Genomic DNA, 71,376 nt, shown 5'->3' with positions numbered 1-71,376 from the left:
GTGGCACAATTCACTAGCTGTGGGACTCCAAGCAGGTCTCTCTGTTCTCTGGATCTCAGACTCATGGAATGAATCTCAGACTTGAGAGTCACTCCAAAGGGTGTAGCCAGCTTAGCAGCTCCTCCTTAGAGCACCCAGCCTTGGCTGAAAAACTTCTTGACATTTTGAAGAAAAATTCATGTCCCATTGCTGGACAGCTCCAACCTGTAGGAAATTCTTCCTTAGGTTGAACTGAAACTTGCTTTGTCTATAGCTGTTATTGGAGTCCTCCCAACCATTACATTCTCTGTTCTAAGCTCCCTCCCAACCCTCTTCTAAGGTCCATCACAGCTCTGATATTTTACAATTACATAGAAAACTAATTAAGGCTCCAGGTCATGTGGGCTCAGTAGAGTGTGAAGAACACCAACAGTTAGGAATTGGGGGAGAGCAGGGAAGGTTAGAATAGATTCCCAGAGAAGGCAGGTGGTGAACATCACCTAAAGTATAGGGAATACCTCAGGGTGTCAGGGTGAGCTTCCTAGAGAGAGAGGAGCAGTTATCCTACATAGGACCCAAGGAACTTAAAGGCCTAGGGAAGGTTAGTAAGAGAAAAGCGGGGCGGGGGGGGCACCTAGGTGGCACAGTGAATAGAGCACCAGCCCTGGATTCAGGAGCACCTGAGTTCAAATCCTGCCTCAAGCACTTGACACTTACTAGCTGTGTGACCCTGGGCAAGTCACTTAACCCTCATTGCCGAGAGAGAGAGAGAGAGAGAGAGAGAGAGAGAGAGAGAGAGAGAGAGAGAGAGAGAGAGAGAGAGAGAAGGGCATTCCAGATGGGCAGGAACACCCAGGTAAAGGCTGTGAGGATTGAAATGAGCCCATGGAAAGTGGGATAAGAGCTGAAGGATCTGTAGGGGAGATGGAGACAGAGATTAGACCAAGATTCTTTCTTCTCTAAGAGCCCCAGTCTGAGGCCTCTCTTTTTGTCCCCAGGAACTGATTGTCACCAAAGTTGATGTCTATAACCAAATCATCCATCCAAGAAGCCAAGCAGAAAGGAAGATGTCCCAGAGATGATGCCCTCTGCCCAGCAAGGTACCATCTTCCTGGAGTAAGATCTATGGAGGCAAAACCCTTGGAGACAAGACAGACAGAATGGGAACCCTTGTCAAGGGCTCAGCCAGAAAACCAAGATCCCATCTTTCCACTGTCCCCAGTCCCCAGAACTAAGTACAATAAAAGTGCCTGACCCCCAAAATGGTTGTACTCCCCCCCCCAACCGTGGAAGCTCCCATAGCTTCTGGTTGTTAATCCCTTGCCCCTGTGAAAGGAGAATTCCCACCCACCCCTTCCCCCAGATGGAGTTTGTTCTCACAAAACTACCTTCTTCTGCTTGGTAGATTTCCTCCTCTTTGCGGGGATAGAACCCAGGGATTCTGGCAGAGAAGAAAGAGATGGGAGTAAGAGACATCAAGGGCTGTCAAGTGTCTGCTGGAATTCTTTAATGTGAAATGAGACAGTCTTGTTTCTAGAGTTTGAAGGTGTGGTGGTGGAAGCCATTTCATGGGTGAAGTGAAGGAATGAGAGAGGATGGGGGAGTTAGTGATGCATGAAGGAATTGGGAGGGGATCCTGAGTGAGGCAGCTAAGTAGTACAGTGCCTAGAGTGTTAGACCTGGAGCTGGGAAGACGTGAGTTCAAATCCAGCCTCAGACACTTAGCTGGCCAATTCACTCAGCCAGTCTCTGCCTGTGTTTTCTCATCTTTAAAAAGGGAGTAAAAATTTTTAATTAAAAAATAAAAGGGGAGTAATACTACCACCTATTTCCCTGAATTATTATGAGGACAAAATGAACTTATATTGGCTGAGTATTTTGGAAACACTATATAAATGCTAGCTATTCATATTATTACTAGGGTGTTACATGGGCTAAGTGATATCCAGGAAATCTGGAAGGAGAGATATAGGGCAAATCATTTAATCTCTCTGGGCCTCATTTTTCACTTCTGCAAAATGAGAGAGTTGCACGGGTTTCCTTCCTTCTCCCCATCTAGAATCTTACATTCTAAGAGATTGTGCAAGGATCTGGGTCCTGGTCCCCTCCCACACCACAAAGATGTTAATACAAATATGGAGAGGTAAAAGGGGGGTGGTCAGGAGGAGAAAGCCGGACCAGATTCCATATTACAACTCTCTGGGTTGCCTGGAGTCTCATCAAAGAGGTAAGGGAATAAGAGAAAGGGGAAAGGCCCTAGAACTGGAGTGATGAGCATCAGGCTGTGAAAGAGTATGTGACCCTGACCAAGAATTCAATAACAAAAGAAAACGGGGCACCAGAACTACACAACATGAACATTTATTGCTCATTCCAAGAACTCTGAACCAGAGAAGATCAGAGCTGGAAGGGACCTTCAACTAAAGGACCAAAAGTGTCAGAGCAAAAAGGGAGCTCAGAACATAGAACGTCATAATGGGGAGGGAAGATAGAACATCCAATCAGAGAGTTCCTATCAGAATTAGAAGGAATCTCAGAGGCCATCCAGTCTAATTTACATAGATAAAGAATCCCCTCTGTAACATTCGTGACAAATGGATATCTAGAACCTGCTGGAAGACCTCTCGTGGTGGAGAGCTCACTATCTTCTGAGACAATCCATTCCCCTTTGGGTCAACTCATCCTTAGGAACTTCTTCCTTAAATGGACCTGAAATCTGCCTCTCTTGAAATGTTTCCCTGCTGTTCATAGTTCTGCCTTCTGCAGAACTGCAACCAGTACAGGCCCAATACCTTTTTAAATAGGATAGCCCTTTGAACATTTGAAAATCATTAAGTTTTAACATCATCAACTAAACATCCCAAGTTCTTTGTAACAATTCCCCGGGGGGGGGGGGGCAGCTAGGTGGCGCAGTGGATAAAGCACCGGTCCTGGATTCAGGAGTACCTGAGTTCAAATCCAGCCACAGACACTTGACACTAGCTGTGTGACCCTGGGCAAGTCACTTATGACACACACACACACACAAAACCCCAATTCCCCTATCACATTTTAGCAAGGCATCTCATCATGCAGGCTGCCCTCCTAAAGATGGACTGCATTGTGTCAATGATCTTCCTAAAGTGTAGCCATTCAGAATTGACCCTAATACTTATGATGATGAAATATATAAGAGAGCGGCAGCTAGGTGGCACAGTGGACAAAGCACTGGCCCTGGATTCAGGAGGACCTGAATTCAATAAGTTACCAATAATCTCTAAATTGTCTCAGTCTTCATCCTTTGAAGGTTGTGATCACCTTCCCCAGACTAATTTCTCTTTCACAATGCTTCTCTCCCCTTGTCCTTCTCCTGCCTGTCTGACTGCTCCCCAGTTTGAGATTTTCATCTAGGTAATGCCCACTAAGAGTGTCCCCCAAGACTTGGAACTGGACCCTCTTTCACTTCTCTCTCCATACTATCTTGCTTGGTGTGCTAATCAGCTCTCCTGTGTGATGATTAAAAAGTTCAACACATCATTTCTGGGTAATTTAACTATTTTGTTAATAAGACCACTAGGTTATTAATAAAAGGATGATCATTCAGCCATCCCTCTCAGACCAAAGACCCCTGATTGTGGTGGGGGTCACAGTTTATATGCCCTTCAAAGAACAGATATTGCTGAGAGATACACAATCACCTGTGTTTGATTAATTAAATTGGAGGTGGGCTATCTTGGGGTACATAACTTAGCTCTCTCAAATCTTGGTCAAAGAGACATCAATTTCCATATCACCTGTCTTGATAATACAGAGAATCAACATTTTCCCAGGACCTGTCTGAGGAAACACAATGAGCAGGAATACATCCATTAACCCAAACACAGAATTTCTTTTACTGTCTAATTAGATCTTGGCCTTGGTAAATCTCTAAGAGAAATATCCCACACTGGTTGGTTTCTGGGTGAGGAAGTAGAAAAGGGGAAAAACCTTGGTCCTAATGCAATAATTAGTTATTAAATAGGAGAGAGAAATGTTAATTTCTCATGTCTAGACTCAATGACCTCTATACAGATGATTCCCAGGTTTATATATCCAGACCTAACCTGTCTCCTGAACTCTAGTCTTGAATTAACAACTGCTCTTATATATCTCACACTGGAGATAAAGCATCTTATGTCCAAAACAGAATTCACCATCTTTCCTTCAAAACTGTCTCATCTTTACAACTTCCCTATTAGTGGAAACAACCCTTCCCCTGTTAAGGAAACCACCATCCTCCCAGTCACCCAGGCTCAAACCCTCAGTGTCTTCCTTAACTTCTCACTCACAGTCACCCCCCACTCCCAAGTAAAATATATTAGTAAGTCTTCTTTCCTCTGAAACTATCACCAGCCTGGTGCAGCCCCTCATCTATTTCAATAGCTTTCTTCTTGGTCACCCTGGCTCAAATGTTTCCCCATTCCAATCTACCTTTCACTCAGCTGTTGTCATTCAGTTGTTTTAGTGGTGGCCAATGCTTTGTGACCCCATCTGGGGTTTTCTTAGCAAAAATGTTTTGCCATTTCCTTCTCCAGCTCATTTTACAGACATGGAAACTGAGGCAAACAGGATTAAGTAACTTGCCCAGGGTCACACAGCTAGGAAGTATCTGAGACCAGATTTGAACTCAGGAAGATGAGTCTATACACTATGGTGCCTCCTAGCTGCCCTTTCAACCAGCAACCAGTGATATTCCTAAAATGCTGGTCTGACCATGTCACCTCAACCCTTACTCAATAAACTCCAGTGGCTCCCTATTCCCTCCAGGATCACATAGAAAACACTGTTTGGCTTTGTAATGATTGGAATGATGCCACCTGCTGGAGACTTACTGTAGAAAAGCTGCGCCATGAGGCGAACATCTCTGAGGGCAAGACCATAGGTCTTTTCTTTGGCGTCAGGAAGTGACATTTGCTGGTGGGAGGAAGAAGGGGGAGCCTGGCGCTCTGACTCGGGCTCTCTCTTTTTCCTTTGGACTCTGGTGGAGAGCGGAGCTAGAAATGTGCTCTCCCTTTAATAGATAGGAATCTAGGCCTTTTCTTCTCTCTTTACCAAATTCTTATTCTCCTTAATAAATGCTTAAAAGCCTAACTCTTGCTAAAGCTTATAATTTATTGGTGACCACTCATTAGATATTTTAGACAGTTTAGCTAGAATTTTAGCCTTTAACAGGTGGCGACCACGAAGGGACAGGGTAGGGGAAATTTCTTACCCAACTGGAAGATCAGAAGAGTGAGGTTCAGCTTTCCTCTTCGTGGTCAGCCATCTGTTAAGAGCTAAAATTCTAGCTAGTCTGTCTAAAATATCTAATGAGTGGTCACCAATAAATTATAAGCTTTAGCAAGAGTTAGGCTTTTAAGCATTTATTAAGGAGAATAAGAATTTGGTAAAGAGAGAAGAAAAGGCCTAGATTCCTATCTATTAAAGGGAGAGCACATTTCTAGCTCCGCTCTCCACCAGAGTCCAAAGGAAAAAGAGAGAGCCCGAGTCAGAGCGCCAGGCTCCCCCTTCTTCCTCCCACCAGCAAACGTTACTTCCTGATGCCAAAGAAAGGACCCATGGTCTTGCCCTCAGAGATGTTCGCCTCATGGCGCAGCTTTTCTACAGTAAGTCTCAAGCAGGTGGCATCATTCCAATCATTACAGCTTCTAAAACCATTCACAGCCTGTGCCCTTCCTACCTTTCTAGTCTTCTTCCATTTCACTCTCCTCCATCTACTGTATAATCCAGGGACACAGGTTTCCTGGCTCTTCCTGTACTCCACCCCCAGCCTTTCCTTGGCTACCCCAACCCCATGCCTGGAATGCTCTCTCTCCTCATCTCAGCTTCCTGCATTCCTTGGAACTCTTCAAGATTCATCTCAAATCCCACCTCCTATAGGAAGCCTTTCTGGCCTTCCCAACTCTCTATGACTGCTAGTAATTTCCCTCTGAGATTACCAGCCACTTAGACTAGATAGATAGATAGATAGATAGATAGATAGATAGATAGATAGATAGATAGATAGATAGATAGGTAGGTAGATAGATAGATAGATAGATAGATAGATAGATAGATAGATAGATATGTGTGTCTGCATGTATGTATATACATATAAATAAATTATAGATCCCTGAGGGTAAGGAACCACATTTTTGTCTTTCTGTGTATCTTCCTACTTAACACAGTGCATGCCACATAATAAGTGCTTAGAAGTTGGTGGTGGTGGTGGTCCTTTGTTCTCAAAAAGGACCAATGACTTCATGAGGGCTTTGTCTTGATTTGTGAGTAAACTGGATTTAAGTGAGGCAGAGCTGTGCAGTCATCAGCCTCAGTCTCTCCTCTAGAGTCAGCAGAGTCCAGCAAGACAAGAGTCAAGATGCCTGGTGATGGACCATGATGCAATGGGTGACCCTGTACTTTTTAAATTAAGGTCTTTCCCAGAAAGTGATTGTAGACTGATTTGCCACATCACATTTTCATGTTAAACTTATATTGAATTGTAACTTTATCATAAAAAATTGCTGTCCCATCAACCTTCTCCTATCTTGTACTTGTGAGGTTGATTTTTGAACCCTAGTAAAATAGTTTGCATTTATCTCCATTTTATTAGGTTCAGTCCATCATTCTAGGTTGTTGGTGCACTTTGGGATTTTGACTCTGCCATCTAATACATTAGCTATGTCTCCCAGTTTTGTGTCATCTTCAAATTTCATGAGCCTTTTAGCCAAGTCATTATTTAAAATGACTTTTTAAATTATTATTGGGGGCATCTAGGTGGTGCAGTGGATAAAGCACTGGTCCTGAATTCAGGAGTACCTGAGTTCAAATCCGGCCTCAGACACTTGGCACTTACTAGCTGTGTGACCCTGGGCAAGTCACTTAACCCCCATTGCCCCACAAAAATAATTATTATTAAAAATATTGACTAGCACAGGATCAAGTTTCCATCCCTGAGACACTCCACTAAAGACATAACTCCACCTTGAAATCTATCCATTAATAATTACTCTTTGGGTCCAGTCATTTAACCAGTTTCCACTCTACCTAATGATACTGTTCTCCAAATCACTCTCTTCACTCTGAGCCCAAAGAGGGTAAGAAGGGTTTTGTCAGATGTTTTGACGTAATTCAAGCGTGCTGTGTCTCCCTGGCTTTCCCCTGACCTACCACTCTAGGAGCTCAGCCTGAAAGAGAAACCAAGTTAATTTACCATGACTTGTTCTTGATGGGGCCATGTTGGCTGTTTGTAATCACTGCTTCCTTTTCTACACATTCACTAACCACCCCTCTAATAGCACATTCTAGAACTGGCACCTAGTGACCAGGCAAGCTATTTAGCAACCCCTCCCAAAGCCTCAGTCCCTTTGCCACCTCTGGTCTGGAGCCAGGTCTAATCTACCATCAGCTCAGAAGGGGAGGAATGGGTGCTGGGGTCAGGCTTGGATGGGGCCAGAGAGGAGGCATAGTCAAGAAGAGCATCAGATTGTGTCCTCTCCCTACTTCCCTCCTGAAACATCTACCATGTAGAGGAGAGGCAACGTGATATAATGGAAAGGGCTCTGGATTTGGGGTCAGGAAATCTCACCTCAGACATTTACTAGCCCTGTGACCTGGGCAAGACCAAAAATAAAATCCCCTGGGCTTCAGCTTCCTTGCTTACAACATAAGGGGTTGAATTTTAATTTGGATTGCATTGGTTTAACCCCTATTTGAATTGGACTGGATTAGATTATATTGAATAGTATTGGGATTGGAGTGGAGTGGGATTGCACTGAGCCTGCTTTCTCGCCCTTAAACATCCCTCTGTCCCTGTGGCCCCCTTCTCTCATTGGTCAGTTCCTCCTGGGGCCTGCACTTTGGGGAGAGACCCAAGCTGGCCATCCTTCATCCTCCTTCCCAGCTCTGTTTCTAGCTCTCCAGACTTCACCAACACAACCTCCCATAATAGTAGGGTAGCTTCTCCACCTCCTATTACTCAGCTCCCATTTTATGTATTGCATTCTCCTGCTGGGAAGCTAGGTACACAGTGGCCTGGAATCGGGGAGATTCATCTTAATAAGTTCAAATCCTGCCTCAGACACTTATTAGCTGGGTGACCCTGGGCAAGTCATTTAACCCTGTTTGCCTCAGCTCCTCATCTGTAAAAATAAGCTAAAGAGGGGGCGGCTAGGTGGCACAGTGGATAAAGCACCAGCCCTGGATTCAGGAGTTCCTGAGTTCAAATCCAGCCTCAGACACTTGACACTTACTGGCTGTGTGACCCTGCGCAAGTCACTTAACCCCCGTTGCCCCGCAAAAAAAAAAAGAAAGAAAGAAAGAAAGAAAGAAAATTAGCTAAAGAAAGAAATGGCAAACCACTCCAGCATCTTTGCTAAGAAAACCCCAAGTGGGTCAAAAAGAGTTGGAAATGACTGTACAACAATAGATTGTACTCTTAGAATGTAAACTCCTTGAGGACAAGAACTGTCTTGCTTTTTGTTTTTCTTTGTAGCTCCAAAGTGTAAGAGGCTAAAATTCTAGCTAGTCTGTCTAAAATATCTAATGAGTGGTCGTCAATAAATTATAAGCTTTAGCAAGAGTTAGACTTTAAGCATTTATTAAGGAGAATAAGAATTTAGTGAAGAGAAAGGCCTAGATTCATCTATCTATTAAAGGGAGAGCACATTTCTAGCTCCCCTCTCCACCAGAGTCCTGACCAAAAAAAAAAAAGCAAGAGTACCAGCCTCACCCCTTCTTCCTCCCACCAGCAAACATCACTTCCTGTTGCCAAAGAAAAGTCACATGTCTTGCCCTCAGGCGCCTTCTCCTCATGGTGGAGCTTTTCTACAGTAAGTCTCCAGCAGGTGGCGTCATTCCATTTGTTACAAAAGTCTGTCAATGTCTGGACTGCAGTAAGCCTTAATAAATGTGTGTTGCCTGCATTTGGGTTTCAATTAGATTTGGTTTGAATTTGAATTGAATCCAACAGAATTAAATTGGAATAAACTGTATTAAATTTGGACTGGAAGCTTCCCCATGTTCCACAAGGGTGATCTTCACACCCTCCATCTGGTGTCCTGAGGCTCCTCTCTCATCCTGTCCCTTAAGTTCCCTGGGCCTTGGCTTCTTCACCTATAGAAAATGAGGTTAGGGCAGCTAGGTGGTGCTGCAGTGGATAAAGCACCGGCCCTGGAGTCAGGAGGACCTGAGTTCAAATCCAGCCTCAGACACTTGACACTTGCTAGCTGTGTGACCCTGGGCAAGTCACTTAATCCTCATTGCCCTGCTGGGGGAAAAAAAAATGAGGTTAACCTGGAATCCATCCCAGCTCCCCACCTGTGCCCCTCCTCTGAGGCACCAGGTACAAAAATGCCTCCTCCTGGTCCTTCTGCTCCTTGCAGAGCTCTATCTGCCCCTGAGGGATGGAGAATGAAAGAGGAAAATGTGTCCCCCCAGAATAGCACAGTCGGTCAGTGTAAGAGGCAGCTCTGAGTCTCTCCCAAGGCTTAGCATGAAAACCCCTTCCCCTCCCTACTCAATTGCTCTGTAATTGTTCCAGAAAATTTTGCTCCAAAGCACTTCATGTGGGTGTTTATTTGGTCCTTAGGGAAGATGCTGAGGGGACCACACGGCCAGAGGGGAGGGGCCAGAGAGGATGGACACAGGAAACCTCAGCTGGCCCATGTGATCAGGTGGGGAAACAAGTGTCCCTGGGAAGAAGGAGCCAAGAGGAAGCTCAGGGCTTATCAGAGTAGGTCTTGGTCAGGACTTGTGGATGAAGCACAAGTTGGGGAAATCACCCTGACTCTGGACAAGATGGACCCTTCCCCCTGCCCTCCTGGCCCCTGGAAGGCGCTGCTGCTCACAGGTGAGATAGGAGCTCCACACACCCACATGTCCATCAGGGAGCATCATTCAGGTAGATGCTCCAAATCCCAGACAAGGCAGAGGAAGAGAAAAGGTGACCAGGCAAGAAAGATGGGAGGGGCTGCTTGCTGGGGCTGAGCTCCTTAAAGGACCAGCCACTGGGGAAGAAAGAGGTTCGAAAAGGCTCATAGGGTGGAGGGGTGATAGGGATTCACTCCTCATCCAGAGGAGCCAGGCATGTCTCTGTGCCTAGGGATGCACTAGGGCAAAGTGGAGAGAGCCCTGGATTGGTAACAAGGAAAACCTGGGTTCAAATCCCACCTCAGACACTCACTAGCTGGATGACCATGGGCAAGTAACTTGGCCTCTCTTTACCTCAGTTTCTTCAAATGTAAAAGTAGGAATAAAGATACCCCTACTGCACTGTTGTGAGGTGCAAATGAAATAATATCTTAAAACTTTTTGGAACCTTTAAAGCACAATCAAAATGTTGGTTATTAATTACTATGAGGGATTGCTCAGACATTCCATTCCATCTTGTCTAGCAAGTAGGAAAAGCCTCAGAAAATGAAAAGGACATGAGAAGCCTCCATTTCAAAGATGGAGAAACTGAAACCAGGAAAGAGAATAAATAGCCCAAAATCATATAGTGAGCCACAGAAACATAGAATGTCAGCAATGGAAGAAAATGGGGGGGGGGAACAATCCAATCTCTTCTACTCCTTTCACAAATGAAGAAACTGAGGCTAATAAGGGTCTAGTCCCACAGGAAGCCAAGGGCTATGGTTCTTGAGTGACTTCTGGCTGTCTAGCCTGGACGCAGGTTCCTGGGTCACTTGCACTCCCCCTTCACCTCGTTTTTAGTTCAATTTCATTTTCTTTTCAGTTCCAAATTCTCTCTTTCCTCTCTCCCTTCCCTTTGAGAAGGCAAGGGGGAGAAATTACAAATATTTCTAGTCATAGAAAACAAATTACTGCAATAGCCATGTCCAAAAAGAAAAGAAAGAGAAAAAAATAAGCCACAATCTGCTTTCAGAGTTCTTCGGTTCTACCTGGAGGCAGATAGCATTTTTCATATCTGTCCTTTGCAATTGTCTTGGATCATTGTCTTGAGCAGAGTATCCAAGTCTTCCCTAGCTGATCATCTTTACAATGTTGCTGTTCCTGTGTACAATGTTCTCCTGGTTCTGCTCACTTCACTTTGCATCAGTATATATGTCATCTCAGTGTTTTCTGAAAGCATCCTGCTCTTCATTTCTTATAGCCCAATAGTATTCCATTACAATCATATATGTAAGAAAATAATTATTGATAATGAGTTTTGGAGGTACCCAGAGACCCACACAGAGAGAAAACTCTGGTTAGTTTCCCAGAACCAGTCCAGAGTTAGTAGAAATTCAAAAGAAATGTAGATTGACTTTCGTGACTACCTAAAGGAAGTTAACTTACCTTGGCACCCCCTAAGTCATGTCAATCAATGGACTTGAATGTTACTGGCCAATTAACAAGGATCAATGTGCAGTGACCCACCTCTACCTGAGAGAGGATGAAAATCCTTGGGGACAGGTGGTTGCTCTTTTCTCTCCTTGCTGTGCCTCTTCCTGATACTGATTTACCTTGTCCCAGGGCTCTCTGCCCAGCCCTCCTTCCTGGGATTGTATACTGGTGTTATATGTGGCCAAATTTATAATAAATGCTTAATGCCAAAGACTGGTGCAATAGCCTCTAATTTTAAAGTAGCCATAGGGGGCAGCTAGGTGGTACAGTGCATAAAGCACCAGCCTTGGATTCAGGAGGACCTGAGTTCAAATCCAGCTTCAGACACTTGACACTTACTAGCTCTGTGGCCCTGGGCAAGTCACTTAACCCTCATTGCCCTGCAAAAAGAAAAAAGAAAAAAAGAAAGAAAAAGTAGCCATATATTAGAAACCCCAGCTAGGTTCCCCAATAACTTAGAACAGAGACAGGCTTCCCCCCAATATTTCAAATGACATATACAACAACTCTTCAGCCTGCTGATGGGAATGCCCTCAGTTACCTATTCTTTGCCAGCACAAAAAGAGCTCCTCTAAATATTTTTGCATAGATAAATCTTTTTCCCTTTTCTTTGATCTGTTTGGGATACAGACCTAGTCGTGGTATTGCTGGGTCAAAAGTTATGCAACACAATGATCCAAGACAATTCCAAAGAACTCATGATGGAAAACATTCTCCACATTCAGAAAAAAGAACTATGGATTCCGAACCATACTGTTTCTACTTTTATTTTTGTTTTTTTTTTCCTTTTTTGAGGTTTTTCCCTTTTGTTCTGATTCTTCTTTCACAACATGACTAATGCAGAAATACATTTAATGTGATGGTACATATATAACCTATATCAGATTGCTTTCTGTCTTGGAGAGGGGGGAAGGAAGGGAAGGAGGGAGAAAAATTTGGAACTAAAAATCTTATGAAAACAACAAAAAAAAAGTTATGCACAGTTTTATAGCTTGGACCAGTTCACAACTGTACCAACAATGCATTAGTGTCCCAATTTTTCCACATCCTCTTCAACATTTTCTATCATATTAGCCAATATGATAGGTATAGAGTGAGACATCAAAATTGTTTGCATTTCTCTAATCAATGATTTAGAGCATTTTTTCATATGACTATGGATAACTTCTTCTGAAAACTACCCATTCATATCCTTCCACCATATCTCATTTTCCAAGCATGGCCTCCTCCCCAAAACAAACCATAGAAGGAAAAAACACCTGTTGGGCACCAGAAAAACAAAAATCAAGATCTGACTCTGCCACAGAGTCCTGGGGAAAAAAAAAATAAAAATTATTTCCCCGTATCTGGGCTTCAGGCAGAAAAGGAAGCTCTCCAGCTTTGACATTCTATATCGAATCTAAGGCCCCTTCTAGTCCTGACATTTCTTATTCTGAGTGAATTGCCTATTTCCATCTTCGATATTCAGTCTTTCCCAACTCTGACCTTCTCTTGTGTAAGGTCCTTTTCAGTTCTGAAACTCTACATTCGAAAGCCCATCCCAGTCCTGACATTATCTGTTCTTAGGTTTTTCCTAGTTGCGATATCTCAGGTTTTAACTCTCTCTCAGCTGCCATTCCCTGTTCCAAGGGCCCTCCCAGCTCTGAAATTCCATATTCTAAAGTCCCTCCCATCCCTGACATCTCCTGTTCTAAGGGTCCTCCCAGCACTGACCTTCCATCTTCTAAGGCCCCTCCTAGATCTGACATTCCCTGTTCTAAACCACCACCACCCCCTTCCTACATTCTCTGCTCTGTAGTAAAGACTAAAACAGCCTAAGCTGTTTCATCCCTTAAGAATATTCTCATGGGGGCAGCTAGCTGGCGCAGTGGATAGAGCACCAGCCCTGGAGTCCCGAGGACCTGAGTTCAAATCTGGCCTCAGACACTTAACACTTACTAGCTGTGTGACCCTCGGCAAGTCACTTAACCCCAATTGCCTCACAAAAAAAAAAAAAAAAAAGAATATTCTCATGAACCTATATAGTTATGTGCAAATACACAGTCACACGTATGCACAGATTTGTGCACACAGACCCACACATGCAGGCCTCTGCACACACTCGTGGACATGGTATATGTAGGACACCAAAACAGCCCCAAGTCATAATGAAAAAGCACTCTGAGAACAAAGTCCATGGACATTTAGTTGATGTAAGACCTTGGATGAGTCAGTTCCTCTCTCTGGGTCTCAGTTTCCTCTTCTGTAAAGTGGAGAAGTCATCCTTACCCTCCCTACTTTTAAGTGCCATCTCAGGAACATTCTTTATAAACATCAAAGCACAAAAATGAGCTATTTCCAGACCCCAGACCCAGGTTTTTAATCCTTAGCTAGCTCACTGAGGTACCATTTTACACATCAAAAAACCAAGGCCAGGAGTTCCTAAGTGCCTTGCCCTGGACCACACACCAAGAAAGTGACTGAAACCAGATCTAAACCCAAGCACTCTCTACAATAACTTAAGCTCTCTCCACTAGGCTGAACTGCCTCCTTAGGGGCAGACACTGGGTTTAGATTCCTAGGAATAAAGATTGAGGACTTTTTCTCCCCCCTTCTCTTGGAGGAATGGAATTGGAGTCAGAGGACCTAGGTTTGAATCCCAGTTCTGACACATTGCCCCGAGCAAGTCTCTTCCCCTCACTGTGCCTTAGTTTCCTTATTTGTATTTTAGGGTTTTGTTTTGTTTTTTAGTGAAGCAATTGGGGTTAAGTGACTTGCCCAGGATCACACAGCTAGTAAGTGTTAAGTGTCTGAGGCTGGATTTGAATTCAGGTCCTCCTGACTCCAGGGCTGGTGCTCTATCCACTACACCATCTAGCTGTCCCTAGTTTCCTTATTTGTAAAATGAATAGGGAATGCACTGGATGACCCCAAAGACCCTTGTGATCCTATGATCTCAGAGGCATCTCTGTGCTTGCTGAGCCTTCCCTTCCCCTTTCCTTTCTCTCCTCTCCTCCCTGCTCTGTCCTCTCCTTTCCTTTGCCCTTCTCTTCCCTTCCCTTTCCTCCTCTTCTCTTTCCTTCCTTTCCCTTTTTCATTTTCTCTCATTCTCTCTCCTTCCCAGCCTTACTTCTCACCTCTTGGAGCCTGCCAGGTGCTGCCCAGCTTGCCATCTACCCCAGCACACCCACTGCCATTGTGAAACAGGATGTCCTCCTCTCTGTCCATGGAATTCAGAGGGAAAGTTGGGTCTTCTCCTGGTTCCGAGGCCTTGAGCATCAAAATCTCATTCTGTCCTACAACATTTCCTCTAAAGACCTCAAAAAAGGCCCCAGCTACACTGGCCGGGAAGAACTTTATGCAAATGCTTCTTTGCTGATCAAAGATGTCAAGGTGACAGATGCAGGGAGCTACACTTTCCAAGAGGTTGGGCCAAATCTCTCCAAGGCAACCACGTCTAAGCAGCTCCATGTCTACCGTGAGTATGGGACTTTCCTTAACCCCAGGGAGGAAAACTTAAGGTCAATTGGTCAGTCAATTAGCATTGATTAAACGCTTGCTATATATGTCAGGCACTGTATTAAGAGCTAAGGATACAAAGAAGCTTTGAGTCTAATGGGTTTTGTTTCCAAGACCTGTGGGCCCTGTCTCTGTCAGGGAGGTTACTCATCCTGCTCCTGCCCCTAGAATGCTGCTGGGGGCCATATTCAGAGAAGGCTGATATAAAGACAAATGTCTTTATATCAAAAGTTGATTTTGGAACTGGGGTCCTGAGTTGGAATCCTGCCTCTACCACTCACTGACCTTAATGACCCTGGACAAGTCCCTGGACCTCTCTCTTGGCCATGATTTTTTCACCTGTAAAATTAAGGAGTTGGAGTCAATCCTAAAAATGGCTGGCATATCTAGTGGGTTAAGGTTTGCAAAGGCATTTACAGACACCATTTCATTTGCTCTGCACAACAACCCTATAAGGTAAGGGCTACAGATATCATTATCTCCTTTTTACAGATAAGGAAACTGAGTTTGAGAGACATTAAGTTACATGCTCAGGATCACAAAGATAGTAAGTGTCCAAGACAGGATTTGAATCCACATATTCCTCAATCAACCAAACAATGAGCATTTATTAAGCACCTACTATGTGCCAGGCACCATGCTAGGCACAGAGGAGGAACAAAGAAAAAAATGAAACAGCCCCTGGCCTTGTGCAGCTAATCTTCCCTTGGGGGGATGCACCACGTACCCAGATAAATAAGTATGAGGGCAAGGATAGGGAAACTGCTGGGCATGGAAACTCCCTTTGCCAGTGTATGAGACATACAAAATAAATACAGATTTGTACGGAGTGGGGAGGGAAACACTAATAACTGGGTAATTCAGAAGGGATCTTGAGTAGGAGAGAGCACTGGAGATGAGCCTTGAAAAGGGGAATTGAGGGGAGGAGGCAGATTGTTCAAATGAATGGAGGTGGAAAACAAAATGTCATGTCCAGGAAATGACAATCAGGCCAGTCTGGCAAGAACATAAACTACACAAGGGGGAAATCCTGTGAAATCAGTCTGGAAGGATAGGTTAGAACCCAGTCATCGGAACTTTAGATTTTATCCTGGAAGCATAGGGAGCCATTGAAGATTATTGAGCAGAATAGTGACTCCAAGACTACATTCTATCCACTACACCATGTTTCTCTGCTCCTAGGCAGCAAAAGAAAAAAATATGCTTATCTAATTGACTAGCTCATATGAATAGTAAGACCTGACCCATCTATTCACCAGTGTATACCAGGAACCGTATAAGAGCCTGAAGATAAAAGGAAAAAAACACAATCACCCTTACCTTCTTGAAGCTAATATTCTCAGGTGAGACAATGTGTGTATGTATATGTACACATATACATACATACATACATACATATATATATATATATATACACACGTATACACTATCTCCTCTGATAGAATGTAGCTTCCTTGTAGATAGAGGGGGTTTCATTTTTGTGCGTTTATGTATATACACATAATATATGTTCTGTGCATATCTGCAGATACATACATATATACATATGTATATAGAGAACATGTACACAGTAAGTATCAGGTACTTCAGAGGGAGAGGCACCAGTAACTGAAATCAGGGAGGGCTGCATGTAAGATGTGGTTCGAGAGGTGAGTCTTCAAGGAAACCAGGGATTCTAAGGAGTGAATTGAGGAGACAATGTACTCCAAGTCATGGAAGATAGTGCAAAGGCAGAGATAAGGAACTACTAATAATTAGCATTTGTATAGTGTTTTAAGGTTTGCAAAGCACTTTACAAATATCATCTCATTTGGTTCTCACAGCAATCCTGTGAGGTTATTGTTGTCAAGTTGTTTTTTGGTCATGCCCAACTATTCATGACCCCATTTGGAGTTTGCTGAGCAAAGACACTGGATGGGATTTGCCATTTCTTTCCCCGGTTCTTTTAACAAATAAGGTAACTGGGGCGGCTAGGTGGCGCAGTAGATAAAGCACTGGCCCTGGATTCAGGAGTACCTGAGTTCAAATATGGCCTCAGACACTTGACACTTACTAGCTGTGTGACCCTGGGCAAGTCACTTAACCCCCATTGCCCCGCAAAACAAACAAACAAAAAAAAAAATAAGGTAACTGAGGCAAACAGGGTTAATTGACTTGTCGAGGGTCATAGAGCTAGTAAGTGTCTAAGGCTGGATTTGAACTCTGGAAGATGAGTCTTCCTCACTCCAGATCCAGCACTCCATCCATTGCCCCCACTTGACTGCCCTTAATTCTGGAAAGTGAGCACTGTTGTTAGCCCCATTATGCAGATGAGCAAACTGAGGCCGACAGAGCCTAAGTGACTTTCCCACAGTCACACAATTAGTGAGTATCTGAGGCTGGATTTGAACTCAGATCTTTCTTTCTCCAGGTCCAACATTCTATGTACCTAGTTGGGTTGTGTTTGGAGAATAGCAAGAAGACAGTTTAGTTGAACCACAGAGTACAGAAAAAAGACTAATAATGACATTTTCTCTTTCTGTCTAGGGCACCATTCTCCCAGCCACCAAGGTATATCACTGTCCTATCATCCCTGATTCCTCATCCTCCTTCACCCAACCTATCCTACTTCTTAACTATATTGGGCTTCCTTTGACATATAGGTTGGACCAACTGGCTGCTGAGCTCCCTCCAGCTCTCAGATTCTATAACATCCATTGAGTATGATGACATTTTAAAGGTAGGTTGGTAGCAGGTTATGAAAGGCTTGAAAAGCCAAGGAGGTAATAGGGAGCCACTAGAGGTATTACAGCAAGAGATTGACACAGTCAGATCTATAATTAGGAAAATCATTTTGATGGCTGTGTGATGACTTGGAAAGGGAAGAGACCAATGAGAAGGCTACTACCATACTACAGGTGAGAGCTGATAAACTTCTGAACTAAAGTAGTGGCCCTTTAAGCAGAAAGAATGGATCTGATTCTCAATTTGTTGTGAAGATAGAACTGCAGGACTTGGCAGCTCAGTGGATGCCAGAGGACCTGAGAGCTGGAGGGAGCTCAGCAGCCAGCTGGTCCAACCCATACACGAAAGGAAGGCTTGCCCCAATGTAGCCAAGAAGTAGGATATGTGTGGTGAGGGAGAATGAGGACTCGAGGATGACGGGAAGGTGATACCTGGGGGACTAGGAAGATGGTGGTGCCCTGGACAGAAAGAAGATTCAGGAGAGAAGGTATGGGGTGGGGAAAGGGGAACAATGAGTTCTTTCTTGGACATGATGAGTTTGAGACCCCTCCAGACTATCTAGTTAGAAATAGATCCTCACGGGGGCCACTAGGTAGCACAGTGAATAAAGCACCAGCCCTGGATTCAGGAGGACCTGAGTTCAAATCCGACCTCAAACATCTGATACTTACTAGCTGTGTGATTCTGAGCAAGTCACTTAACCCTCATTGCCCCCCCCCCAAAAAAAAAAGAAAAGAAAAGAAACAGATAATCAGTGATTTGGGATTGGAGGTCAGATCACAGTAATTATAATGCAATTCAATTTTCCAAGTGCCTACAAAGTACAAAAAATGCTCCATTAGGTACTGGCACTTCAAAGATTTTTAATATTATTTTATTTTTCCCAGTTACTTATAAAGACCATTTTTTAAATTTGGGGGTTTTTTTTATTTTTGAATTCCAAATTTTCTCTTTCCCTCTCTCAACTATCCTCTCCCTGAGAAAGTAAGCAAGTTGATATGGGTTATGCTCATCCAGTCATGCTGAACATATTGCCATATTAATTATGTTGATAGAAAGATTTGTTTAAAAAAAACAGGAATAATCCTGGACCCCAAGGAACTTACATTGTACTCAGGACTTACAGAGATTCATTTGTCCAAAAGATTAACCAATCACCTGCTATGTGACATGCACTGGGCAAGAATCTAGGGATATAAACACAAAAGTGGGAGCCCCTGCCTTCATGGTACTTACAATCTAGCCAATATGTGCACAAATAAGCCAGAATATCCAAGACAATTCCAAAGAACTCATGATGGAAAATGTTCTCCACATCCAGAAAAAAGAGCTGTGGATTCTGAATGCAGATTGAACCATACTGTTTTTATTTTCTGGTTGTTTTTTTTTTCTTTTTTGAGGTTTTCCCCTTGTGTTCTGATTCTTCTTTCACAACATGACTAATGTAGAAAGATGTTTAATGTGATGGTACATATATAACCTATATCAGATTGCTTTCTGTCTTGGGGAGGGGGGAGGGAAGGGAGGGAGGAAGAAAAATTTGGAACTCAAAAATCTTATAAAAACAAATGTTGAAAATTGTCTTTACATGTAATTGGAAAATAATAAAATACTTTTATGATTTAAAAAAACACATAAATAAACCGGAATAAGATCATGTCAGGAAGGAGGGAGAGAGAGAGAGAGAGAGAGAGAGAGAGAGAGAGAGAGAGAGAGAGAGAGAGAGAGAGAGAGAGAGAGACTGAGAACTGGGAATTATTGGGAAAGGCTTCCCATGGAGGGAGTGGCTGAGCTGAGTCTGGAAAAAAGCTAAGTTAAGAAGTGGAGGTGAGGAGGGAAGGCATTCTAGGCATGGGACACAGCCCAGGGAAATGCACAGGGGCCTTCTTTGAAAGTGAATATAAAGCATTATGTAATAACCATTGAAAATAATAACAGCAGGCATTAATATAGTGCTTTAATTACATGTGTATAGGTGTCATGCATGGGTATTTCAGGTCATGTTGCCCACTATTATAAAAATATCAATGCCCCTAAATGAGATGCCCTTCGAAGAGACTAGATAGTCTTCTCAAACACTGGCATTCTAAGTTCTAATGGCCCTTCCAACTCTGACCTTCCAGGCTCTAGGTTTAAGGATTCCACAGTTGGACTTGCATTCGATAGATCTGAATTCAAATCCTCCTGATGCTTACTCACTATGTGATCCTGGACAAATAACCAATCTCAGCCTCAGTTTACCAATCTGTAACGTATAGAGAACAGAAGCCCTTTCCTCACAGGGGTGTTGTAAAGATAAAATGAGATCATACTCATGAAATGTTTTATAAACTTTACAACCATTTACAAGCCAGGAGCAGGGGAATGAGGACATACCAGCCTGCCTGGCTGGTGAGAAAGCCCTCAGCCCTCTTCCTCCTTTCACCCACTTCCTCCAAGGGACATGAAGAGCTCTTGGGACATCTCCCCGGGTGATCTTTCCTGTGCCCTCTTGCAACTGACCACCTGACAACCCACTGGTGGCTGTGGTTTGTATCCTCAGGTCATGGAAACCTAGAATGTCAGAGCTAGATTGGACTTTAGAGCAGAGGATGTTAGAGCTGGGAATGACCTTAGAACATACAATGTCAGAAATAAAAGGGATTATAAGAAAGGGAATGTCAGGTCTAGGAAGGGCCTTAGGACAAAGAATGTCAGGGCTGGGAAGGCCCTTAGAACAGGGAATGTCAGGGCTGAGAGGGGCATTAGAACAAAGAATGTCTGGGCTGGGAGGGACCTTAGAACAGGGTGTGTTAAAGGTAGAGGAAATTTTGGATATAAAGCATGTTTTGTCAGAGCTGAAAGGGAGTTTCAAGAACATTTCATCCCACCCATCCCATTATACAGATGAGAAAACTGATTGGGAGAGAGAGCTTAGCCAAAACCCGGGCAGAAGCAGGACTAGTTCCGTCTCCCCAACCCCATCCTGACTTGCAGACAAGCCAGGTTTCTTGTCTTCTCTCTGCTGTGGTCTTGGGGGGGCGGCGGCACCTTGCTCCAGAGTAAGATGCCTCAGTCATCTCCCTACTCCCTGAGGATTATCCCTTGTCGGCTTCTCTGAAGCAGACCCCCCACCCCACCCCCCTGACTCCCTGCATGGGGGAGGCCACTCTGGCCCAGCCTGGGTCAGGATTCTGGACTTCTGTATGTATTTCCTAGCAGGGGGCAGGAGGACACTCCCTCCCTGACCCTTCAGAGAAAAGAGGAACCGGCCACCCCAGGGATGCAGAGTGTCGTAAGCCTGGCTTCCTCCGCGAGGCCTCTGCTGCCGTGGCTCTTCTCTGATGTTCCGTATCCCTCAGCCCCGCAGAGCAGAGCGCGGCTCTGTCCTCACACCCAGCCCTTTGCGCCTGACACCCACGGGTGCCGCTGGGCTTTTCAGATTACATGAGAGGGAGCTTGCATTGTCGAGAAGGAAGAAACCCCCACTGGGTTTGAAGAAGTCAGGGGACGTGGCTTTGGATCCCAGCTCTACCCCGCTTACTTCCCGTGTGACCCTCAACAATGCACTTACTTCCTGCAACCTCCGTGGCCTCCTCAGGAAAATATAGGGGTTGGACCCCGGAGGCCGCCCCAGCTCGAAATCCATGACTTTACGTCCCAATGCAGATTAAGAGCTCGCTGTGGGAGGCAGCTAGGTGACGCAGTGGATAAAGCACAGGCCCTGGATTCAGGAGGACCTGAGTTCAAATCTGACCTCAGACATTGACACTTACTAGCTGTGTGACCCTGGGCAAGTCACTTTTTTTTGCCAAAAAAAAAAAAGGCCCACTGTGTCGGGAGAGCTTGGCCCTACGAGGGACAAGATGAGAAAAACAAGTTCCTCATCCCTGTAGGGAGCTGACCGTGGTGGGATCAGGCAAGGCCACAAAGACACGAGCCAGGTACTGGGCAGGGAGAAGAAATCTGGGCTGAATTAGGACCCGAAGCACCCCTGAGACCTGGCTTCAGACCCTGGCCTCCATTCTCTGAGTCCAAGCCTCCTTCCACTCAAGGTGGAGGTGGGGTGTAAAAAAACTGACCCCCAAACTTGGAGTCAGGAAAACCTGGGTCTGTAACCTACCTCGAGCTCCTATTAGCTGTGTGACCCTGAGTAAGTGGTTTTCCCCTCTCTGGGCATCGGTTTATTCATCTGTAAAATTTGGGATTGAAGGGAAGGGAGAGGAGAGGTAGACTCAATGAAAGTTCCTTTCCAGCTATAAGTCTACATCCCATGAAACTCAATTAAATTTAAATAACATACATGTGCAGGTGTGCAAGTATGGGTTCAACGCTGAAGATACGGGGTTTAAAAGTGGCCCGGTGCCTGCCTTCAAAGATCTCGCAATGTATTGGAGGGAATATGCCATATTTACAGCTAAGGCTAATGGTGGATGGATACAAATAGTCAGCATTTCCATAGGTCGTCAATGCACTTCATATACATGGTCTTATTTGATCCTCAAGTTGAAAGATCCTTCCTCAACAACCCCAGGAGGTAGATGCTGTTACTATCCCCACTTTACAGATGAAAAAACTGAGGCAAACAAAGGTTAAAGGACTTTCCCAGGGTCATGCAGACAGCAAGTGGCTGAGGCAAGTTTTGAACTCAGGACTTCCTGACTCCAGACCCCAGAGCTCTATGCAATCCATGACCTAGCATTTTATTACGTGCCAGGCACCGTGCTGGACACTAAAGAAACCAAATTGGCATGGATGACAACCTGGGTGGAGATCTCCAGTGGAGGGTCCCCAACAGCTCAGATAAAGACACGGGGGCGCTCATCAGATTTGCAGGAAGATAGCAGCTAACATAAAAGGACCCCATTGGTCTGGACCTAAAAAGATAAAATTCAAAAGGGATAAATGTAAAGTCTCATAATCAGGCACAAAAACCAGCTTCACAAGGATAAGATGGGAGAGACCTGTTTGGACAACAATCATTCTAGAAAAGATCTGGGGGTCTTAGTGGACCACAAGTTGAGGCATCAGTGGCTCCCAGAGTGGTTAGATGCCACACCGCACTCCTTCTCCTCCCCAGATCTGCTCTCAGCCCTGCCACCTTCTAGTCTGTGCTGGCCCCCTCAATGCTTCTCTCCCCACCTTAACAGGCTCAGTACCCAGTGGTGGCCCCAGCCCACCAATCCATGCTCCATGCCAGCATTCAGTAGAGTATGACTCCATGTTCCCAGGCCCAGAGGGTACCCTGGTCCTCTCCATGGGCTGAGCCACACCCTTCACAATAAAATGCAATTCAGGTCCGGAACCCAGGTCACCTGTGTGGAACAGTTAACCCTACAATGTCAAGTGAAATATTAGGACTCCATGAGCCTAAAGTCCCTGTAAGCTCTGGGAATGGTGCTTACTGAGAGGCAGCCTTCACTGAGAAGGGGGTGGGACCAGGTGATGTCTAAAGACCCCCTGGGATTCTCTCACCTCTGACTCTAACTCGCTGGATGAGCAGCATTCTCCTCATCCACTCCCCACCTTCATTTTCTGTCCTTGTAGAATGAAAAGGGTGGGTTACATGGCCCAAAGGTCCCTGGATGCTGACTGAGGAATCAGGAGGTGCTGGGTTCAAATCTTGCCTGAGATTCTTAGGATAAAAGGATCTTAGACTGGAACTGGGAAGAACCTGGTCTGTCTGTGACTCCTTCCAGGTTGCCCAGGTAACAAACAGAAGCAGAGATGGGATTGGAAGTTGAGGTCTGTGTTTCCCATATTAGAGTGTCAGATCCTAGAGAGCAGGAACTGTCTCTGCCTGCTCATTAGCATCCTCCAGAACCTAACCCTGAACCTGGCACATAGTAGGTACTTAGCAAATCCTTCTTGTTCATTCATTCCCTTATTGGCTATATGACCTGCAAGGGCATATCACAACCTCCCTGAGCCCTAGTTTCTCCATCTGCAAAATGGGCATCATATAACAGCTGAAATCAGCATAGGGCCATGAGGATCACGGATTTCCTTTTTCCCATTAGTCCTCACTGTGTCCCAGGGTAGGGCTGGGGGAGCATGGAGGTGCTGTTAGGACCCCCGGTAGCAGATGAGGGAACTTAGGCTCCCAGAGAAGTGAGTGACTTACCTAGAGTCTAACACTTAGCAAGCCTCAGAGGCAGGATTCAAACACACCTTCCTGACTGCAAATCCTGGAACCTTTCCACCGTATCCCTTTCCCAATCCCCCCCCCCTTCCTTCTGCTATTCCCTTCCCTCCGTTTATTTAACAGCCTTGTGTTTATTTTGTATTTATTCAGTAAGTATATGCTCACGTGTAAATATATATGCTATGTATGATTATCTATGCGTGGGTCATCTAGATAGATAGAGATGAATGAATGGATGCATGGATGGATGTGAAGAAAGAAAGAAAAGAAAGAGGAGGAGGGAGGAAGGAAGGAAGGAAGGAAGGAAGGAAGGAAGGAAGGAAGGAAGGAAGGAAGGAAGGAAGGAAGGAAGGAAGGAAGGAAGGAAGGAAGGAAGGAAGGAAGGAAGGAAGGAAGGGATAAATAGAATAGATAGACAGGAGAGATAGGAGAGAGAGCATTAATAGCACCTTGAAAGTAGGGACTGTTTCTTTTCTTTTTTTCTCTTTGGTCTTTGTATTCCCAGTGCCTAGCATATAGTAGGTGCTTAATAAATGCTTGTTGATAAATGGGCTGGTGCTCCACAATGACAAGAATCTCTGAGTTGGCCAACTCCACGGGAGGCTCTTCTTGTTCATAAGAGTAAATCAGAAGCTCAAGGAGGGATCAACACACACACCCAATTGGGTGGAGTAATCTATCTAATCCTTCAGGAAAATAGGAGGGGAAGGGGATAAAGAGAGAGGGGCAAAAGAAGGAAGGGCAGAGTGGGGGAGGGGACAGTCAGAAGCAAATCCCTTTTGAAGAGGGATAGAGTGAAAGAAAATAAATAATAGAATAAATATCATGGGGAAGGGAATAGGATGGAAGGAAAAAGTTAACAATAGTAATCATGAAAAAGAGAAAAGGGGGGAAATTGTACAAAAAATATTTATAGCAACTCATTGTGGTGGCTAAGAATTGCAAATCAAGGGAATGTCCATCAACTGAGGAATGACTGAAGAAGCTGTGTTATATGATTGTAGTGGAATGGTACTGTGCTATAGGAAATGACAAACAGGATGATCCCAGAAAAACCTGGAAAGACTCATATGAAGTGACATATAGTGCAGTGAGCAGAACTGGGAGGACATTGTGCATAGTGACAGCAGTATTGTTCGATGATCAATTGTGAAGGACTTAACTACTCTCAGCAATACAATGATCCAAGACAATCCCAAGGGACTAATGATGAAGCATACTATACACTCCCATAGAAAGAACTGATAAAAAGAGCACTTGTGGATTGTACATATATAACCTATATCAGATTAGTTGCTGTCTTGTGGAGGGAGGGAGAAAAATTTGGAACTCTAAATCTTATGAAAATGAATGTTGAAAACTACCTTTACATGTAACTAGAAAAAATAAAATAAATGTTTGTTGCAAAAAAAAAGAGTAAATCAGAGACTTTCCCACTGGAAGGGACCTTAGAGGTCATCTCCTTCAAACCTTCCATTTTTCAGATGGAGAAATTTAGGACCAGAGGTGAGGAAATGACTTGCCTGAAGTCCCAAGGCATCAGAGCCAGAGCCCATGATTTCAGATCCATTATAGCAGAGGTCCCCCCAATAATCAATAGATGGTGGCCTTGACTGTCTTTCTCTCTCTGCATCTGTCCAGAGATGGTATCCAAACCCCGAATCACGGCCAACACCACCAGTGTCACAGAGGCCAAGGACTCGGTGGCCTTTGAGTGCCTCACCAAGGATGACAACATCACTATCCTGTGGATCTTGAACAACAAGGCAATTCTACTGAGCAGGATGTTATCTCTGTCCAAGGATAACAGGACACTCACTCTACTGCAGACCAAGAGAGAAGATGCTGGACTGTACCAGTGTGAAGTCTGGAACAAGGTCAGCATCAAGAGCAGTGACCACATTACCCTGACTGTCAATTGTAAGTAGCCCCACTGACTGCCTCTCTCTTATGGAGCCTCCTGGGCTGATGTCATCATCAGTTCTCACCTGGACTATTGCAATAGCTTCCTAATTAGTGCCCATCCCCACCCCACCCCCGCCTTGCCCCTTCTAGGTCATGGAGTGCCTGAAGTTAAGAAGACCTTAGTTCAAATCTGGCATCAGATACTTACTCCCTGTATGACCCTGGGCAAGTCACTTAAACTCTGCCTGCCTCAGTTTCCTCATCTGTAAAATGGGAATCATCATTCCACCTACTGTGCATGGTTGTTGTGAGGATCGAATGAGATAATCATTGTGAAGCACTTAGCATGATGCTTGGGACCTTGTAAACAAATATTAGCTATTGTTATCTCTAACCCATACTCCAGTCAGCTGCCAAATCCAAATTCCTAAAGTGTAGGTCTGACCATGTCACTTCCCTACTCAAGAAGCTTCACTGGATTCCTGTCCCCTAGAAGGTAACATAAAAATCCCTTAGCCTTTCACCATCAGCCTTCACATTATTCCTCTTCACTCAGTCCTTCAGCCAAACTGGCCTAATAGCTGTTCCCTAAACTCAGACTTCCATCTCTCAAATCTATTCCATTTCACAGACTGTCTACGAGGCTGGGAACACCCTCCCATCTTCTCTTCCCTTCCCACAACCTCTCACTCCCTTCAAGGTTCACTCCAGTGCATGAGCTCCTTCCTCAGCTCCCCATTTATTAATGTTGCCACCCCAGCCAAATGTCACTTTGTCTTGACTTCTTTATGAGCACATCCCATTGGCCCCACTCCAGACTGGAGAATGGTTTGCTTTCTGGACACCTATCCCCAGCCCTCACCCAGTGCCTCCCACACGGTGGGCCCTCACTTGATGCTCATTGAACAAAATCGGGTCCTTCTTTCCTGTCTTCACAGATGGGCCAGATCAGATGAAGATTACCCAGGAGCCTGGATCTCACTTGGTCCACACCATCAAGTTCAATGCCAACTACACACTGACCTTAAGATGTCAGGCTGAGTCTTACCCATCTGCCCAGTACAACTGGCTTTTCAATGACTCTGTGCCGGTGGGGAACACGGATAAGCTCGTGCTTCAGACGGGGTCCCTGCTACCAGGGCGCTACACCTGCACAGCGTGGAACAGCCTGACAAGGCATTTTGCAAATACCTCTGTCTACATCGAGCCCCTTATAGAGTCATCTGGTGAGTTCTGGGGTGGGGGGAGGCACTGAGAGTCCCCTCCCCCACCCACTTCAACTGGGTTCCCACACAGGCAGCATTCCAGAAAGATGAGTTTGGGGAGCATTCTTAGGTTAGAAATTGTTTCACAAGCTCTCTTTCTGGAGATGATCATAGAGCAGAGTTCCAGAGCTAAAAGAAGCCTTTGGGGTCATCTAGTCCAAACCCTTTATTTTACAGATAAGAAATCTAAAGTACAGAAAGAGAAGTGACTTGGCTAAGGTCATACAGGTAGCAAGTAGCAGAGCCAGGATTTGAACACAGGGCCTTCCCAACTATACTATGCTGCCTCTCTAGATAAAAATACTGGGTGGATCTATTTCCTTCCTCCACTCCCATCCCCAACCCCTCCACCAAAGAGCCAACAAAAAGTCCTCAATTCAGAGGCTACAGAGGTGATCAGTTTCTCCTACTCATTTCCCATCATTTGGTTCACCAAATGGGTGGTTCTCTGGCAAGTATTTCCACCATATCACCAAAAGTAAAAGCAGAGCCCAGCACATAGCTTATTCATCCAAGTGAGGTTTATAGAACAATGAGGTACATCTGGCTGGGTCCCAGGATGGTGGAGAAGGCTGAGGTAAGGTCATTTCAGAAGGGAGAGAGTGGTAAGAACTAGGGACATGGCAAGGGGCTGGATCAGGAGAAGCCTCCCAAAAGAGACCATGTCTGACCTGAACCTTGAAGGATGCTGGAGATTCTAAGAGGCAGAGATGAGGAGGGAGGGAATTTGAAGTCTGGGCCTGAGTAAAATCAGAGACAGAAGATGATGTGTTGAGTTTGGTGAAGAGGTAGCAGACAAGCTTGCTTGGAATATAAAGTCACCTATGTAATAACAATCATCTTTAAAATAAGATCTGAGGGGCAGCTAGGTGGCACAGTGGATAGAGCACCAGTCCTGGATTCAGGAGGACCTGAGTTCAAATCTGGTCTCAGACACTTGACACTTACTAGCTGTGTGACCCTGCGTGAGTCACTTAACCCTCATTACCCCGCAAAAAAAGAGAGAGATCATTGCTCAGCCAAATATATATATATATATAGCCAGCTATTAGGTATCTATCCCCATGGATTTGCCTTTTCAGGTAAAGAGACTGCTTGGAAAGGAAGAGCCAACAGATTTGCATTTATTATAATACCAATAACAAAGATAACAACAATAGTAGTTATTTATATAGCACTTCAAGGTCTGCAAAGTAATATTAATTCATGCTCATGCCAACCCTGTGATGTAGGTGCTGGTATGATCCCCATTTGACAGATGAGGAAACTGAGGCTGAAAGAGGCTAAGTAACTTGTTGAAGGTCACAAAGCTTATGTGTCTGAAGTAGGATTTGAACTCAGCTCCTCCAGCCACCAGACTTACTCCCATTGTGCTCTCTCCCTCCAGGCAGCTCTCCCTCTGGCTTACTCACTTTTGTGAGCATCTCTGTGGGGATCCTGGTTCTGATGGTTCTGCTCTGTGTCCTGTCCTATCTCCTACTCAGAAAGGCTCGAGGGTAATGTCATCCCAGCAAGCTCCTTCCATCCCCCACCCCCACCCCAGCTAAAATCCCAGGCTTCTCATTGGGAGGGGTTGTTATTTCTCCCTGGATGGGCACAATCAGAAAATGAGCACACAGTACAAAGCCGGGAGGGTTAGACAATATGTTGGATGAGCGGCTCTGGGTCCCAAAAACAGCATAAGAGAAGGATTTCACATCCCAACCAATACTTACACTGGGGCAATGGACAGGCACCCCTGGGGCAGCCCCGTTAAAGAAACAACTGCTACATCCCCGTCTGGGGATGAGGAGGCAGAATCTCAGCGACAGTAAGTGGTTTTCCCACAGTCACACAACTCATAAGCATCAGAAAGGTTTTGAACCCAAACCCTTCCTACCAAGCTACATCTTGCTTAATAGCCTTGTGAGCTCAGGTCGTACCTGAACTCTCTCAGGCTCAGTTTCCTCATCTGTAAAATGGGAGTAATTATGTTGACACCAGCTAACTCCCTGGTTGAATGGGAGGAAAGATCTTGGTGATCCTCAAAAGAGGCACTGAGGGAATGGGAGGGGTGATTATGAAAACACTGAGCTGGATCTAACAAGATGAAACTTAATAGGGAAAAATGCTAATCGCTAATATTTACAGGAAGACTTTCAATTTTGCAAAGTATGTTACATACATGATCTCAATAGATCCTCATAACAACTATTCGTATCCTCATTTTATAGACAAGGAAACTGAGGCATAAGAGAGGTTAAGGGGGGCGGCTAGGTGGCGCAGTGGATAAAGCACTGGCCCTGGATTCAGGAGGGTCTGAGTTCAAATCCGGCCTCAGACATTTGACACTTACTAGCTGTGTGACCCTGGGTGAGTCACTTAACCCTCATTGCCCCGCAAAAAAAGAGAGAGGTTAAGCAACTCCTAAAACAAGAGGTAAGCCCACTGAGGACCTCAGAGGTCATCTAGCCCAACCCCCTCATTTTATAGAGGAAGAAACTGAAGCTGAGAGTGATTAGGTGACTTGTCCAAGGTCACACATTAGTGGCAGTTGTGAGGATCCCAGTTCCATCTGCCCCATTTTGGAGAGGATATTGACAAATGTGTGAGAGAGAGGACAAGAGATCAAGTCAATACAAAGATTCTTTGGCAGACCTGAGGGTGGTTTAGCCTGAAGGGAAGGAGACTTAGGGGGACACAATAATTGTTTTGAGCATCTAAAGACCTTTCCCTGCAGAAGAGGGAGTCAAGGTATTCTGACTGGCCCTAGAGGTGAGGACTGGGACCAATGGGGGCAAATTTCTGAAGGTAGATCCCAACCAAAGATAGGAAACTCTAACAATAGGCACTGCCCAGCAATGGGATGGACTTCCTGCAGAGGTGGTGAGCTGCCCAGTCAGGTGGTAGGACGAGGCAGGTGGTGACCTTAAAGCAGGAACAGGATGCCCCTGTCCACTTGTTCAAGATATAAAGAGAATTCCTGATTGGTTACACCAAATGCCTGCCTAGCTCTGAGATTCTATGATCCCCCAATTCAAGGAACTGAGAAGAAGAGGTATGGGGTACAGGCAGCTTCAAGGGGCTGGGACTAGACATCTGAACCCCAGTGACCTTCCAGCCCTAAGAATCCATGATTCTAATTGGGCTAGATTGAAATCTCCATAGCCCTGGATTGGCAGGGCCATGGCTAGACAGGAGAAGTTTATTCCCATGACTAAAGCCAGAGTATATCAGAGCAGGAATTCCCTCTACTTCTCTGCATGCTGGACAAAAGCCATTGGGGGCAAATTCATTGTCTCTGCTGACAACTGACTGGCTTTCCTGGCCTTTTCCTATGCAAATGAGCTACTCACATTATTAACTGGGTGGGAAAGATCCTTGAAATATATTGGGGTTAAGGGGGAGAGAGAGGAAAGAGAGTAGAGTGCAGGAAGACCTGGGTTCAAGTCATGTTTCCCACACTTGCTGGCTGTGTGACTCTGGACAAGTCCTTTCACCTATCTCTGCTCTGAATGCCTTCTAAGCTACAGAGAGGGTGTCAGCTTTCACTGGCAGAGTGTCCTTTGTCCCTCGTAAACTGAAGGATTGAGTCTATTCCCTATCCCTACAAGAGCCTACCGCTTGACATCCTTAAGATGGGAAGCAATGCACTCTCATGTACACTCAGGTATAGACCTCCCAGCCTTGTTGAGCGATAGAATGAGATGACATTTGGGAGGTACTTTGCAAAACTTGGAATGTTTTCTAAATCTCAGTTATTCTTATAATGATTCCCAGCAAGACTGAATTCTCAGGCCCTCCTGGCAGAGAAGAGAAGAATCTACCATCAGTGAAATACAGTGAGTATAAGGGGGTCACACACGCCCTGCCCTGCCCTGCCCCTCCCACTGATTTTTGTCCTGGGTGCAGCCTTCTGAGATCTCTCCTTCCTGTGGATACAACTGTCCCCACTCTAGGGCCCCAAGCACTCATCCGTGTTTCCTTTTCTAGGACAATGTATCTACCCTCTCCTAAGTCTGGGGTGGGGTGTAGAGAGGGGACCCCTCACTTCCTCTCACAATGTACATCTCTGCAATGTATGGTTTTAGAGAGATGTCTAGAACATCTCAGATGACTCGTCTCCCACCCCCTCCTTTCCCCACTTTGGGTAGTACACTTCCTGTCTCCAGCCAGGAGACTGAGGCTCTGAGCCCCCATCAGTATTTCTCACTTCTTCAGGTGACTTGACCAAGTATGAAAGTATTATGCAACTTAAACACCAGGCTTCAAATGAACAGGTAAGACCTCCCCTGTGCACCCCCTGAGAGGATATTTCTAGTCTTCCCCTCTATTGTTTCCTCCTACCTAAGGGACACTCTGGCCTCCTCCAAGGACGCATAGTGGAAGGAGAAAGAGATTATCTTCCCCCCAAAGACCAAAGAACCTGGAAACCATTGCTGGTGGGGGAGGGAGGAATAGAATGACTGAAGCTTATACCAATGAGCCGCCTGAGCCAAGGCTTGAACACTTGCTGCTTATGGCCCTCTGGACAGGTCATTTCATAAGGTCACAGATTTGGAACAGGAAAGCCCCTTGGGGGTCATCCAGTCATAGGGTCATAGACCCAGACGGGGAAGGGGCTTTGGGTGGGAAAGGAACCTTGGAGGTCATCTAGTCTAACCCCTTTACTTTACAAAACAGGCCTGCAAGGTAAGGGGGAGGGGTATTTTAAAGATGGGGAGACAGCCCCAAAGTGAGTAAGTGACTTTGCCCAGGGTCCCACAGGGTTTGGGCTTCAAGCTCATGCCTGGTGAGTCCATACTGTCAAAAATTAAGGGGCAGCTAGGAGGCACAGTGGATAGAGCACTGGCCCTGGAGTCAGGAGTACCTGAGTTCAAATCGGCCTCAGACATTTGACCCTGGGCAAGTCACTTAACCCCAATTGCCTCACCAAAAAAACAAACAAACAAACAAAAATTGAATACAGTTTTCATACCTATCCTCCTACAAAATAAACAAAACCAGAAACTCACATAGACAGCTCAGAGAAATCCATCCCCTCCTCTCCTACAGGAAGTAAGCATGTCATGGAAAACCAGATCAGAGAATTGGTAGGAAAACTAAGCACAGATTTATTTCATCCCAATAACAAGCAAGCATGACATGCGGATAACCTTTCAAAGGAAAAGTTCTCAAAGATTCCCTTTTTTCTGAGGGCATATAAGGTGGGTTATGTTTTAGTTTTTTGGTCTACTGGTTACAGTGTTATCAGTTTCAAAAGTATGATACAAAGCAACCCAGAAACAAATACCGTAACAAGAATGGGTGTGAGGCAAAGCAGTTTAACAATTTCAGTCATAACAAGTATAGAGGAAATACAGAAGCATCGTGATAAGATTACAGGATTCCAAAAAAAAGGGTTTGCCAAGGATGAGGATGCCCAGATGTCCCCGTAAGACAGGGAATCGCTATCCTGGGGAAAGAAGTCACCAGGTAGGGACTCGTCTGCCAGCTATCTGGGTCCAGTTTGGAGTTCAGTTGAAGGTCACTTTGCTCCTATTAATCTAGGGTCCCATGAAACTCCCTTGGATAATAAGGCAGCTCCATCAAACCCAGGTGATTTAAATTCTCATTAACCATCTCACTTGAATCTAGATGATTAAATTTGGCATAACAATACCAAGTGTGAATCCCACTACCCTGCTGCCAAGGGGCATTAAAAGGGAACAACCATCCAGAGTCTGGGAGGCTTCAGCCGGGCAGACTTGCAGATATGTGGGTTCATCCTGTGAGAAACGTTTGGATTGAGGAACTTGGGAAGAATTGTCCCAACCCTGACCATGAGAACTTCTATTAAGCAGGATGCAGACCACATCAGAGAGGAAAAAGAGGCACGTCCCACGTCACCAACACTACTCCTGTGCCTCCCTCCCTCTCTCCCTCCAAGCTGGGACAAAGATTCCTCTGATAGCTACAGTCAGGCTGGAGAGAGGGGACACCTGAAAACTTTCCTGGTCTGGCATGCAGGAACAGCCGCTGACCATTCTCTCTTGTGAGGTGGGAGGGACAGGGACAGGTCACCCAGGCCAAAGTAACCACTAAGCTCTCTATGAAACTTCCATTAACAGATGATGACCCCTACACAGGCTATGGACCCCTACTCTATCCTCTCTCCAGACTCTTTGGAAAACCCCTACCAGGTACTCACCATCACTCTCTAACTCTCAGGATCATGTCAGAGCTGGGAGGGGCCTTAAAACAGGAAGGTCAGAAATGGGAAGGGCCTAGAACAGGAAGGTCAGGGCTGGAAGGGGCCTTAGAAAAGGGAATGTCAGAGATGAGAAGGGCTTAGAACAGGAAGGTCAGGGCTGGGAGGGCCCTTAGAGAACATTTAGTAAAATTCCTCATTCTACAGATGAAGAAATGATGCCCAGAAATGAAGAGAGACTTGTCCAAGGTCTTATAGGGAGTCAGGGCCTGAGCCAGGACTGGAGTCCAGGCTTCCTGTCCTCATCCAAGGTTCTTGCAGCTTGAACTTAGCTGACCTCAGACCCCTTTGCCCTCCTACCAGCCTGACCTCTGACTTCCAGAGACCAACTATGGCTATGAGACCGCCCTGATCACCAGCTCTTTCTCCTGCCAAAGGCCAGCCCAGGCAGGTGGCTGAGCTCAGGTGAGCCTCTGCTCCCAGCTCTCTGCTGCCATCTGTTGGGCCAGGCCGTGATGGCCTTCCCCCGACTGGTGCCCAGGAAGCACTGGCTCCTTCCAGTCTAGGACAGTGATAGTCATTTCTTCTTCTTGGTTATTGTTAATATTTTTGTTATTCTAATTCCTAACCCTTCAATTATGGGATGTGGTAGAGTGGGGATTCCTTGGGCATATGGACTGGATGAAAGACACTCCAATCTCTTCCAATTATGATTCTGAGAAGCAGAAAAATACCCTCCCAGGACCCCCTCAAGCCAACCCACCTGGCAAGGTTCATCGGGCTTGAGGAAATCATAGAGTATTATCCCAAATGTAGCCCTCAGAGTGCCACGAGCCAGGATCTAGAGCAATGGTATCAGAGTCAAATGGAAACAAGGACATTGATTCTAACACAAGGATCCCTTTGGACCACAGATTGACTTCACTTTGAAATGTGATGTTATCTATGTTTTATTCTATTGCTCTTATTTTGTTCACTATTTCCCAAATACATTTAAATCTGGTTCTGATCACATTCAGAAATGCAGTTGATGCATGTATACCTCTGGTGTAGACCACCCTGTGGATGAGGAGAGAAGAAGGTGGGAGTAAAGACAAGACAAAGTCTATACAGACTTCTTTGACAGCTAGGGTGGGGTCACAGAGAAGGACAACCTCAAAGCTTTCCTGGTCTGGCATGTTGGACTACTGGTTGGCCATTCCCTCTCATGAAGGGGGAGGGACAGGGATAGGTCACCCAGGTCAAAGCAACCACTAACCTCTCTATGAAACTTCCATTAACAGATGATAACTCCTTCAAAGGATGTGGACCCCTATACCATCCTCTCTCCAGACTCACTGGAGAACCCCTACCAGGTACTCACCATCACTCACTAACCCTCAGGATCATGTCAGAGCTGGAGGGGCCTTAAAACAGGAAGGTCAGAGCTGGGAGGGGTCTTAAAACATAGAATGTCAGAGGTAAGAGGAGCCTTAGAACAGGGGATGTCAGAGTTGGGAGGGACCTTAGAAAAGGGAATGTCAGAGATGGGAAGGGCCTAGAATAGGAAGGTCAGGGCTGGGAGGGCCCTTAGAGAACATTTAGTAAAATTCCTCATTCTACAGATGAAGAAATGATGCCCAGAAATGAAGAGAGACTTGTCCAAGGTCTTATAGGGAGTCAGGGCCTGAGCCAGGACTGGAGTCCAGGCTTCCTGTCCTCATCCAAGGTTCTTGCAGCTTGAACTTAGCTGACCTCAGACCCCTTTGCCCTCCTACCAGCCTGACCTCTGACTTCCAGAGACCAGCTCTGACTATAAGACCGCCCTGATCACCAGCTCTTTCTCCTGCCAAAGGCCAGCCCAGGCAGGTGGCTGAGCTCAGGTGAGCCTCTGCTCCCAGCTCTCTGCTGCCATCTGTTGGGCCAGGCCGTGATGGCCTTCCCCCGACTGGTGCCCAGGAAGCACTGGCTCCTTCCAGTCTAGGACAGTGATAGTCATTTCTTCTTCTTGGTTATTGTTAATATTTTTGTTATTCTAATTCCTAACCCTTCAATTATGGGATGTGGTAGAGTGGGGATTCCTTGGGCATATGGACTGGATGAAAGACACTCCGATCTCTTCCAATTATGATTCTGAGAAGCAGAAAAATACCCTCCCAGGACCCCCTCAAGCCAACCCACCTGGCAAGGTTCATCGGGCTTGAGGAAATCATAGAGTATTATCCCAAATGTAGCCCTCAGAGTGCCACGAGCCAGGATCTAGAGCAATGGTATCAGAGTCAAATGGAAACAAGGACATTGATTCTAACACAAGGATCCCTTTGGACCACAGATTGACTTCACTTTGAAATGTGATGTTATCTATGTTTTATTCTATTGCTCTTATTTTGTTCACTATTTCCCAAATACATTTAAATCTGGTTCTGATCACATTCAGAAATGCAGTTGATGCATGTATACCTCTGGTGTAGACCACCCTGTGGATGAGGAGAGAAGAAGGTGGGAGTAAAGACAAGACAAAGTCTATACAGACTTCTTTGACAGCTAGGGTGGGGTCACAGAGAAGGACAACCTCAAAGCTTTCCTGGTCTGGCATGTTGGACTACTGGTTGGCCATTCCCTCTCATGAAGGGGGAGGGACAGGGATAGGTCACCCAGGTCAAAGCAACCACTAACCTCTCTATGAAACTTCCATTAACAGATGATAACTCCTTCAAAGGATGTGGACCCCTATACCATCCTCTCTCCAGACTCACTGGAGAACCCCTACCAGGTACTCACCATCACTCACTAACCCTCAGGATCATGTCAGAGCTGGAGGGGCCTTAAAACAGGAAGGTCAGAGCTTGGAGGAGTCTTAAAAAATAGAATGTCAGAGGTAAGAGGAGCCTCACAACAGGGGATGTCAGAGTTGGGAGGAGCCTTAGAACAGGGGATGTCAGAGCTGGGAGGGGCCTTAGAAAAGGGAATGTCAGAGATGAGAAGGGCCTAGAACAGGAAGGTCAGGGCTGGGAGGGCCCTTAGAGAACATTTAGTAAAATTCCTCATTCTGCAGATGAAGAAATTAAGCCCAGAAATGGACAGAGACTTGTCCAAGGCCTCACAGGGAGTCAGGGCCTGAGCCAGGACTAGAGTCCAGGCTTCCTTTCCTTATCCAGGGTTCTTGCACCTTGAACTTAGCTGACCTCAGACACTTTTGCCTTCCTTTGAGCTTTGACCTCTGACTTCCAGAGACCAGCTCTGGCTATAAAACCGCCCTGATCACCAGCTCTCCCTCCTGCCAAAGGCCAGCCCAGGCAGGTGGCTGAGCTCAGGTGACCCTCTGCTCCCAGCTCTCTGCTGCCATCTGCTGGGCCAGGCCGTGATGGCCTTCCCCCAGTGGCACCCAGGAAGCACTGGGCTCCCTCCAGTCTAGGACAGTGATAGTCGTTTCTTCTTCTTGGTTATTGTTAATATTTGTACTGATCATCATTCTAAGTCCTTTGCTTATGGGATGTGGTAGAGTAGGGATTCCTTGGGCATATGGATTGAACTAAAGACACTGAGACCCCTCCCAATTATTATTAAGAACGAGGAAAACATTCCCAAAATCCCTTCAAACCATCTCACTGATATTTTCTCCTGGAACTATGCAAATAGGACAATTTCCTTCTCAGGCTCAGAAAGAGGGATGTCACACCTGGAGTACTGTGTGCATAATGGAACACCAAAGTCTCTAGTCTTTTAGCACTTAGGATAGTGTCTGACACATAGCAGGTGCTTAGTGTTTGTTGACTTCCATTCAAATCAATTAACCACCAATTTTTGGCTCCCCCTATGAGCCAAGACACAAGAACTATACATACTGGTATATACAAGACAGCCAAAAGAGACTGAGGAGGTAGGAGGCACAAACGGCTGGGAGGATCAGGAAGGCTTTATGGAGGAGGGGATGTTTGTGCTGAGCTTTGAATTCACAGGTAGTGCATAGTAGGCATTTAGTAGATGCTCATCAATTTGTCTTGAGCCCATGTGTGTTGATCTCAGGGCTAGGGCAGATGCAGAGTTTAAATAAAACAAAGTCTCTTCCTTCAGGGATCTTACCCTCTAGCTGGAGAATAAATTCACCAGGGAAAATTGCAATGTACAATATTCTATGATTTCCTTGGAGAAACACAGACAAGGTAATACATGAGACCTGAGGGGTAGATCATTGCCAATGGGAGAATCAGGGAAGGCTCCCTGGAAGGGATGCCATTTGAATGAGTCCTTAAAGGATGCTCAGGAATTCAAAGGCAAAGAGGAGAAATTCCAGACATGAGGATGCACATTCTCTGAGCAAAGGCATAGGAGGGAGAAGAGCACAGAGCATGCTCAGAAGGTGGTCTAACATTTGGGCTGGAGTGTCATCTGTAGGCTCCTTTGTTTGCCTTTTTTGTATCCCCAAAGCTTAGCAGAGTGCCTGGTACACAGGAGGTATTTTATAAGTACCTACTAAAAAAACAGTCACGAGAGACAAATCTGGGAAGATCAGTGGGAGTCAGATTGTAGAGAGCCTTGAATGCCACTAAAGAATTCTCACTCAGGAAACCTGGAGCTATTGAAAATATTGGAGCAGAGGGGGGCCAGGATCTGATGCACAAGGCATGGTAGGGATCGGAGGGGGTGGAAAACCTGAAAGGAAATACTCACAAGAACCCAGACAGGTGCTAATGAGAGTCAGGTGAGGAGCCAGATGTCAAATGGGACCTGGTAGCTGTTCACTGATAAGGAAGAAGAGGAGGGGAGGAAAAGAGAGAAGGATCAGAATTGAGGCTTGTCAGGTTAATTACTGGATTAAATTGGAAATGAATGCTTCCATCTTAAGGTGCACACTCTTAGCAAATTCTGAATTGAATTGAATGGAAAATTCTGGAAGTGTGGAATGGGGGATGACCAAGGGCTGGAGAAGCCTGTGGACCCCTTCTCCCAGTTGTGTTTTTAAATGACTGAAGAAAAGGCTGAATTTCAATTAGAGGTTGTCATGTTTTCCCCATGCAAGTTCAGGGACTCCCTGAAATCTATCTCTGGAGGATCATGGGCCCCAAGTTAAGAATCCTTGGGTTAGATGGTAGATAAGGTACCTTCCACCTACCCTCTCAGAGCTTCAACATAGTCTTAATTCCATCCCTTCCATTCCCCAGAAATTGACCTTAACTTCAGTGGACATTTATGAAGAGACTGGCCCTAAGAAAGCCCCCTAGAAGAAGGACAAAGACCTCAGAGACTGAGACACACACCACCTTTCCTCCCCTCCTTTTCATTACCCCATTTCCACAGATCCCACAACCTTCCCTGGAGACAGAGTTATGGGCAAACTGCAATGGAGATCTGGTCCTTGGAGCTCAGCCATGAAGATGGCCAGTCCAACTTGGACCTCTTTAGCTTTGCTGACTCAAGAGGAGAACTCACCCACCCACCCACCTAGCCAAACCTCTTTTCCAAATTTCTGTGTATATTAGAGCCACCAGGGCAAGAGGAAGATATTCATTCACTCAGTCAGACATCAGTGAACTAGACACAAAGGTTTTTCTTCCTGATTACTTGTTCCCTTTTAATTTTAGCTGCATTGGTTTTGTTTGTGCAAAAACCCTATTTAATTTTATGTAATCAACGTTGTCCATTTTGTCTTCTGTGGATGGCCTCTATCCCTTGTTTGGTCATAAATTCTTCCCTCTGCATAGATCACACAGGTAATCAGAAATCAAAGGAATGCCCATTAATTGAGGAAAGGCTAAACAAGCTATGGTATATGATGGTGATGGAATATTATTGATCTATAAGAAATGACAAGCTGCCTCTGTGGGTCTGAGCATGTTACTTCTCTGCTCAAAAAGCTTCAGTAGCTCCATATTCTAAAGTAAACAACAGTTTCTTCTATTGGTCATTCAAAATCCATTATTCTGGCTCCCGACTACCTTTCCCCATCTCCATTTCCTACCTCCATGATTTTGCTCAGGCAATTTAGCCACACTATCCCTTTTTATCTCTGCCTCTTGGAATCCCCTGGCTTCTCTCAAGACTCAAAAATCATCTCCTATGAAAGCCCTCCCTGATTGCCCCCAATTATTAGCATCCTCCCAAATAATTTTGTATATAGTTTGCATTTACTCATCTGTGTATATGTTGTTTTTCTCCAATAAAATTAAAACTCATTAAGGACCATGACTTGTTTTGATTTTGTCTCTGTGGCCCAAGCATCTACCTGACTTTTTTTTCAGGGTATTGAGGGTTAAGTGATTTGCCCAGGGTCACACAGCTAGTGAGTGTTAAGTGTCAGAGGTCGTATTTGAACTCCCTTGAGATTATTGACCTTTTGTTCCTCCAAATGAATGTTATTTTTTTAGACCTGTAAAAGAATCCAATAGATGCTTGTTTGGTGTAGCATTGAATAAGTAAATTAATTTAGATGGTGTGAGGAAAATGACTCCTGCTCAATAATTCTCTGGAACTCAGCGGCAGTGATGTGTCAAAGGCTCATTTATTGTCATTCTCACAAGAATGGGCAACCCAATGTGCAGCTGGTGGGTACAAAGAATGGGGGCTCGCAGGCCCCATTTTAAACCCTAGTCCCTAATGTGAATGAACCCTCCCCTTTTTCATCATTGTTCTGATTACTCAAGGGTTCCAATCTACATGCAAAAACTAGCTCACCAGAATGCAGTATTCCTAACCCTAATTTCCATAATTATTCTTTGGGTTCTTAGCCAATGGGGGAGGTGACACAGGGGTATTTCTTCAATCTTCCCTTATATGGACACAGCCCATGAGCGGACTTAATTGAGACCAGCTCAGGACTCCTTGAACCATATGATCTTGTTTGCTGGGGGGAAAGGAGACCTTTTTCTTCAAACAGGTCCAGAGGAGTGTCATTTGAGTGGTGACTATTATAATCTTATTGAGAGGAGACCATTCCCCATTTCCTCACAGATGGTATTGTCATTTTTATTACAGGGATTTAACCTACTCCAGTGGTCAACTCTTCTCAATTTCTCTTCCCCAACTTCTGTTCCCTTCGCTATACTCACACCATAGTCTTCCTGGGTTGGGCCCTCATCACATCTCACTTGGACTATTGCAATAACCTCCTAATTAGTCTTCCTGCATCCAAGCTTTCCATTCTCTGACCCACCCTCCAGAAAGATCTAAATTGAGGAGATGCACATCAATTGGGAAATGGCTGAACAAATTGTGAAATGAGATTATGATGGAACACTATTATGCTATTTAAAATGACAAGCAGGATGCTATCAGAAAAACCTGGAAAGACTTACATGAGCTGATGCAAAGTGAAATATACTGTATACAAAATAACAGCAATATTGTAAGATGATCTCCTGTGAATGACTTAGTTATTTTCAGCAATACAGTGATCCAAGACAACTCTGAAGGACTTATGAAAAATGCAATCCATCTCCAGTGAAAGAACTGGTGGTGTCTGAATACAGATTGAAGCATGAGTTTTTTAGTTCCCTTTTCTAAAGCTTTTTTGTCTGGATATTTTGTCTGTTTCACAACCCGACTCATGTACACATACACACACACACACACATACACACACATATAAACACACACTTATAACTTATATTGAATTGGTAGAGTTCTTAAGGGGAGGGGGAGGAAGAGAATTTGGAACACAAAGTTTTAAATTTGATGTTAAAGTTTGTTTTACATGTAATTTGGGAAAAAATTAAATTCTAAATAAATGGTGGGGGGAAATAAATGCTTGTGGAAGGAAAGGAGGGAGGGAGGGAGGGAAGGAGGGAGAAAGATAGTGATAGAAAAGAGAAAGAAAGAGACAGAGACAGAGACAGACAGACAGAGAGACAGAGAGACAGACAGAGACAGAGAGAGAAACAACATAATGCCTGACACATAGAAGGTACTTCAATGTTAGCTGACTTACTGAAGGAAATGTTTTCTATATCTAGCAGATGATCAGATGCAATGTAGTCCACATTTCCCCATGCTTTCAGTGAGAAAAGGACAAGTGGTTTTTTCAAATTCTTTGCTAAAATTTAAATGAATTCTATCTGCAACATACCCCAAATACAAAATTTAAGTTGTTTTGCTGTTTGTCCTTCTTTCTTGAAGAGGACCAAGACATCTGGGTCATGTATGTCATGACTTGCACTGAATTGGATTTAAGTGAGGGAAAGCTGTGCAAGCTCACCAGCCTCACTCTCTCCTCCAGAGGCATCTGGGTCCAGATATACATCAAGGCAAGATATACATCAGGGCAACTGGAGATGGCTCTGGATGTTTAAGGCAATTGTGGTTAAGTGACTTGCCTAGGATCACACAGCTTGTAAGTGTCTGAGGTGATATTTGAACTCATCCTCCTGACTCCAGGGCCAGTGCTCTATCCACTGTGCCACCTAGCTACCCCTACCATTTAAGTATGAATATGAGAAAACAAAATAAAGTCAATGTGCCATGACCTGTTTGTGATAAGGCCACACTGGCTCTTGCTACTTGCTGCTTCCCTTTCTAAAAGTTCACATACTATCCCTTTAGTAAGATGGTCTAGAAATAGTTAACAATAGTAACTGTGAAAAATTTTTTTGAAACAGAGGTAAGAGTAATGTAAGATGATAATGATGATTGATTGATTGATGATTGGATGAAGATGAGAATTGACTGATAAAGATTAATGATGAGGATTGATTGATGATGATGAGATGAATTGATGATGATAAAACCTATGGTACTTACTTTGCTAGGCTATTGTGAAGAAAATTCTTTGTCAGGTATATAAATGTTATCTATTACTGTTGTTGCAAGAATAAACCTCATGGATTTATTGTAAAGAAATCTCTCTTTAAAGTACTATATAAATGTAGTTTACTATTTTTAAAAAATGATGATCAGGATGCTATCAGAAAAACCCAGAAAGACCTACATGAGCTGATGCAACATGAAATGTACTGTATACAAAATAACAGCAATACTGTAAGATGATCTGCTGTGAATGACTTGGTTATTTTCAGCAATGCAATGGTCCAAGACAACTCTGAAGGTCTTATGAAAAATGCAGCCCATCTACAGAAAGAATACAGATTGAAGCATAATTTGTTTGTTAGTTCCTTTATCTGAAGTTTTGTTTTCATCTGTTTTCCTTCACAACCTGGCTAATGTGGAAATGTTTTGCATGACTGCTTATGTGTAACTTATATTGAATTGCTTGAGTTCTTGGGGTTGGGGGAGGAAGAGAGGAAGTATGAGAATTTGGAACACAAAGTTTTGTTAAAAAATTGATGTCAAAGTAAGATGGTCTAGAGTTTTGCAAGGAGCTGCAGTCAAGCTCTCTGACCTGTTGCTTATGGGCTGTTTTCTCACTTCTTTGAAAATGTGGACAATATTTGCCCTTCTCCAATTCCGAAGGCGTTCTCCCTTCCTCCATAAAAACAGAATCATAGAATTTGACAGTTGAAAATCACTTCAGGAGCCCTCTAGAGTGAGCCTTTCTTTGTTTCCTTGGCTTAGTGCAGGACCTAGCAACATGGTAAATGTTGATTGACTGAGTCATACATGAGAGAATTCCCACTCTTCCATGCCTGACCAGTGGTCCAGCCTCAGCAATCAGAGCCTCAGGGAGGAAGACCCCACCATGTGCAGGGGCAGCCTGTGCCACTTTAGGACAGCTCAAACCCTTAGGAAGCTCTTCCAGACTTCAAGCCTACATCAGCCCATTTTTTACTTCTATCCCCTGCTCCTGTTCAGCCCCCAGGGTCAAATATAACAAATAAATTTTTAAGTAGCCAACATTTACATAGCACTTATTGTGTTCTGGGAACTGTAGTAAGAATGATCATCTCGGGGCAGCTAGGTGGCGCAATGGATAGAGCACCGGCCCTGGAGTCAGGAGTACCTGGGTTCAAATCCGGCCTCAGACACTTAACACTTACTAGCTGTGTGACCCTGGGCAAGTCACTTAACCCCAATTGCCTCACTAAAAAAAAAAAAAAGGAAAAAAAAAAAGAATGATCATCTCATTTGATCCTCACAACAACCCTGGGAGGTCAATGTTATTATTATCCCCACTTTAGGAGGGATGAAGAAATTGAGGCAGACAGAGGTTACATGACTTGCCCAGGGTCACACAGATGTCTGAGGCAGCTGTTCCTCACTCCAAGTCCACTATTCTACCCACTGAGCCACCCAGCTATAAGAACAAATCCAATCCCTTCCATATAAACTTTCAAATACTTCAAGGCAGGGATCACACCTTCCCATCCAGAGTCTTTTCCTTTCCAGGCTAAACATGCCCGATTCATTCACCGACCCTTGTACAACAAGAACTAATGACCCTCGTCCTCTTCTCCCTTCTCTGGGTTCTTTCCAGCTCATCTGTGTCCTTCTTAAACTGTGGTGTCCAGAACTGAACACAGTACTCCAGATGAGGTCTGATGCGGGAGGACTATATCTTCCTATTTCTGGAAGCTAGGGCCATCCTGATACAGCCCATTAGCTGTTCTAGCAGCCCACATCACCAGGCCGTCTCATAGTGAGTTTGCAGCCCACTAAAAACAACCACCACCAGATCTCTCTTAGACAAACTGCTCGTCCTTGTGAAGTTCATTTCTAAAACACAAGATCAAGTGAGCCTCAGTTTCCTCATCTATGAAATGGGGATGATATTTCCACCATTTCTGAGGGTGTTCTGGGGAAAGTGATTTGGAAATGTTAGTGCACTAGAGAGATGAGTGTTCTTGCTATCAGTAGAAGGCTCCTGCCTCTCCCTGCCTGGGTCAAAGTCCTTGTCTGCTCACATGATACAAAAGACCAAATAGCATTTAGGGTGGGGAGGGGGGGGCAGGACAGAGAGAGAGGAAAAAGAGAGAGAGAAACAAGTTGACAGAGACAGAGAGAAAGAGAGAGAGAGAGAGAGAAAAGAGAAGAAAGATAAAGAGAGACACAGAGAAAGCCAGAGCCAGGAGGGAGATGAGGTTGGGTGAGGACAGGGCAGGGTAAAACTTGGGACCAGGGACAGTCAGGCTGCATCTTCTCAGGAGAGGGAGGACTGCCTTCATCCGGGAGCACTCACACATGAAGCCTCCCTCCGAACCTCTCCTCAGGGCAGGCAGCTACTGCAAGAGATTCCTGCTCACAGGTGAGAGGATCAGATGGAGTTGGGGAATGTGGGAGGAACAGGGGAAAGTATTCGTGTTAGTGCCCGGCCTTGGGCAAGAGGAACCCATAACTTGGAGATCTTCCAAAGCTGACCACATCTAGCCTGGGGATGAAAACACAGGGACATTCATTTCCTTGGCCTCACACCTGTGATTTCTTGAGGTTGGCTACACCCAGTGAGGAAACTGTCCCTGCCGGTATAGACTAACAACTCTTCCTCTGTCTGAGATCTCACAAAGTTTCCCAGGACACTAAAATGCTGAAGTGACCTTTCCCAGGTCTCATAGCCAGGATGTGTGTCACAGGAGACACCTGAACCCTTGCTTCCTCCTTCTGAACTGGCTCTTCACCTGCTTCCCCACACTGTGGCTCAGACCCCCTTGTAAATAGAAAAATAATTTTTAAGCATTCATAAAGAGAATTGCAGAGCTTGAATTAATCCTAGAACACAGAAATAGAACTGGAAGGAACCTTAGAACATAGGATATATAACATAAGCCGTGTCAGAAATGGAAAGGAACGTAGCTGACATCTGTCCAGTCCAACTTCTTGGTTTGTCAGATGAGGTCAGAAGAAGGATGGGAGCCCAAGGACACACAACAAGGTCACCCCAGGCTCAGGGTCTTTCCACTGACTACACCAGGGCAACATACAAACACATCCCAACACACATTTACAAACACAGAAAAATAGCTGCAGGGGCAGCTAGATGGTGCAATGGTAAAGCACCAGCCCTGGATTCAAGAGGACCTGAGTTCAAATCCGGTCTCAGACACTTGACACTTACTAGCTGTGTGACCCTGGGCAAGTCACTTTACCCTCATTGCCCTGCAAAAAAAAAGAAAAGAAAAGAAAATTTTTTTAAAAAAGAAAAGAAAAGAAAAATAGCTGCTCCACAGAGTCTCTTGGCCAGTCCATCTGGGCCAGAGGGCTGAAAGCTACTGACCAGTATCTCCCATCCCTTCTCTCCTAGCCTACCTGCTTGCCTCTATGACAACTTCTGAACTGATTCTGGTCCCTGAGTACCTGAACAAGGTGCAGGGTGATACACTCAGTTGGCGGATCCATGGAGCCCCCACCGGTGATGTCAACTATACATGGTACCGGGGAAATGAATCCATCGAAGGAAAAATGCTTGTTTCATACATCTCCTCCCTCCTAAGCTGGATTCCTGGCCCTGAAAACACCGGCCGGGAGAATGTGACTGACAGAGGCTTCCTGAGGATCACAGAAGTAGAGTTCAGTGACACTGGGAACTACACGGTAGTGGTAGCCAGCCCTGAGGGATCCCAGGAGGCCACTGGATGGATCCAAGTCTGGGGTAAGTTGGGTTCCTCCTCTGTCTCCCTAGCAAGGGACAATCACAACATCCAAGAGTTAGAGCCTATCTCATGCTTCTGATATCCCATGCCTGAAAAGGGTTGTGCAGCCTCTGGATACCTCCAGGAATGGAGAGCTCACTACCTCTCTAAGAAGTTTATATCATAATTAAATGGCTAGGAAGTTGTTTGAAGACTCTAGCCCTGGACCTTTTGTGGGCTTCACTCCAGGATTATGGTTGAGGAGGAGAAGTCAGAAGCTTCCTGGGAACAAATGATCTCTGGTGTCAGTGGGGGCCAAATAGGAAGGGTCACTTCCCTTTCCCACCTCCAGGTCCCACCCCAAAGATCTCTATAAGAGAGGAAGTTATGAGGCGAAGTGGAACGCCCTGGAGTTGTTTATGGTGGAAGCAGCTGAAGAGCTGCCACATGGGACAGGGAGAAGCCCCCTCTGTGCTTAGGCAGAGAGGCTTGGACTAGAAGGGGAGTGGGGGGGGGGCTTCCCTTCTGAAATTATCTTCCGTTTCCTCAGCAGTTTGAGTGTTAGATTCCCTAGGAGAGCGTAAAGCACGGGAGGGCAGGGACCCTGGTGTTTTTGTCTTTTGTTTAGTTTCCTCATGAATGAATGGTCATGTGGTCTGGCTTTGAGTCCCCTCCCCTTGCCTTCCTGAGATCTGGGGGGAGGGAGGATCCCAGCATTGGGCCTGGCCCCCATCTCTTCATCTCCCTCTGCCCTGTTCCCCCAGAGAAGCTGTTCCAGCCCGACATCACGGTAAGCCAGGCTGCCGTAGTAGAGTACGTGGACATTGTGAACTTCACATGTCATCCCAACAACACTGGCGACTTCCAGATCCAGTGGTACTACAGCTATGTCCCTGTGTCTGAAGACTATCAGTGGTCTCTGTCCTCAGACAACAGGACCCTCAGCGGCTGGGTCAGCCGCTTCCACCACGGGCCCTACTACTGCCAAGTGTCGAACCCGGCCAACTCACAAAGGAGCGCCCTTCAGAATCTGCAAATATACTGTGAGTAATTCCGGTGCCTGTCCTCTCCCAGACACCCAACTCCTCAGCAATGGGGGAGATGTGATGCACAGGTTGAGTCACTGAGAGAGTTACAGGATGGATCACATACTCAGACTGTCAGAGCTGGGAGAGCCCTTAGAACAGGGAATGTCAGGGCTGGGAGGGCCCTTAGAACAGGGAATGTCAGGGCTGGGAGGGCCCTTAGAACAGGGAATGTCAGGGCTGGGAGGGCCCTTAGAACAGGGAATGTCAGGGCTGGGAGAGCCCTTAGAACAGGGAATGTCAGGGCTGGGAGGGCCCTTAGAACAGGGAATGTCAGGGCTGGGAGGGCCCTTAGAATAGGGAATGTCAGAACTGGGAGGGGCCTTAGAACAAGGAATGTCAGAACTGGGAAGGGCCTTAGAACAGGAAAAGTCAGAGGTGGGAGGGGCCTTAGAACAAGGAATGTCAGAAGTGGGAGGGGGGCAGCTAGATGGCGAAGTGGATAGAGCATGGGCCCTGGAATCAGGAGTACCTGAGTTCAAATCAGGCAAATCACTTAACCCCAATTGCCTCACTAAAAAAAAAGAAGAAGTGGGAGGGACCTTAGAACAGGGAATGTCAGAGGAGGGAGAGGCCTTATAGAGCAGGGAATGTCAGAGCAGGGAGGGGCCTTAGAACAGGGAAGGTCAGAGGTGAGATAGAGACTTTAGCAGAGGGAATGTGAGGCCAGGGAGAAGCCTTAGAATAGCAATCAATAGGGACAGCTAGGTGGCACAGTAGATAAAGCACCAGCCATGGATTTAGGAGGACCTGAGCTCAAATCCGGCCTCAGACACTTTGGCAAGTGATTCTGGCCAAAAAAATCCAAAGTAACCCTGGGAGGTAGGCACTATTATTATTCCCATTTTACAGTTGAGGAAACTGAGGCAGACAGAGGTTAAGTGACTTGCCCAGGGTCACTCTGCAAGAAAGTATCTGAGGTAGGATTTGGACTGGTATCTTCCTGACACCCAAGCCAGAGCTCTATTGACTGCACCGTATCCATAGATTTAACAAAAGGATTTTAAAGGAAAAATCCTAAAACCAAAACCTTTGAGAATCAGTACCTAGGGGCAACTAGGTGGTGCAGTGGATAGAGCACTGGCCCTGGATTCAGGAGGACCTGAATTCAAATCCAGCCTCAGACACTTAACATGTATTAGCTGTGTGACCCTGGGCAAGTCACTTAACCCCAATTACCTCACCAAAAAAAAAAGAAAAAAAAGAGAATCAGTACCTAGAGAGTTGCCTGGAACCCTGAGAGGCCCAGGGTTCCAGGACCCCCCGGCCAGGACATGAAGGTGTTCTTGACCCCCGGGGCCAGCAGAGACTATACGCTGCCAAGTTTTGTCCACTCTCCCTTCTCTCCCTGTGCCTGACTACTACCCCAGCTCCCCCCCTCATAAATTCTCACAGTGGACCACTTTCAAGGATCTCCTATTATATGGCTATCAAATTGAGGTTTCATTCATTAACCACCTACTGTATGCTGGCTCTGGGCTAAGTGCCAAGTGTCAAGCACAGATCTACCCATATCACTCCCATGCTCAAGAAGGTTCAATGGCTCCCTCTTTCAAACCCTTCATATTCTAGCTCCAGTTCTCTTTTCCAGACTGACCTCATCCCAACTGCATGTCCTACTTCCCTGAAAAATTTGCATAATTTTCTCCGAGCCACCTCCATGCTCTACACAATCTATCTCTACCCCATGCCCCAGTGCACTCCCTCCACATCTCAGAGACCTCTGGGAGTCCCAAGCCTCGGTTCAGGGTCCACTTCCTGCAAAAGTCCTTCACTGGGCCCTCACACACCCTCCCCAAGAAACTACTTTGTATCTGCCTTAATATTCCATATGTTTTGCATATTTTGCCTTTGCTCCGTATCATGGTCCAAGAAAAAGAGGATCAGCCTTGGAATCGAGGAGAATTGGGTACAAGGCCTGCCCCCAACCCCTAAGTGTGACCCTGGACATGTCCTTACCCTCCCGGTGTCTTAGGGCAGTGCTGTAAAATTCTGAAGATGCAGAGCAGGGGCCAGGAGTTTCCTCACTAGAAGCTGCCTGTGCCAAGGAAATGGCAGATCCAAGCCAAAGCCATATTCCTGTCATTTGTTGATCTGTGCACATACTGGATGCACCCACATGAGTGGCTGGAGGACAGGGATGGCTGCATTCTTCCCTTTGTAGACTTGGTGCCAGCAGGGTGTTCATAGAGGAGGTATTTGATAAAGTTTAGGGGTTAGAAGGGCATTTAAGTGGAGCAAGGATAAAGCACCGGCCCTGGATTCAGGAGGACCTGAGTTCAAATCTGGCCTCACACACTTGACACTTACTAGCTGTGTGACCCTGAGCAAGTCACTTAACCCTCATTGCCCCACCAAAAAAAAAAAACAAAAACAAACAAACAAACAAAAAAGTTTAGGGGTTAGAGAAGCTGCAGCAGAATGAAGAATAGTCTGTAAAATGAATGAATGCTTGAGTGAATGAATGAATGAATGAGTGCATGGATGAATATTTGAAAGAATGAATGAATGAAAGTCCATGAATGCATTTGAATGCATGAGTGCATAAATGAATTCATGAATGCATGAGTGAATGAATGAATGAGTATATGAATGAATTAGTGAATGAATGAATGAACGAACACAGGAGGAACAAGTTGGTCTGGACCTTAAAGGATAGGGGTGGGGGTAGGGGTCAGTGACCTGCAACCTTCCTTTCCATCATCACAGACGGGCCAGATTCCATAGACATGAGTTCCATCCCTTTTTTCTACCTGGGCACCATCAATGCCAAGCTGGGCTCCGATGTAACTGTGTACTGCCAGACAACAGCACAGCCCCCATGCCTGTATCGATGGCTTCTCAATGACACTGCCCTGGATGTCACCAACAGCACCTTCAGCATCAGGACCATGTCCTGGGGAGATGTAGGCACCTACAGGTGCATTGCCGAGAATCCCACAACCCAAGTGGTTCTCTATTCAACGGTCACCCTTCAAGTTCATGGTAGGTTTTCCTGGAAAGTGTCATCCTTCTGTTGCCATGGGGATGGAAGAGGTATGAGGGGAAAGATCCCAGCAACTGGACCTTGTAATGAATTCACTGAAAAGACAGACAGCATTTCCCTCAGTCAGCTGGAGAAGAAGGGTCCTGCCCCTTCATCCGCTGAATGCAAATGAGCTAGAGAGAGGAAAAAAAAAAGTGAGAAAGGACACAAGAATCCCACAGAATAAAAAAGGGGGGTGGGGGGCAGCTAGGTGGTGCAGTGGATAAAGCACCAGCCCTGGATTCAAGAGGACCTGAGTTCAAATCCAGTCTCAGACACTTGACACTTGCTAGCTGTGTGACCCTGGCCAAGTCACTTAACCCTCATTGCCTTGCAAAAATAATAATAATAATAATAATCCCACAGAATAGAAGAGGAAATCTGAGGGGGGGAGAACAAAATGAAAGATCATAAATTAGATAGTCCCAGTGGAACCCAAGAGAGGGGGACTCACCTGATGTGAAGACATTCCTGTCATCCCTGGGGTATGACATTCCCTGTTCTAAGGTGCCTCGCAGCTGTCATATCCCCTGTTCTAAGACTCCTCCAGCTCTGACATTCCCTGTTATGAGTCTCTCCTCCTCTCAGCTCTGAAGTTCCATGATGTTTATTCCTCGGCCCCTCCTCCATGGCCAACTCCACAAGCATTTATTAAACATCTCTTTGCATTCCACGTCAATGGAGATGCACAGCCAAAAGCCCAGTCAGCCCTTCCCCCACTGCCCCTGGCTCCCATCCTCAGGAGGGACACAGCAGGCACACAGAGAAATTATGAGTAGAGCAGGAGATCCCCCTCCCACTCTAGACAGAGCCTCAGCTGGCTAGAGCAGGCTCTCTGGAAGTGGGGGGGGGGGCCGCAGCAGTTCAGATGGGGTCCCAGGGCCCTCCCACACAGAAAACCGCCTCCCACTCCAAGGACATGATTATGTAGCATCCACACTGAAAGAGTCTCAAGTCCATCCTGGTCTGCCCTAGGATGGAGTGGCAGGAAAGGCTTCCCAGAAGACTGCACCTGACTCCCCCCTTCCCCTCTTGGTGTATAGAGCCCCCCTCTCTCAGCAAAAGGCCTTTCTACACCATCTACAAAGGAACTGTCATCTTCCTCAGTATTGGCATCGGTCTGGGCCTGTTAAACCTCATTGGGGGCTTCATCTTCTACCTGGTGTCCAGACGGTACCGTATCATGCTGGGCTGGTGAAAGACAGCAGCATAAGAAGGGAGGGATGGGGGAAGGCAATCATGGGGGAAGGTGATCCTCAAGGGGGAAACGGATGGGGGAAGGCAATCATGAAGGGGGGAATGGATGGGGGAAGGTGATCCTGAAGGGGGGAATGGATGGGGGAAGGTGATCCTGAAGGGGGGAATGGATGGGGGAAGGTGATCCTGAAGGGGGGAATGGATGGGGGAAGGTGATCCTGAAGGGGGGAACGGATGGGGGAAGGCAATGGAACTGAAGGTGCATTCTCCTGGAAATCCACTGCCCAACACCAGGCTTTTCTCCCAAGTGCACGGGCCACAGTCGTCTCATGCCATCCCCTGCCACCCTACAAAGGTCACTCCTCACTGCCAACACTCATTTACCACAGCCCAGCCTTCCCAGCTGGGTGTCACACTTTGCCTGCCTTGTACCCTATGCTCCAGTCTAGTTATATGTTGGCCTGCCCACCCCTTCTTATCTGTCCTGCCCTCCTCATTTCTCATCATTCCCTGGGCCTGAAATTTAATTCAATTCAATCAATTCCTATCACAAGTCAATCAACCTGGGGGCAGCTAGGTGGCAAAGTGGATAAAGCACCGGCCCTGGATTCAGGAGGACCTGAGTTCAAATCCGACCTCAGACACTTAACACAATACCTGTGTGACCCTGGGCAAGTCACTTAACCCCAATTGCCCTGCAAAAACGAAAACAAAAACAAAAGTCAATCAACCTACAACAGCAGACACTAGGCCCATGCTGGGCACCAAGGATCCAGATTAAAACCAGACAGTCTGACCCCAGGGAGCTTCTGTCCCATCAGGAGAAACAACACAAACTCATTTATTAGATTGTAAAATGTTTGCAAGGTCAATACAAGGTAATGGGGGTGGGAGGAGACACTAGTGGGTGAGGGCTGGGGCTGACCAAGAAAGGCCCCCTGTGGAAGCCAAATCCTGAAGCAAGCTAGGGATTCCAAGTGGCAAAGTAGAGGAAGGTGGGCATCAAGGCCTCAGGGCAGCCTATGCCCAGGGCATGAGAGGAACACAGACTGCACAGTGGAGCCCTTGACAAGGACAGGGAGGTTCAGTGGCAAAGGTGTGGGAGGGACAGGCGTGCATCCCACCATCGGGCATGGCAACGGCATCCACTCTGGGTCTGTTTCCCCAAGGAACTCCCTCCCCCTAGGGTAGATACTAACCTCAGGTTCTTCCTCCACAGGTGACTGAAGTCAAGGAAAGAAGCCTAGGAAGCTGTGGGGTGATGAGAGACAGCATCACAGCCTCAATAAACACAAAAAATGTTGATCGTGATCAGTTTTTCTGGGGAGCTGAAGGGATAGATTCACAGATTGCTAAAGCTAAGAGGGGCCTTAGAACAGGGAATGTCAGAGCTGGGAGGGATCTTAGAACAGGGAATGTCAGAGCTGGGAGGGGCCTTAGAACAGGGAATGTCAGAGCTGGGAGGGGCCTTAGAACAGGGGATGTCAGAGCTGGGAAGGATCCTAGAACAGGGAATGTTAGAGCTGGGAGGGAACTTAGAACAGAAAACATCAAAAGTGGGAGGGGCTTTAGAACGTAAAATGTCAGAACTATGAGGGATCTTTGAATGCAGAATACTGGTTGAAAGGATCTTATAAAATAGAACATGAAACAAAATGTCCATAACCTTAGAACACAGAATATCTGGACTGGAAGGGACCTTAGAACAATAAGCATAGAATGTCAGAGAAGCAAGTTACTTTAAAACACAGATTGATGAAACTGAGAAGAAACTTAGAACACAGACCATACAGCATAAGTATCAAGGCTCAGATGTATGTAATAATCTAATTAGAGGAGGAAAGGACATGAAAGCATAGAACACAGAACATCAGAGTGCAAAGGAGCCTTAGAGCCCAGAATATAGAACGTTAGTCTGAGAGGAAACTTTGGCCATCACTTAAGACATTTAGCCCCCTCCCCTGCTTGGCAGATGAGAAGGCCGTTCACCTGCAACTTAGCCACAGTCAGCCAGAGAGCTAATAGCAGAGATGAGCCTTGAACCCAAGTGTCTTAATGTCTTCTCCTGAACCACACACTTTCTCTAAAAGGCATGTCATCTGTCCTGAAGTGGAAGAAATAGAAAGTAAATATTCATTAAACACATTGAATGTAGAATTCCAGAGGATAATAAGCAAATATTTTTAAAAGGTTTTCTTGAATGAGCAATCCAAAGAAATAGAAGGAAACAATAGAATTGGAAAGACAAGAGATCTCTTCAAGAAAATTGGAGATATCAAGGGAAAGTTTCATGCAAAAATGGGCATGATAAAGACAAAAAATGGCAATGACTTAACAGAAGTAGAAGAGATTAAGAAGAGGTAGCAGGGTGGCTAGGTGGCGCAGTTGATAAAGCACCAGCCTTGGATTCAGGAGGACCTGAGTTCAAATCCGGCCTCAGTCACTTGACACTTACTAGCTGTGTGACCTTGGACAAGTCACTTAACCCCCATTGCCCCGCCAAAAAAAAAAATCTAAGAAGAGGTAGCAAGAGTCCAGATGAGCTATACAAGAAAGATCTTAACATCACTGATAACCATGACGGTATGGTTACTGATCTAGAACCAGGCATCCTAGAGAATGAAATCAGTGGGTCTTGGGAAGCATCGCTAACAGTAAGGCTTGTGGAGGTGATAGAATTCTAGATGAGCTATTTAAAATCCTAAAAGATGATACTGTTAAAGTGCTACACTCAATATGCCAGCAAATTTCGAAAACTCAGCAGTGGCCACTAGATTGGAAAAGATTGGTTTACGTGCCAATCCTAAAGAAGGGTAATGGTAATGCCAAAGAATGTTCAAATTACCAAGCAATTGTGCTCATTTCACATGCCAGCAAGGTTATGCTTAAGATTCTGCAAGCTAATTATCAGCAATATGATGATCCAAGATAATTCTGAAGGGATTATGATGAAAAATAATATCCATCTCCAGAGAAAGAACTGATGGAGTCTGAATGCAGATTGAAGCATACCATTTTTCACTTTATTTTTCTTGGGGTTTTTTGGTCCATGTTTTCTTTCACAACATGACTAACATGGAAATGTTTTGTATGACTGCACATGTAATACCTACATCAAATTGCTTGCCTTCTCAGTAAGGGAGGGAGAGAATTTGGAACTCAAAGAAAATTTTAAATGAATGTTTAAAATTGTTTTGACAGGTAATTGGAAGAAAATAAAATATTTGGGGTTTTTTAATTTTCTGCAAACTAGGCTTCAGCAATATCTGAGCCAAGAATTAGTAGAAGTACAGGCTGGGTTTTGAAGAGGTAGAGGAACTAGAGACCAAATTGCTAACAAGCACTGGATTATGGGGAAAGCAAGGGAATTCCAGAAAAACAGGTACTTCTGCTTCATTGACTACACTAAAGCCTTTGACTGACTGTGTGGATCACAACAAAATGTGACAAGTCCTCAAAGAGATGGGAGGACCAGATCAACTAACTTGACTCTTAGGAACCTGTATGCGGGCCAACAAGCAACAGTTAGAACTGAAAATGGAACAACTGGAAAAGGAGTATGTTAAGGCTATACATTGTCAGTTTACCTATTTAACTTATAAGCAGAGTACTTCATGGGAAATGCCAGGCTGGATGATTCAAAAGCCAGAACTAAGGTTTCTGGGAGAAATAACAATCTCAGATATGCAGATGATAACACTCTGATACAGAAAATGAAGAGGAATTAAGAAGCCTTTTCGTGAGGGTAAAGGAGAACATAAAAGCTGACATGAAGCTTAACATCAAAAAACAAAAACAAAAAAACTAAGATTGTAGTAAATGGTCCATCACTTCCTGACAAATAGAGGGAGAAGAAATAGAAGCAGTCAGATTTGGGCTCAAGGGTGACTATACACAGTGACTGCACCATGAAATTAAGACACTTGCTCCTTGATGGACAGCCTACTAAAAAGCAGAAACATCACCCTACTAACAAAGTTCTATATAGTCAAAATTATGGTTTTCCCAATAGCGATGTATGGTTGTGAGAGTTGGACTATAAGGAAAGCTGAGCACTGTAGAATTGACTCTTTAGAATTAGACTTTGGAGAGTCACTTGGGCAGCAAAAAGATCAAATCAGTCAATACTTAAAGAAATTAATTCAGAAAACCACGACATTGGGAAAGATTCAAGGCAAAAGAGAAGAATATGGCAGAGGATGAGATAGATAGATAGTGTCATGGAAACAAGGCACATGGGCTTGGATAGACTTGGGGGGATAGAGGAGGATAGAAGGGCCTGGTGTGCTGTGGTCCATGGAGCACAAAGAGCCAGACACAACTGAATGACTGAACAAGAATAAAATGTTCTAAGTACTATGCCAAGCACTGAGGATACAAATAGAAAAGCAAACCCATCCCTGCCCTCAAGAAGCTTACATTCTACTAGGGAGAGATGGCCCACAAAGGAGGGGTAGCCAGAGAGAGGGACTTTGGTTCAGAAAGTTTCAAGGCATGGGGCAGCTAGGTGGCACAGTGGATGGAACACCAGCCCTGGATTCAGGAGGACCTGAGTTCAAATCTGGCCTCAGACACTTAACACTTACTAGCTGTGTGACCCTGGGCAAGTCACTTAACCCCAATTGCCTAACTAAAAAAAAAAGAAAGTTTCAAGGCTAGTAAGTGGGACCATAGGGATGAAGGCTCCCCTTCCAGGAACAGTAGTAGCAGAGCTGATTTCATCATAGTACCAAAACCAGGGGGGAGGAGAGGAGGGTACATTTCACTTTATCAGTAAGGAAACTAAGACCCAGAAAGAGAAATGGATCATTAGCAGGTAAATAGTATTGTGAACAAAGAGCTGACCTCAGAGCCAATAAGTCCTGGGTTCATATCCTCTCTCCTCTTCCTCTCCCCCTCCCTGTCTCTGTCTCTCTCTGTCTGTCTCTGTCTGTCTGTCTGTCTCTCTCTCTCTCTCTCTCTCTGTCTCTCTCATGCTCCCTCTCTCTTTCTCTCTGTCTCTGTCTGTGTGTGTGTCTCTCCCCCCTCCTCTCATGCTCACTCTCTCCCTCCCTCCCTCTCTCTGTCTCTGTCTCTATCTCTCCCTCTCTCTCTCTCTCTCTCTCTCTCTCTCTCTCTCTCCCCCTTTCCCCTCCCTCCCTCCTCTCTTTCCTCTCTCTCCTCTTTCTCATGTTCACTCTTTCTCTCCCTCCCTCTCTCTCTCTGTCTCTCTCATGCTCACTCTCTCTTTCTCTCTGTCTCTGTCTGTGTGTGTGTCTCTCCCCCCTCCTCTCATGCTCACTCTCTCCCTCCCTCCCTCTCTCTGTCTCTGTCTCTGTCTCTGTCTCTCTCTCTGTCTCTCTCTCTCTCTCTCTCTCTCTCTCTCTCTCCCCCCTTTCCCCTCCCTCCCTCCTCTCTTTCCTCTCTCTCCTCTTTCTCATGTTCACTCTTTCTCTCCCTCCCTCTCTCTCTCTGTCTCTCTCATGCTCACTCTCTCTTTCTCTCTGTCTCTGTCTGTGTGTGTGTCTCTCCCCCCTCCTCTCATGCTCACTCTCTCCCTCCCTCCCTCTCTCTGTCTCTGTCTCTGTCTCTGTCTCTCTCTCTCTCTCTCTCTCTCTCTCTCTCTCTCTCTCCCCCTTTCCCCTCCCTCCCTCCTCTCTTTCCTCTCTCTCCTCTTTCTCATGTTCACTCTTTCTCTCCCTCCCTCTCTCTCTCTGTCTCTTTCTCTTTCTGTCTCTGTTTCTGTCTCTGTCTGTCCCTCACACACACACACACACACACACACACACACACACACACACACTCACTCCATGTTCTGGACAACTCTTTCTAAAATTAAAAGTTATAGAAAAGATGCCACCCTACACTAGTTAAGGGAGTTTCCACCCCCTGGGAGTTCTCTATGCCTTTGAAATCCCTGACCCAGTCTCTATCAAGAGATTATCAGGGAACAGTTGGGTGGTGCAGTGGATAAAACATCAGCCCTGAATTCAGGAGGACCTGAATTTAAATCCAGCCTCAGGCACTTGATGCTTACTAGCTGTGTGACTCTGGGCAAGTCACTTAACCCTCATTACCCTGAGAGAGAGAGAGAGAGAGAGAGAGAGAGAGAGAGAGAGAGAGAGAGAGAGAGAGAGAGAGAGAGAGAGAGAGAGAGAGAGATTATCAGAATGAAGATTAGAACCCAGTCTTGCTTCCCAGTTCATGACTTTTCCCATTACATCATACTGCCCTGCAAACAAAGTGAGAGGGATCAGAACAGGAAGAAGGCTAAGGAAGGAGTCCACTATTTCTGCCTGATCCTATGACTCACTGAACAACACATTTAGACTATTAATTTTAGACCAATAAAAGAAAGTAATCATGAGATTAGCCTACTATTCCTGGGCTATAACTGATAAATTGGGAACCTTTGCCCTGGGGAGTTGAGGAGAAGTTTGGAACAGATAATTTGACTGGGATATGAGAGAAAGAGGAAGAGAAAGGTCCACCAAGGTGTGAGGGGAAGGAATAGGAACCTTGGACCATTTAAGCCAAGACCATGAGGCTTGGGCAGGGGGAGGGAGATAAGCCTGGCTATGCGCCCCCTTTTCTTATCTCCTTGGGGATGAAGCAGCAGGAGACCCAGGCTTATCAGAGGAGAAATGGAAAGAGTGAAGACCCCAGAGACAGGTGACCCAAGAAAGCATCTTACCTAAGACACTTACTGTATGACCACTCATAGGGTTATTCTGAGCTTAAAGCACTATATAAATGGAAGCGGTTATTATTCTACCCCAAAGCCACACACACAAAGGGTTTCTCTCATGGATAGAGAGGTGGGTTGGAATGTGGAGAGAGTTGTTGAATTCCCAGAGGTCACTGGAAGAGTGGTTGGCAGGAGGGGTTTAAGTTCAGGAACGGCTTACCTGGGGAGGCAGGAGGATTCAGATACTGTTCAGGAAGGGGAGGGTCAAGAACAAAGTCCCTGCCCAGACAGGCAGATGACATGATCCTGGGCAGAGCTAACCAAAGCAGTAAGGACAAAGCTAGTGGCAGGGGCCAGGCTCGTCCTGGGGCCAGGATTGGGCAAAAACATCTGCCAGTGGTTGAGAAAACGATTTTGCTCAGGAGGGGGTGGGGCAAGAATTGGTGATCAAGGTGGAAGTTCCCTGAAGGGGCAGAATCATGGATCTGTCCAGTGACCCTCCACATGACTGGGGCAGCCCCTGGAGAAGGTTCCTGCTCACAGGTAAGAACTATCCACACACACACACATACACACCAGAGGTTTAGGGAGATTGATAAGAGAGGGAACAGTCCTGGGGGAACCCAAACCCAAACTCAACCCCAAGCCCAGACCTTGACATAATGGGACTGATCTGCAATCCCTGGGCAGGGCACAAAAACTCATACATGGACCCTCAGACACACACATGCATATAAATAAGATGATTGCTAGAATGTCCAAGCTGGGAGGGTTATCAGAACTTAGAAGGTAAAAATTAGAAGGGCCATTACAATATACAGAATAAAAGGTCAGAGCCCAAAAGGGCATTAGAACCCAGAATGCTAGAGCCAGAAGGAACTTGAGAACATACAATATCAGAGACACCTCTGAGGGTAGGATGTCAGAGGCCTTAGAACACAGAGCATTGAATGCAGAGCCATAAACTAGTATTTTTAAAACCATCTAGTAGAGCCCACTCTTTTTACATATGGTGAAACTGAGGCCCATAAGGGGAAACTAAATGACCCTAGGTTTCAAGGTTATTTTGTGACAGTGTGTGGAACAGAACCCAGCCTCTCCAATGCCCTTCCCAAGTTGGAAGAGACCTCAGGGACCACCTATACAACATGGAGCAGAGAAAACCAACTGCCTTCCAAGGCAGTACATTCCACATTGTGACAAGTGTAACTGTTAGGAGGTCTGTTTGGTCGTTCCTCTACTGAGACCAAAGCTTGCACCCTTTGCCCCCTTTCTTTGTCCTCATAAGCTAAGCAAACCAAGTCTAACCCCCTTCCACGCAACAGGACTTCCGTTCCCTGGATATAACCATCCTACTACACTCCCAAGACTCATTTTCTGCAGGTTGAACACTCCCACTTGCTCCAAAAGCCCTCACCGTCCAGACTGTCTCCTTCTAGAGCCCCTCGAACCCATCACTGACTGAGCTAAAGCATGATTTCCCAGAAGCGAACACAACGCTCCAGGTCTGATCTAGGTAGGAAAGAGGATGGGGAGGCCATCACCTCTTTACTCCTAGAAACTCTTCTTCTCAAAAAGCAGCCAAGTATTACATCCATTTTTATGACCACTCTCTTGCAGTGTGACCGCTTGGAGTAGCTTGCAGTCTACTCAAGCTTTTGGGTCTTTTTCAGGTGATTGGCTTCTCTCCTCTTGTGCTTGAGAAATTAATTTCTTAAATCCAAGTGGATGATTTTGCATTTGTCCCTGGTCAATTTCATCTTATTAAAATTCACCCTATCATCTAGCCTGCCACGATCTTTTGAGAAGCTGACCATCACTCACTGTGTCGGCCATTCTTCCTAGCTTGGTATCGTTTGTCATTTTGATGAACGTGACATCTTTCTATGCCTTTGTCAAAGTTTTTATAAAAATATCTGTAACAGACCCTTAGGGGACATCACTAAAGACTTCCCTCCAAGTTGACGCAGATCTACTCTTTGGATCCACCCATTCATCCATTCTTGGAGCTATCCAAAGTACCATTGTCTTGGCCACATCTCTCTATCTTGTTCACAAGGAAATCATGAAATCCTTTGTCAGACACACGAGAGCCTCACACGAACATTCATGCTCTCTCCTAGGACCATAACAAAGGTGGTATAGCCAGTGCTTCACCCCAGTATGATGAATCTAAAGGGCAGTGACCACTCTAAGCACCTAGTTGTCAAGAATAATTAGTTAAAATGGCAGGTTAGCAGTACTTCTAATAAAGGCCTCATTTCTTTTTTTGTTTGTTTTTGATGGTTTGGTTTTTTGAGGGGCAGTGAGGGTTAATTGACTTGCCCAGAGTCACACAGCTAGTAAGTAACAAGTGTCTGAGGCTGGATTTTGAACTCAGATCTTCCTGAATGCAGGATCGGGGCTTTATCCACTGTGCCACCTAGCTGCCCCAAAGGCCTCATTTCTAAAATATATCGGGAACTAAATCAAATTTATAAGAATCCAAGTCATTCCCCAATTGAGATATGGTCAAAGGATATGAACAGGCAGTTTTCTGATGAAGAAATCAAAGCTATATATTGCCATATGAAAAAATGCTCTAAATCACTATTGATTAGAGAAATGCAAATTAAAACAACTCTGAGGTATCACCTGACACCTATCAGATTGGCTAATATGATCAAAAAAGGAAAATAATAAATGTTGGAGAAGCTGTGGAAAAATTGGAACACTAATGCATTGTTGGTGGAGCTGTGAACTGATCCAACCATTCTGGAGAGCAGTTTGGAACTATGCCCAAGGAGTTATAAAGCTGTGCATACCCTTTGATGCAGCAATACCACTATTAGGTCTTTTTTCCAAAAGAGATCATAAAAAATGGAAAAGGATCCACACGTACAAAAATATTTATAGCTTCTCTTTTTGTCGTGGCAAGGAATTGGAAACTGAGGGGTTGCCCATCAGTTGGGGAATAGCTGAACAAGTTGTGGTATATGAATGTAATGGGATACTATTGTGCTATAAGAAACAATGAGCAGGCGGATTTCAGAGAAACCTGGAAGAACTTCCATGAATTGATGCTGAGTGAGATGAGCAGAACCAGGAGAGCATTGTACACAGTATCAATAACATTATGTGTTAATCAACTGTGATAGGTTTGATTCTTCTCAGCAATACAATGGTCCAAGATAGTTCCAAAGGACTCATGATGGAAAATGCTCTCCAAATCAAGGGGAAAAAAAAGAACTGTGAAATCTAGATGCAGATCGAACCATACTATTTCTATTGTTTTTTGTTGTTGCTGTTGTTGTTGTTTTTCTTTTTTGAGGTTTTTTTTCCTTTTTGCTCTGATTCTTCTCTCATAACATGATTAATGCAGAAATATGTTTAATGTGATTGTATATCAGATTACTTGCTGTCTTGGGAAGGGGGGAGGGAGGGGAGGGAGGGAGAAAAAATTGATACTAAAAATCTTATAAAAACAAATGTTGAAAACTCTCTAAATGTAACTGGAAAATAATAAAATATTTAAATGAAAAAAATAAAATAAAATGGCAGGCTAGGGTGAGCGCCAACCTTATTCTACACTATTCCCCCAAACTCAGCCTTGCACTGGTATCCCAAGGTCTCTATCTCCCCTTTCAACAAATGGACCATATCTCATGACACCATCCCTGGAATAATGGAGGGCACTTTTCCTACCATTTGACATTCACGCGTAAAAATTACAGCTCAGCTTTTACCCACTAGACAAGGAAGGAACACCAGTCCTGTTCAGGAAGGGAACACAAACTTGCCCCCAATGTGGCACTCAGTCCCTCACAGAGCTGCTCTTCCCATCTCACCCCACCCCTAACCTCATTTCTTGTCCTTCTCCAAGCTACCCTGCTCAGCTTCTGGGTCCCTGCAGAATCTGCTCAGATCTTCATCGTCGCTATCCCAAACCAACCTGTGGAAGGAGACACTGTGCGTCTGACTGCCCTGAACACCCCAGATGGTATCCTCAATGCCACCTGGTATTCCGGCTTCCAGTCCTGGAGTCCTGACATGATTACCAGCTGCATCCCCACTACCCATACGGGCCCCTGTGATCAGCACCTTGGTCCTGCCCACACCGGAAGGGAGGCTCTGACCAGCTGGAACACATTGGAAATCAGAAACCTCACTCCCTCTCACACTGGCTTTTACTCCCTGGTACTGAATACTCCCTCAGGACTAGAGAAGGCATCCACGTACATCCGAGTGTGGAGACAAAATGGTAAGCGGGGTAAGCTGTACCCTTAGTTCCTGAGGAGGAAGGTCCCTGGAGCCTCTCTTGCCTTCATAGAATGGAAGACCCTTGAGGGCAGGAACCAGTTCATTTTTTTATCCCCATTGCTTAACACAATGCCTGACACATAGTAGGGCTTCATGAATTCTTGCTGAATTTGGCTCAGAAGAACCATGGTGCTAACTTGCCTCCAATACTTATGGCCCAGTGACACTAGGTGAGTCACTTCCTTTCTGGGGGCCTCAGTTTCTTTCTCTGAAAAATGGGGAGGACTTAGTGATATCCAAAGACCCATTTTATCTCCAATCTCACATGATCCCTCCTCCTCACCCCAGGAGACAAGGGTGAAAGTGGGAGGGCTCCTCTGGGGATAAGGGTGTCTGGGCAAGCCCCCACTTCCTCCTAGGGGAAAGGGAAATATACCCAGAAAGGTCAAAGACACCAGAGAATTTGTATATGGGTGATGTTAAGTGTGATAAGGGCTCAAAGGAAGGGGAGAAGAGCTTGCAGATGTGGTATTCAAGGAGGGCATCCTGAGGACACCCAAATTGGAGGTAGAAGGGACCTCTGAAGCTATCTTTTCTAACCCCTTTATTTTACAAAGGGGGATACTGAGGTCAGAGAAGTGAAATGACTTACCCAAAGTCATGTGTAGGCTCATGGATATAGGAGCTAGGAAAAAACCTCAAGAGCCCTCCAGTCCCACCCCCTTCCCTATTTTATAGATAAGGAAACAGAGACCCCAAGTGACTTGCTCAAAGTCACACAGGTAGTGACCAAGACAAAATTTGAACCTGGGGTCCATAACTTCCACCCAATACTTCTGTTCTATATCTCACTCTCCCACCTAGAGTTGATACTAGTGCCAGACATCTCAGCCAACATGACTGTTGCTGTAGAGAATGTGGATTCAGTGGTCTTCACCTGTAATACCAATGAAACCAACATCACAGTCCTCTGGTACGAGGGAGGTCAGCTGCTGCATGGGGGAGGGCGGCTGGAGCTGTCCAGCAACAACAGGACCCTCACCATCCGGCTGGTGAGGCGAGGGGACCAGGGCATATACTTCTGCAGAGTGTGGAATGAGTTTGGCTACCAGACAAGTGAGATCATCCAACTGACTGTGCTCTGTGAGTAACTGATGCCTCTTCCCACTGCCTATCCCCGATTTCACCTCCTACCCCAACCCTGCACAGGACGGCACAAAGACCCAGGGGACCAAACTTAGGGGGGGTCCAGCCACTCACCCAGTGCAGAAATCCTCTGCCAGGGGTGCATCCATACTCAAGGAACAGAGGGTCATGGACTTGGAGCCAGGAGGGACCGCAAAAGTCGGCTGATACAGCAACCCTCTCATTTTACTGATAGGGAAACTGAGGCCAAAGAAGTGAAGTGGCTTGGCCGAAGTCACTCAGTAAGTGGCAGAGACTTCAAACCGAAGTCTTCTTGACTGAATCCTGTACTGATTTCTCTGTGCTGCTCTGCCTTTGGGGGTCACCTCATTCAGCTACCTCATTTTACAAACGGTGAATCTGAGGCTCTGAGACCCAGGGATGGGGCAGCTGATGGGGTACGTTACATCACAGCACTGGGTCCATAGTCAAGAAGTGGGTTCAAATCCAGCCTTGGACACTGACTCGGTCACAATGTGACCCTGGGCAAGCTGCTTAAACTCTGTTTGCCTCAGTTTCCTCACGTGTAAGATAGGGATAATCATAGTGTCTGCCTCCCAGGGTGATTGTAAGGATCAAACAAGATCATAATTACAAAGAGCTTTGCAAGCTTTAAAGTGCTATATAAACACTAGATGTTATGATTTTCCATAATGAACCATAGTCTGCCTTCCTGTGACATTCGCCCTTCATTCTAGGCAAACTATCTGAAAGAGAAAGCAGCAGGGCACTTTGGTAGAAAGCACACTGGACATAGAGGCAAAAGACCTGAGTTCTAATCTCACTACTGGGTTACCAAGACCAAGAGGCCCCTTCACTCTGGACTGCAGTTTCTCCATATCTAGGAGGAAAGAACTACTTTAGATGGTTCCTCAGGGCTTTCCCAGCCCTGACATTCTCTGTTCTAAGACCCCTCCCAGCTCTGACCTTCCCTATTCTAAGGGTCCTCCCAGCTCTGACATTCTGCCTTTCTCATTTTCCACATTTGTTCCCTCTCCACTTAAAGGGAATTACTGGGGCCCTTCCCTCTCTTTAACCATCTCTTTCCCAATACACTACCCTGGCATCCTTACTGTGACACCCTCTACCCCTCACAGACGGACCTGGATCGGTGGTGACATCCTCATATCCAAAAGCGAATAAAGGCACTATTGTGAGTGACCTCAACTACTCTGTGGTCCTGCAATGTTTGGCTACAGCAAACCCCAGACCACTGATCTCCTGGTCCCTTAATGGCAATGTGTGTGGAAGCCGTGACAAGTATATTATCCAGAGACTGGCCCAGAAGGACCTGGGAAACTACACGTGCACCGCTCAGAACAGTGTGGGCCTCATGATCTCCAGTCCCATCCAAGTGCAGCTGCCCCGTGAGTTCCCCATTGACCAGCCCACCCCCAGCCCAGCCCTGAATCAATTAATAAGTGTTTGGTAGGCCTGGCTCCTATGGGAGTAGGGGAAGCAGCACTAGACATGATCCCTGTCCTCTGCTTGGAAAGATGAAGCCCACACGTCAAGTTGGAGGATGGCATCATGGGAAACGTGTTGGACTTGACATTGGAAAACCAGGGTTCCGATCTCGCCTCTGTCAGTTTTTGGCTGAGTGACTGTGGGCAAGTCAATTAACCTCTCTGTGCCTCAGTTTTCCCATTTGTAAAAGTGGTCTAATACTTGCCCTAATCAATATTATTAACAATCCTAGGAGGTCTAGAGCCAGTGCCAAGCAATTAGCATAAGCAATCATAGCCATGAGAGCTCAGGGGAGGGAGAGGTTTGCCATTCAGTGGAAAGACTGCTGGGTTTGGAGTCAGAGAGTCCAGGTGTGAATCATCCTTATCATTGGTGAGACCTGGAATGCATCCCTTGACCTCTCTGGACCTCAGTTCTCTCCTCTGTCAAATGAAGAGAATAGACAAAATGGCCTCAGATGTTCCCCTCTGCTCTGACTCTGTGATCCCATGATCTTGTGGGACCTCAGAGGTTATCTGATGGGGAAACTGAGGCCCAGTGGGGTTAAGTGACTTGCCCAAAGTGTCACAGGCAGCAAATTGGCAGCCAAGCTAGAATTAGAACCTAGATCCTCTGAACCCAAAGCCAACATTCTTAATACAAAACCACAATAGCCAACAAGAAAGGCAACACACTTACAAATCAGCAAATATAGGATCTGTGGAAAATAAATGCAATGTGACTCAGGCCTGATGACAAGGTGACAAGTGGTCTTGTAGGAGGTGGCCTTGAGCTGAGCCCTGTTTGAAAAAAAGGATGTGGGGCAGCTAGGTGGTGCAGTGGATAGAGCACCGGCCCTGGAGTCAGGAGTACCTGAGTTCAAATCCGGCCTCAGACACTTAACACTTACTAGCTGTGTGACCCTGGGTAAGTCACTTAACCCCAATTGCCTCACTAAAAAAATTTTTTTTTAATTTTTTAAAAATGAAGAAAAGGATGTGAGGAGAAAGAGCATTCCGAGCCAGGGACTCCAGGGGGATGGCACAGCCTCTGCAAAGACAAGGAGGCTGGAGATGGAATGGCACACTTGGGAAGGTGCCAACAGGCCAGTCTGACCAGAGCATAGAACAGTAGAGTAGTGAAGAAGAGTCATCAGCCTGAGAAGACAGGCCAGAGCTAGATTGTGAAGGGCTTTTAATGCTAATGTGAGGACCTGGCTGACATTCATCCTAAGGGTCATGGGGGTCTCCACTGAAGCTTCTTGAGCAGAGACCCGCCATGGTCTGATGTGCTTCGGCAGCTGTGTGCGGCATGGGTCGGGGAGGAGGGAGGCAGGAGGCAGAGAGACCGAGGAGAAGGCTATTGCAGTCATCCAGGGGCTGGACTGCTTGAGCAGAGAGAAGGCGAGGGAGACCAGTGGGAATGAGCAGGAGAGGTTATCCAGAGAGGAGGGAGAGCTCAGGGATGGAGATGTCACTTCCAGGAGACAGGCTCCAGGAAGGCTTCTTGGAGGAGGCAGCCCCCGAGCTGGGGGCCCTGAAGAAACAGATCTCAGAGGCAGGGACGGAGAGGGATTGCATTCCAGGGATGAGGACAGGAGGATGGAGGGAGCCCAGCTGAATGCACGGAGTGGGAGAGGGTGGGAGGAGAACGCAGCGTGATTGTCCAATTGGGCGAGAACTTCAAGTGTGGGAAAGTTGGAAACAGAACATGAGGCCAGAGGGTGAGGAGCCCTGAATGCCATGATAAGAAATCTTAGCACTGGAAAGGACCTCAGAGACTGTTCCCACCCAGCTCAGAGCTGAGAGCCCCTCTGGAGCACCCTTAGCAAGTGACCGTCCCCTCTCTCCCTAGAGACCCCCGCTAAGGAGGACAGCACACCTCCCACCACCATTCCTTTGCATAAGCTGTTCCCTATACGTGGCACACTCCCCCTCCTCACCTCCTGCTCCTTCCAAGGCTCCATTCACAAGACTTTTCTGGGTGCCTCTGGCTGCTGCTCTCCACCACCCAGCTCCCAAATTGCTTTATTGGCTCTGCTTACACAAAGCAGCACACCACAGCTGATGGAGAGCTGGCCTTGGAAACAGAAAGACCTGGGTTCAAGTCTCACCTCGGACACAAGCTACTTAACCTCTCAGTGCCCCCAGGGACCTCTCTAAGACTAAAGATGTCAATCAGCACCAGTGAGGGGAGTTTCCTGATCCAGGAGTTCCCTGGGCCTATGAAACCCCAAGTGCCTTGTCCCTATTCTTGCCTATGATACTGTATCCCACCCTCTAGGAGACTGTAAGTTCCTAGAGGGCAGGGACCAGTTCTGGGCAGTCTTTGTATGCCCAGCACCTGGCTCCAGTGCTAAATACCCCAGTGGGGTCCCCATCAATGCTTGTTGGGTTGAATTGAATTATAAGAGATAGGGGCAGCTAGGTGGCACTACAGTGGGAAAAGCACTGACCCTGGATTCAGGAGGACCTGAGTTCAAATCTAATCTCAGACACTTGATACTTACTAGCTGTGTGACCCTGGACAAGTCACTTAACCCTCATTGCCCCACCCCCCAAAAAAAAAGTATGAATTGTTAGAGATGAAGGAACTAAAGTGGAGGTCTGAACACATGTTCCCGTGATGTTCCCATTGCCCCTGTCTTCTTTGTGGCTGGTGGGGAAGGTGGGCAGTGAGCATGGCCCTGACTCCCTGGTCCCTGACTCTACTGATCTACTCATTCCCTAGAGCCCCTTTCAGAGGACACCGACACAGGGCCCATCGAACCCGATCCTGTCTACTCCCTCTCTGGAGGTCCTGCCATCTGCCTGACCATTGCAGGAATTGTGGGAATAATCACCTTCATCGGGGGCATAGTGTACTCTGTGATCAACAGGAAGGCATTGGAGTAAGGAAGGCCTCCCCTTCATTGGGTAATTGGTGGACATTCTTGGGTCATACCAAAGAAGCCCTCCTCCTGCTTTGTGGTACCACTGTATGGCAGTGGGTGTGTCACAGAAAGTTCTGTAACCCATCCTTCCTGGGGGAAAGCCAGGAGACATTGCACTGAATTATCAGTGTCATTATCATAGAATAACTCATCTTTTCATAACCTAGCCCCTATGAATTTTACTGCCTCGAGGTCAAGCCCCATTGCTGCATCTTAGTTCTGCCTCTGAGGTAATCTAGCTAGCAACATACACTGCCTACAGATCCCATTGGCCCAGACCACATACAGGTCTTCTACCAATATGACCATCCTCTCCTCCACCAGGAGAAAGATAAGGGCCCCAAACTCCTCTTCTCCTTGCTCAGGCCCAATCAGGGACTGAGGAGGGGAGCCTCCTGTTTCTACTTCTCTCTGACTCTCCTCTCCTCTCTTCTTTGCAGGAACGGAAGAAGGAGGAATTGTGGGTGTCCCTGAGCCTGGAAGCCCTTCAGCCCAGGAGGTAAAAGCAAGGGGAGAAGGAAAAGAAACCTATAAGGAGACTTAAAACGCAAAGCATAAGATGTCTTGGTTGGGGAAAACCTTAGACCATGGAATGTCAGAGCTAGAAGGGCCCTTAGAACAGGGAATGTCAGAGGTGGGAAGGGCCTTGGAAGATGGAATGTCAGGGCTGGGAAGGAACTTTGAAACAAAGAAGAGAGAAATGCAGAACTGAAGTGGACGTGAATGTGATCTTATCACACCCCCCATATTAAAGAAGGAGCCCATTGGCTGTCTGTTCTGGTTCCAGCTAGAAACAGCAACTTGTCAGGTGCTGACTTCTTCCCCAGAAGCACTGGCTGCCTCTAAATGTCTGGACTTGGCCAATTCCATTTCTAACCCCCAAGCCAGCTGGAAAGGGATGGACCAGAAAAGAATGGGACAAATCAGATGGAGAAGAGTGAAAGGTAAACTGAGGTTAAGCTCAGGCTAAGCTAAGATACAGCTGGAGAAAGTGGAAAGAGGCCTCGCTAGGGCTCAGGAGGTTAGGATTCCAATGTACTGTGCTCCCTCAGATAAGTTGCTTCCCCTCTCTGAGCAGGTTGGGCTCAGTGATCTCAAGGATCCCGCCTCACTCTGAAATTCAATTCAGTTTAATTAAACTCATCAAACACTTTTCAGAGCCTACTGTGCACAGAACACTGAGAGACACTTTAGATAAGAGCTGTTCTTGGTGCCTACGTGGTACATAGAGGGAACTGTAACACGTAGTGTAACAGGCTAGATGCATTTTTTTTGTTGATCAGTCCAATTCTTCATGACCCCCTCTGGGGTTTTCTCGTCAGAGACACTGGAACGTTTTGCTATTTCCTTCTCCAGCTCACTTTACAGATGAGGAAACTGAGGCAAACCGAGTTAAGTTACTCACCCAGGGTCACACAGCTAGTAAGTGTCTGAGGCTGGATTTGAACTTAAGAAGATGAGTCCCCCTGACTCCAGGCCCAACACTCTATCCGCTATGGCACCCCCTAGCTGCCCTGCTAAATGCATTAGAGAGGTGCAAAGTGATGGGTGAGATCAGGGACAGCTTCATGGAGGAGATATCCCTTAAGCTGGGCTTTAAAACAATGTTGCAATTGAAGATGGAAAGGAAGGTCACTGCTGGGAACTCTGTGAGCAAAGCTCAGTGGTGGAAGAATACAGGTCTTGTTAAAGGTCTAGAAAGTCATCCAGAGTATCGAGTATATATGATGAGGACAGGAGGAGACTAAGGGCCTTGAATGCCAGCGTGAGGAGTTTGAACATACCGCAGCTCTCAGCTTGTCCAAGAGCCTAAGGGCATCAGACTGATGGGGAGATGGGGAAGCAGGGACAGCCTGTGGCTGCGAACAGAACATCTCCTGCTCTACCTGCTCCTGCCCAACAAGACACTCACATTAGCCCTCTTCTGTCCCTGCAGGTCTGGGTCAAGTGAGCTCAGGGAGGCAAGGGAGGACCACAATGACCAGCCAGGGCCCCCTCAATAAAAAGCAGTGAACCGAGGAGCAGCTAGGTGGTGCAGTGGATAAAGCACCGGCCCTGGATTCAGGAGGACCTGAGTTCAAATACAGCCTGTGTGACTTTGGACAAGTCACTTAAACCTCATTGCCCCACAAAAACAAAAAAGATACAACTCTTGTACTTAGCTATATGCTGTTGGGCAATTCTATTTCTCTGAGCTTCAGTTTACTTATTTGTAAAATGAGAAGATTATACTCAATGATTCCTAGGGACCCTATAGAGTCAGTCTGGTATACCCTGAAGATTTGGTCTACCCCTGCAGAAACAGGGTCTCCTCCCTACACACACACACACACACACACACACACACAGAGAATTCCCTTTCCTCTCCCTATTTCAGGGCATTCATATACCATCACACACTCTTAAACTGGAAGGCTGTTACTTCAGGTACCAGAACACAAGTGAGTGAGTCCTTCTAGGCACACTGCAAGGTTACAGAGTTCAGCTCAAGATAAATCTTGCCCAGCCAACACACTGCTAGTTCCAGCTCTCTCTGCCCAACTCCTCCAAACCCTGTCCTTTTCTATCCCCTATCTGGGAGACAGAAGGAAGGGTGAATGGAGCCCTGAGCAGCCTAAGCTCAGGGTACAACTTGCCTTGGACCACCTGGTTCAGGAAACACATCATAGCATCGTGGAAAGAACCAGGAGATCTGGCTCTGCCTCAGACTCACTATGTGACAACAAGACTCAGTTTCCTCAGTGTACAATTGGGAGGGTCTGGGTTTGAATCCTGACTCTGTTCCCTACGGTTGGGGTGACCCTGAAAGTTACTTAACCCCTGTGTTGTTCCGTTTCCCTGATGTAACATTAGGACTTTGGATCACTAAGGTCTCTTCCCTCTATGAGCTGAAAAACAAGACTAAATGATCTAGAAATGACCACACCCAATAGCAATTACAAGGCCCAAAGAATGGAGATTCGTGGGTTGACATCAATCCATAAGGTCTTTTCCAGTGTCTATCCTTAGTCCCCAACACTTTTATCAGTGATCACATATATCACAGGCTCATCAATTTACCAAATTGTATGGATCCACGAGAAAGTCTTAATAATAGTATACAGCAGAGGCAAAATCCAAAAAGATCATGTGAGATTCGAACACTGGGCCAAATCTAATGAGATGAAACAAAACAAGGATAAATGCAACATCCTACCATTGAGTCCAAAAATTCAATTTCACAAATACAAGATGGCAGAAAGGCTAGACAACACTTCCTTTAAAAAAAAAAAAAAGAAAAGAAAAGAAAAAAGGTTTGTGGCAGCTAGGTGGCGCTGCAGTGGATAGAGCCCCAGCCCTGGAGTCAGGAGGACCTGAGTTCAAATCCAGCCTCAGACACTTAACACTTACTAGCTGTGTGACCCTGGGCAAGTCACTTAACATTGCCCCACAAAAAAAAAAAAATGGGGGATAGGGCAGCTAGGTGGTGCAGTGGATAAAGGACTGGCCTTGGATTCAGGAGGACCTGAGTTCAAACCCGGCCTCAGACACTTGATACTTACTACCTGTGTGACCCTGGGCAAGTCACTTAACCCCCAATTGCCTCACCAAAAAATAAACAAAAATGGGGGATGGGGAGACATTTTTGCATAGGAGAACTTTGTTTGGCTACCTCTTTGGGCTCAAGAAATGATTCACAAGGGGCAGCTAGGTGGCACAGTGGATAGAGCACTGGCCCTGGATTCAGGAGGACCTGAGTTCAAATCCGGCCTCAGACACTTGACACTTACTAGCTGTGTGATCCTGGGCAAGTCACTTAACCCCCCTTGCCCCACAAAAAAAAAAAAAAGAACAAAACACACACAAAAAAAGAAATGATTCACAAAAAAGGGATTGGCAAAGAAAATTCTGAGATGCCTCCCATCATGGGAATGTTTTGGGGTTTTTTTTGTTTTTGTTTTAGTGAGGCGATTGGGGTTAAGTGACTTGCCCAGGGTCACACAGCTAGTAAGTGTTCAGTGTCTGAGGCCGGATTTGAACTCAGGTCCTCCTGACTCCAGGGCCGGTGCTCTATCCACTGCACCACCTAGCCGCCCCCCCATCATGGGAATGTAAGCCACAATACAGAATGAAAGAGGGAGGTACTGTTTGTGTCTGTCCCCTCTTTTCCCTTTCACACTTT

At 45.9% G+C, this 71,376-nt stretch overlaps 2 protein-coding genes and 1 pseudogene across 3 annotated transcripts; all 3 read left to right on the top strand.

Annotated features, from left to right (window-relative positions):
• Positions 1 to 9,774: 9,774 nt before the first annotated feature.
• Positions 9,775 to 35,780, top strand: LOC122748238 (annotated as a pseudogene).
• An 8,061-nt stretch (positions 35,781 to 43,841) lies between these two features.
• Positions 43,842 to 52,044, top strand: LOC122751812 (carcinoembryonic antigen-related cell adhesion molecule 18-like). 2 transcript variants are annotated; one of them, XM_043998975.1, is made up of 6 exons: positions 43,842 to 44,117; positions 45,111 to 45,458; positions 46,203 to 46,481; positions 49,233 to 49,508; positions 50,592 to 50,721; positions 51,965 to 52,044. In XM_043998975.1, the coding sequence occupies exons 1-6, from the start codon at positions 44,054 to 44,056 to the stop codon at positions 51,966 to 51,968; spliced, it is 1,101 nt and encodes a 366-aa protein (XP_043854910.1). In that variant the 5' UTR covers positions 43,842 to 44,053; the 3' UTR covers positions 51,969 to 52,044. The 2 variants fall into 2 exon arrangements, with proteins under 2 accessions (XP_043854910.1, XP_043854911.1); XM_043998976.1 differs by lacking the exon at positions 50,592 to 50,721.
• Positions 52,045 to 62,547: 10,503 nt separating this feature from the next.
• Positions 62,548 to 67,717, top strand: IGSF23 (immunoglobulin superfamily member 23). The gene is made up of 4 exons (XM_043993909.1): positions 62,548 to 62,794; positions 63,934 to 64,203; positions 67,013 to 67,149; positions 67,655 to 67,717. Exons 1-4 carry the CDS (start codon positions 62,548 to 62,550, stop codon positions 67,715 to 67,717), a joined length of 717 nt encoding a protein of 238 aa, XP_043849844.1.
• The last annotated feature ends 3,659 nt before the right edge of the window (positions 67,718 to 71,376 follow it).

The sequence above is a fragment of the Dromiciops gliroides genome, chromosome 3, assembly GCF_019393635.1.
Source record: "Dromiciops gliroides isolate mDroGli1 chromosome 3, mDroGli1.pri, whole genome shotgun sequence".
In the NCBI taxonomy this organism is placed as follows: domain Eukaryota; kingdom Metazoa; phylum Chordata; class Mammalia; order Microbiotheria; family Microbiotheriidae; genus Dromiciops; species Dromiciops gliroides.
Note: the sequence above shows the minus strand (reverse complement) of the source record. Positions and strands in the feature narration are given on the sequence as shown.

Excerpts from the sequence above, each read along its gene's own strand:
- LOC122751812 (XM_043998975.1), top strand. The coding sequence starts at position 44,054 with ATGAAGCCTCCCTCCGAACCTCTCCTCAGGGCAGGCAGCTACTGCAAG. Across the intron at positions 44,118-45,110 it reads CAAGAGATTCCTGCTCACAG|CCTACCTGCTTGCCTCTATG; the intron begins GTGAGAGGATCA and ends CTTCTCTCCTAG. Across the intron at positions 46,482-49,232 it reads TCAGAATCTGCAAATATACT|ACGGGCCAGATTCCATAGAC; the intron begins GTGAGTAATTCC and ends CCATCATCACAG.
- IGSF23 (XM_043993909.1), top strand. The coding sequence starts at position 62,548 with ATGACTGTTGCTGTAGAGAATGTGGATTCAGTGGTCTTCACCTGTAAT. Across the intron at positions 64,204-67,012 it reads CATCCAAGTGCAGCTGCCCC|AGCCCCTTTCAGAGGACACC; the intron begins GTGAGTTCCCCA and ends CTCATTCCCTAG. Across the intron at positions 67,150-67,654 it reads TCGGGGGCATAGTGTACTCT|GAACGGAAGAAGGAGGAATT; the intron begins GTGATCAACAGG and ends TCTTCTTTGCAG.